General features: G+C 39.2%; 1 protein-coding gene and 1 pseudogene across 4 annotated transcripts; both read left to right on the top strand.

The window, feature by feature from the left end:
* Positions 1-26,789: 26,789 nt before the first annotated feature.
* ZNF624 (zinc finger protein 624) lies at positions 26,790-61,223 on the top strand. Of its 4 annotated transcripts, XM_054457869.2 has the most exons (6): positions 26,790-28,127; positions 32,184-32,272; positions 34,529-34,594; positions 47,190-47,316; positions 47,989-48,084; positions 57,465-61,223. In XM_054457869.2, the coding sequence occupies exons 2-6, from the start codon at positions 32,186-32,188 to the stop codon at positions 59,681-59,683; spliced, it is 2,595 nt and encodes an 864-aa protein (XP_054313844.1). In that variant the 5' UTR covers positions 26,790-28,127; positions 32,184-32,185; the 3' UTR covers positions 59,684-61,223. The 4 variants fall into 4 exon arrangements, with proteins under 4 accessions (XP_054313844.1, XP_054313845.1, XP_063512671.1 ...); XM_054457870.2 differs by lacking the exon at positions 34,529-34,594; XM_063656600.1 differs by lacking the exon at positions 26,790-28,127 and having other exon boundaries at positions 32,200-32,272; positions 47,989-48,053.
* Positions 61,224-63,975: 2,752 nt separating this feature from the next.
* Positions 63,976-65,815, top strand: LOC129017366 (serine/arginine-rich splicing factor 6-like; annotated as a pseudogene).
* Positions 65,816-72,089: the final 6,274 nt, after the last annotated feature.

Raw genomic sequence — 72,089 nt, 5'->3', positions numbered from 1 at the left:
CCACTCACTGTGTGTGTGTGTTGGGGTGTACCAAAGAGAAAACGATACTTATTCAACAGCTCACTCTATCCCACAGCACTCATGCCCCTCACATTCCTGCACTAGCAGAACCCCCAAATCCCAGCTTCCACATTGGACATGCTGTTTCCCCCACACGCACCCTCCCCAGACCCTATCACACCACCATGCTCTTTACTTGTTTTGCACAAGCTTATGACTTCTCATAAAACCTTCACAAAGAAAATCAGTAATTTTAGAATTGTCCTCCACACCTAACAAAGTTCTCTGCAAATAGCAAGAGTAGAACACATTCTTTCACGATAAATGAGGGAATAAAGAATGAATGCAGGAATACTATAGTAGTAACAAAAAGCAAATTGGAAAAAAAGGTGGATCTGTTTTTAAATCCTAGATCCAATATGCAACAGCTCAGGCAAGCATCTTAATTTCTCCAAGGTTTATTTTGCTCCCACTCTGAGGCAGTGAGTTTACCATCATACCTAATTAATTTGATTGGTTGAGAGTTGGTGATAAAATGTCTGTAGGTAACAGTATATGTGAAGTGCTCCATATATGGCCGAACTTATTACACTTTTCTGCAAAGCTAAAGCTCTGATCAGGTGCAGAATGGGGCATGACGTATGCAAGGCCAATCCTCCTATGATGTTTCCTCTCCACTTATTCTTTGTGTCATTTCAGTTTTCTAGACAAGTATTTTGTAATTTTTTTTCTTTTGTATACTGGTATATTCTGATCTTCATAATGGTAGCTGTATAACTGATTTCTCCATATATCTCATGGAATGCTTTTATATTTGAACCTTGTGCTCACATTGGATGTAAGTTTTGCCACTTTTTTTTTTTTTTTTTTTTTTTTGAGATGGAGTCTCACTCTGTCGCCAGGCTGGAGTGCAGTGGCGCGACCTCTGACTCCCTGGTTCAAGGGATTCTCCTGCCTCAGCCTCCCGAATAACTGGGACTACAGGCACGTGCCACCACGCCCAGCTAATTTATGTATTTTTAGTAGACATGAAGTTTCACCATGTTGGCCAGGATGGTCTCGATCTCCTGACCTCGTGATCTGCCCGCCTCGGCCTCCCAAAGTGCTGGGATTACAGGCATGAGCCACTGCACACAGCCAAGTTTTGCTACTTTTATCTGAGCTGAAAGGATCTCCTTGACTATAGTTTTAGTGAAAGACATAGATTATGATTTTTTTTTTTTTGAGTCGGAGTCTTGCTCTGTTGCCCACGCTGGAGTGCAGTGGCGCAATCTCGGCTCACTGCAAGCTCCACCTCCCAAGTTCACGCCATTCTCCTGCCTCAACCTCCCGAGTAGCTGGGACTACAGGCGCCTGCTACTACACCTGGCTAATTTTTTGTATTTTTGGTAGAGACGGGGTTCTCTGTGTTAGCCAGGATGGTCTCAATCTCCTGACCTCGTGATCCACTCGTCTCGGCCTCCCAAAGAGATTATGATTTTAATTGTGCCTTTGCACAATAAAATGCAGCTGTGTTATTAGCCCACAGAGCTGCGTCTTAGAAAGACTGGAAAAATGCTGTGTGGAAATGCCAGTCTTGGGTCAGAAATCTCCACAAGATCTTTTTATTTTTTTACTTTTTATTTTATTTTGTTTTATTTTAGAGACGGAATTTTGTTCTTGTTGCCCAGGCTGGAAATCAACGGTATGATTTTGGCTCACTGCAACCTCCACCTCCCAGGTTCAAGCAATTCTCCTGCCTCAGCCTTTTGGAGCAGCTGGGGTTACAGGTGCCCACCACTACCTAGCTTTTTTTTTTTTTTTTGTATTGTTAGTAAACACAGGGTTTCACCATGTTAGCCAGGCTGGTCTTGAACTCCTGACCTCAGGTGATCCACCCACCTCACCCTCCCAAAGTGCTAAGATTACAGGCATGAGCCATTACACTTGGATCATGAGATCTTTTTAAATGTGGAACTAGGACAAAACAAAATAAGACAAAACAAAACTATGAGGCTACGGCATCACCATAAAGAGCTAAAGTATCTGCAACTATCATAGCTTGGTTTCAGTGATGTTACTGAGCCAAACTGGGGTCTGCTTGTCTGGCACAGTAAGGCCAAACATCCACACCAAGGTGTTTATTTGTTTTGTTTTTGTTTTGTTTTTTGTTTTTCTTGAGACTGAGTTTTGCTCTTGTTCCTAGGCTGGAGTGCAATGGTGCGATGTCAGCTCACTGCAACCTCCACCTCCCAGGTCCAAGTGATTCTCATGCCTCAGCATCCCGAGTAGCTGGGATTACAGGCATGTGCCACCACGCGTGGCTAATTTTGTAGTTTTAGTAGAGATGGGGTTTCTCCATGTTGGTCAGGTTGGTCTCAAACTCCCGACCTCAGGTGATCTGCCCGCCTCAGCCTTCCAAAATGCTGGGATTACAGGCATAAGACACTGCACCCAGCCACACCTAGGTTTTATAGTGGGAAAAGGAAGGGTGTTGATTTGCAAGACACCACGCAAGGAGAATTGGGCAGCTCATCCCTAAGACCTGACCTTTCCGCTATGGGCTTACGAGTAAGGGGTTTTAAAGGCAGGGGTAAACTTCAGGAAAACAGAAGTTACAAGCAAAACTTTAATCATACATGGAGGTCAAACACTGGTTTGGCTAAAAAGTCGAGATAGCTTGAAGTGGGGGCATACGGGTCATAGACAGATTCAAAGATTTTTTTGTTTTTGATTTGCAATAGGTTAAAGAAGAGACGCTTTGTTGAAAGACTTGTGGTCAGCAGAAAAGAATGTGGGGTCTGGCCCATGGGTGTGATTTCCTCCAGGCCCTTAGGGAAGAAGTTTAGAACAGAGAACCAAGGCCGGGCATGGTGGATCACAACTGTAATCCTAGCACTTTGGGAGGCCAAGGTGAGAAAATCACTTGAGGCCAGGAGTTCAAGACCAGCTTGGGCAACAAAGTGAGACCCCCCCATCTCTAAAAAAAAAAAAAAAAACAAAACAAAAACGCAAGGCGCAGTGGTTCACGCCTGTAATCCCAGCATTTTGGAAGGCCAAGGTGGGCGGATCACCTGATGTTGGGAGTTTGAGACCAGCCTGACCAACATGGAGAAACCCCCCCTCTACTAAAAATACAAAATTAGCCGGGCGTGGTGGCACATGCCTGTAATCCTAGCTACGTGGGAGGCTGAGGCAGGAGAACTGCTTGAACCCAGAACGCAGAGGTTGACATGAGCCAAGATCGCGCCATTGCACTCCAGCCTGGGCGACAAGAGCAAAACTCTGACCAAAAACAACAACAACAACAACAACAATTTAGCCAGGCTTGGTGGCACATGCCTATAGTCCCAGCTACTTGGGAGGCTGAGATGGCACGATTGCCACAGCCCAGGAGGTCAAGGCTGCAGTGAGCTGTGATCACACCACTGCACTCCAACCTGGGCCACAGAGCAAAACTCTGTCAAAAAAACAGAAAGAAAAAAAGAAGAAAGTGATTCAAAATTCAGTTCTCTGTTTCCCCCTTATCTGAGGTCTCCATGCCAGGGGATCCATTTGGTGGGGCTTCAGGTTTCTGAAAAACAACTCAGGGACTTGTGTTAAAATGTTACTATTAGTTTCTATAGGGAACCAAACATCTCACAACTCTAACTGCCTTGGCTATTGTTTTAAGCTACTATTATGTTCTTGTTTATCAAGTTGCTCATTACTTCTCAGGGCCAGCTGGGTGCCTGGAATTTCCCTTGAAGGAACTCAAGATTTTCCTTTATTTCCAGGCTTGTTGGAGAGTGGGAGGAAGGAGGCCCCTAAGTGGGGTGGCTGCTTTATATCAGTGGTAGCTTTTTTGGTCAGTTTTCAGATCAGGGCATGTAGAACATTCACAAAACAATCCACACTCTGCTTTGGGGATAAATTATGAATGGTTTGTACGTTGAAACTCCAATGATCCCAAAGCACCTACCCTATTTTAAAGCATAGTAGCCATTATGGTACAAGCCAGTTTTACAATGTCAAATTCATTCTGAGTACAGTGTGGGAAAGGAAGAATTAGAAAAACAGAATAGGTTAAAACCAAAACAATCCTCCCTTGTTTTAAATGGAATCAAGTTATCCAATGACTCTGTGGCCCAAAATCAGTCAAATTAATTAATTTCTCAAATCCTGATAAATAGGTGTCATGACACTGATGTTTGCATGTATATACAATTTACCCCGCTTTCATTTTTTTTTTCTTTTTTTGAGATAGAGTTTCACTCTGATACCCAGGCTGGAGTGCAGTGGCACGATCTCCGCTTATTGCAACATCTGCCTCCCAGGTTCAAGCGATTAGCCTCCTGAGTAGCTGGGATTACAGGCACCTGGCATTTTGTATTTTTAGTAGAGACGCGGTTTCACCATGTGGCCAGGCTGGTCTCAAACTCCTGATCTCTGGTGATCCACTCGCCTCAGCCTCCCAAAGTTGCTGAGATTACAGGCCTGAGCCTAATCTCATTCAGGGGGTCTCTGCTTCATGACATAATCACCTCCCAAGGCCCCACCTCCAAAGGCCATCACATAGGGAATTAGATTTTAAAACACGTGAATTTGAGGGGGACAACAATAAGATTTGGTCTACAGCATCCGGTCACCCTGAGCCATCTGCACTCACAGGAAATCTATAACCTTCTATAAGTATTTGCTGGTCCCCTCTGGGTTTAGGGAAATCTTTAATTGCAGCTCTTGATTCAGCTGGGCCCAAGCTTAAATTCTACATTTGCCCGCATAACTTGTTCACGGAACAGAGGGAACTTTAGAGGCAACTGACCATTTGGAGTTCTAGGAGAATTGGTGAGGGAGGGCTTCGGATCTGGATGAGAAGAAGGGGAGGGAAGAGAGGATGGACGAAGGTGCAGAAGGAGAGAAAGCAGAATGCAAAAGAGGAAGAGGACATGTGGATATAGGGGTCAACTGGAGGGCAAGGAAGGTAATTTTCCTTGCATTGTAACCTCGGACCACATATGACGTCAGAATCACCTGAGGGAGACATTTTTCAGTGTATATTCCTGGGTTCTGGAAATTTTGATTTCATAAATCTGGAGTTGTGCCGATTTATCTATTTATTATTATAATTTTGGATAATTCTGATGCAATTAGACAACACAGCAGAGTTTGACAACCAAATGTACAAACCAGATGTATGTTTGGTTTGGGATGTACATTGTACATCTATCTGGAAGACATTCGATTATATAAAATAATCACAGAACAAAGTGAGGGGGAATTGTTTATTTTAAAAATGCTTGAATATAATTCAACTTTTCCTGTATATGTGGTTTGACCACAGAGTTTGTTTCTGCAGTACTAAGATTGGAAATGTACAGAGTGTTTTTAAAAAAACAAGTAGAAGAAAGAAGTTGAAAAGAAAAATGACAATTGTCTAGTAAGAAGAGAAAGGAAAGGAAGCAGCATATTTTTGTACATTATTTGATGGTGTCTAAATTATAAGTCAAAATGTTATTTCTAAAAAAGCCAATTTGTTTTTTTTTTTTTAAGTTTTTTTTAAGTTTTTTTTAAGTTTTTTTTTTTTTTTTGGAGATGGAGTCTCGCTCTGTCACCCAGGCTGGAGTGCTGTGGCCCCATCTCTGCTCACTGCAAGCTCCGCCTCCCGGGTTCACACCATTCTGCTGCCTCAGCCTCCCGAGTAGCTGGGACTACAGGGGCCTGCCACCACGCCCAGCTAATTTTTGTATTTTAGTAGAGACAGGGTTTCACCATGTTGGCAAGGCTGGTCTTGAACTCCTGACCTCAAGCAATCCACCTGCCTTGGCCTCCCAAAGTGGTGGGAATACAGACATGAGCCACCGCACCCAGCCTGAGAACTATTATACATTCTTATTCCAGGGACTCTCAAAATTATAGGCTAGCCATATTCTACATGAATTTAAGCTTTTATCATTGCCCTTTTTTTCAACCCAGTCTCCACACAGCAACCAAAGTATGCAATTTTTAGAATTCCAAGCCGTATGATAATACTCCTGTTTTAAAGTCCCTGCGTGGGCCGGGCGCGGTGGCTCATGCCTGTAATCCCAGCACTTTGGAAATCCGAGGCGCGGGGATCACAAGGTGAGGAGATCAAGACCATCCTGGCTAACACAGTGAAACCCTGTCTCTACTGAAAATTTAAATAAATAAAAAATAGCTGGGCTTGGTGGCGGGCGCTTGTAGTCCCAGCTACTCGGGAGGCTGAGGCAGGAGAATGGCGTGAACCCGGGAGGAGGAGCTTGCAGTGAGCCGAGATGGGGCCACTGCACTCCAGCCTGGGCGACAGAGAGAGACTCCGTCTCAAAATAATAATAATAATAATAATTTAAGCTTAACGAAGCTGGGCAACTTTATATATTTTTCCACTGATCTATCTTCATGAGCTGGAAATCACTTAGTGGAAGGTAAATGATCAGTAAATATTTTCGAATAAGAGAATCAATTATTAATAGTTTTCTTTCTTTGAGTATACATTTAGACTTTTAAAAATAAAGAAAATAGATTGGTCAAGAGAATTTCGGGTTTTTTTTATTTTGTTTTCCGTATATTATATTAGTTGTGTTAGTATAAATTTCAGTGTGGGAAGCTGTAAGCATTTCCTAAATTTTAAAATGAAAGGCATGGGATTTAAATATCTGCTCCTTTTATTTCAGGAATAAAAAAAAAGACAAGCTTATCTTTTAAAATATATTTATATATGTAAACAACAATCTAAATTTATTTTTTCTCTCTTTATCCCTGAATACTTTTTCAAGTTATTAATGTCCTCAGTTTTAAAAATCCACTTTTTTTTTTTTTCCAAGATGGAGTCTTGCTCTGTCGCCCAGGCTGGAGTGGAGTGGCACCATCTCGGCTTACTGCAACCTCCACCTGCCGGGTTCAAGCGCTTTTCTTGCCTCCGCCTCTCCAGTAGCTGGTATTACAGGCACGTGCCACCACACACGGCTGATTTTTGCATTTTTAGCCGAGATGGCGTTTCATCATGTTGGCGAGGCTGGTCTCAAGCTTCTGGCCTCAGGTGATCCACTCACCTCGGCCTCCCAAAGTGCTGGGATTACAGGCATGAGCCACCACGCCCGGCCTAAAAAATCCATTTCAATGGTAACATTTTAAAATATATATGCAACTTCATTAAGAATATCTTTGTGTTCCACTGAATAACTTGCCAAGTAATACATTGGTAGTACAATTTCCTCATACATCTTCAATTTGTTTGATTAGATTTATAGTTTCATTCAAGTATAATTTCATAATTTCATTCAAGTATAATACATCCTACTTGACCTTTGTGGGGTTTTCATATCATATATTTATTATTGAAATTGGTTTTTGATATTCAAATCAGAAGTTTATCATATTGTTGGTTAGATTGTTTTGGTTCTATGGTTTACTCATTACAGAGTGGCTTTGCTACTGTAAAGCTCGAAACATTTTCTTTCTTTGGTTTCTTTCCCTCTTTCCCTCCCTCCCTACCTCCTTCCCTCCCTCCCTACCTCCTTCCCTCCCTCCCTTCCTTCCCTTGCTTTTTCTTTCTCTTTCCCTCCCTCCCTCCCTTCATTCCTCTTTCTTTCGACAGGTTTTGCTCTATCACCTAAGCTGGAGTGCAGTGGTGCTAACAAGGCTCATTTAAAATTTTTTTTAACAGAAATTTATCTATCTTACATTAAGCAACTTTCTTTTCAATGTAACCAATGTTTCTTTTTAGTGAAAAATTAAATATTTACCATCCGTTAGCCTCGACACTTTACCTTCTGCAGCCTCAACTTTTCCAGCTCCAGCAAACCTCCCCTCTCAGCCTCTCAAGTAGCTGGGAATACAGGTGGTGCCACCATGCCTGGACAACTTTTGTAATTTTTTGTAGAGATGAGGTTTCACCATGTTGCCTAGGCTGGTCTGGAACACCCGGGCTCAGGTGATCCTCCCACCTCGGCCTCCCAAAGTGCTGGGAATATAGGCATGAGCCACCATGCCCAGCCAAAAGGTTGAAACACTTTCTAAATTTGGAAACAAAGTGCATAGCATTTAAATAACTATTCCTTAAAATTTGGAAGACATGTTAACAGCATGGGCCTGTATTTTTAGATTAGTACATGTAGATATTTTCAATTTCTTCTAAAGTTAAAAAAATAAATATTTTGTATTCAGAGAATTCTTGATAACAGAAGGTAAATATGTAATTTTTCACTTAAAAGAAATGTGGTTACTTTGAAAAGGAATTTGGTTACTGTAAGTTAGATACATTTCTGTTTAAAAAATAATTTAAAAAAAATAATGCTCAAAAAGCAGTGGTCATGGCATTTATTCCAGAGAGAGGAACTTTATCCTGTTCTGCCTATAACAACAAAAGTATATGGATCAAGATTATTCTATATGGACATAGATTAAACAATAGTATAAAATTTTATTTTTCAAATGAAGATAGGCCGGGCACGGTGGCTCACACCTGTAATCCTAGTACTTTGGGAGGCCGAGGCAGATGGATCACCTGAGGTCGGGAGTTCAAGACCAGCCTGACCAACATGGAGAAACCCCGTCTCTACTAAAAATATAAAATTAGCCGGGCGTGGTGGCACATGCCTGTAATCCCAGCTACTCGGGAGGCTGAGGCAGGAGAATCGCTTGAACCCAGGAGGCAGAGGTTGCGGTGAGCCACTGTGGCGCCATTGTACTCCAGCCTGGGCAACAAAAGTGAAACTCCGTCTCAAAAAAAAAATAAAATGAAGATAACTTTTTGATACATGTATTAAATGTAAGCGAATAGCAAACAGCATAAAAAATGAACTTTTGGGGGGATATTATGGGATACAAACAAGTACCGAGAACAGTATGAGGAATAAAATTCTCATCCTGGCTTGGTGTGGATGTGAGGTTCTCAGAACCTCACAGTCTGAGAACAGCCCCAGTATGTGGTGGTGTTAGGGCCCCTCTATATAAAAACTGTTCTCATTTACTGAGAATTGAAGTCTCAGTAAAAAAAGAAAATGCTACCAACCTCAACACAAAATGATTGGTTCATCATTAGATATAACCTGTGACTTTAAAACATGTACAATTGTGTTATCATTCTATAAGGTTTATCATTTGTTAAATTTAAAACTAGAATAATTTCAAACTTGCAGTGAAATAAGTCCCTTAGAGAACTAAATTTCAAAATGTGACCCCCTATCTATCTATATCTCTATCATCTGTATCTGTGTTAGGCCATTTTTTGTATTGCAAAAGCAAAAGCATCCTTCTAGGCCTTCTAAATTTTAAAGGATCACGCAAATATTGACACAATGGTGATAGACAAAGATAGACGTTAATATTATTTGGAAAACAGTTTCATTTATAGTATTATGAGCAAATTCTTAGAATTAGACTAGAGAAATATGAAGTCACCTAGGGACTGATTGTACACACAGTGCTTTTCACTGAGGAAGCCATCTCATAATTTCTGTTGTATATTTTTACTTCAATGATAAACTATTGGTTTTGAGTTTCGATGTGTTCATTAAATATAGGTTAATGTTACTGTGTTTTGCCAGGTTATATAAATTGTTTCCATTTTACATTTGTTTTGTTTCTCACTTTTATTGTTCTAATAGGAATTTATTTTAGGCAAACACAAACATCTCATTATAGAAATTTTGACATGTCCCAGGTTTTCTTGTTTTTGTTTTTGTTTTTTTGAGATGGAGTTTCGCTTTTGTCCCCCAGGCTAGAGTGCAATGGCGTAATCTTGGCTCACTGCAACCTCCACCTCCCAGGTTCAAGCCATTCTCCTGCCTCCGCCTCCTGAATAGCTGGGATTACAGAAGTGAGCCACCGTGCCCGGCCGACATGTCCCAGGTTTATCTGATCTACCAAAAATACACATAAAATCAGAGGAAAGAAAATGTGCAATTGATGTCACACATCAGGGATACCAGTAAGGGTCACAGTGACATATTTTACCTCCAATTTGTGAGCAAAGGTGCCAGTAAATTCTGATAGGAGGCAGCAATACTTTCTCTAAATTCCTATTAAAAATCCTTAAGTTCTTTTAAAAGCTGGGAAGTGGCACGGTTGGGGGGATGTGTAATACAAAACTGTAACTCATGAAAATTAGCTATAAATCTAGGCTATGACAGGAGCAGCAAGAGTAGATGTAGCTTTTCTTAAAGCTGTACTTGAAAATTATTTCATCATCATTTATAGATCCTTTAACATAATATTTCATTAGCATATATCCTAATAAAGGGCAGAAGTACAGTCAAAATAATTTTTATATAAGGTAACATATGTTAATACATATGGTTTTTTCTTGTTTGTTTCAGGCTGTCTCAGAATCGTGAAATAGGTAAGTGAATGATAGAAATAGTCTCATCGTTAAAAATGAGAATGATTATCCCCTTAAAAGGTAGAATATTACCTTAATTTTAGTTTCAAAGGAAAAGATAATATATCCATATCCACTTGAATTTTACTCCAAAGAGTAGGGACCAATATGTCTCCACACATATTTTATTAATCATGGGCGTTTTGCCAGACTGATGGGATGCATCTGGTAAATTCACTGTGAGTGTGTGTGTGTGTGTGTCACTGATTTACCACATGTAATGATTAAATGGTACATTTAATTACATTATTTATTTATGGTATTTAAAGAGAAAGTACTACTAAGGTAATTATTGACTTTCCTAATATCAGACCACTTATGCTCAGAGCAGGACACAGAACTTACAGAATAACGCCTATTTTGTAACCCAGTATTTCCTTCTCAAATTTTGAATAACAATTTGAATAATTTAAATGGTATTTTAAATCCTATCATTTTAATGTAACCCTTTAATAATCAAAAAGGTAATGATAGGCCAGGCATGGTTGCTCTCACCTATAAACCCAGCACTTTGGGAGGCCAAGGTGGGCAGATTACCTGAGGTCATGAGTGTGAGACCAACCTGGCCAACATGGCAAAACCCTGTCTCTATTGAAAATACAAAAATTAGGCGTGATGGTGGGCGTCCGTAATCCCAGCTACTCGGGAGGCTGAGGCAGGAGAATCGCTTGAACCCAGCAAGTGGAGGTTGCAATGAGCTGAGATCGTGCCAATGCACTCCAACCAGGTGACAGGGTGAGATGGTGTCTCAAAAAAAAAAAGTGATAATATAAATATTTTGTATGATTTAAAATACTTCTTTTAAAATTTCAGTAACTTTTTCTAGCATGGTTTCACCTCTAAGTTCATGTTCTTAACCACCTTATTATCCTGACTTTATGCTTTATAAAACATGATATGGTATGATGTATGCATTACTTCAGTTGCCTAATTTAAAATTATAGAGGGTGGGGGATGGTGGCTCACATTTTTAATCCCGGCCTTTTTGGAGTCCAAGGTGGGCAGATCTCTTGAGCTCAGGAATTGGAGATCAGCCTGGACACCATGGCGAAATCCTGTCTCCATAAAACAATATAAAAATTAGCCAGGCTTGGTGGCACCCACTTGTAGTCCCAGCTACTTGGAGGCTGAGGTGGGAGTATCACTGGAACCTGAAAGGTTGAGGCTGCAGTGAGCCCTGGTAGCACCAATGCACTCCAGCCTGGGTGCCAGAGTGGGACCCTGTCTCAAAAAAATAAAATAATATGAAGTAGGTCTTCGTAGTGTTATCATTTTAAAGATAATAAAATCAACATATAGCGATTATATTAAAAACACAAGATTATGTAATCCCAGCTACTCGGGAGGCTGAGGCAGGAGAATGACTTGAACCCGGGAGGCAGAGGTTGCAGTGAGCCAAGATCATGCCATTGCACTCCAGCCTGGGTGACAGAGCCAGACTCTGTCAAAAAAAAAGAAAAACACCAGATTATTTATTGAACCACATGAAAGAGTTCAAGGAAAACTGCTAAGTTACTGATTTTGTCACTAGTTTTCTTTTCTCTTTACTTTTTTATTTTTGAGACATAATCTCACTCTGTCATCCAGGCTGGAGTACAGTGGCGTGATCTCGGCTCACTGCAACCTCTGCCTCCCCGGTTCAAGGGATTCTCCTGCCTCAGCCTCCAGAGTAGCTGTAATTACAGGTGGACACCATCATGCCCGGCTAGTTTTTGTATTTTTAGTAGAAACGGAGTTTCACCATGTTGGTCAGGTGGGTCTCGAACTCCTGACCTCATTATCCAACCCCCTCAGCCTCCCAAAGGGCTGGGATTACAGCCACCGGGCCTGGCCTGTCACTAGTTTTCTATAATTTTTGGCATACGATCTACCTTGACTTATGTTAGGGTAAAAAATCAGTGATAACTCAAAAGTGTAGAGAGATGAAGTAGCAGGCTCCATGCTTTGACATTAAGAAGAATGGGGTTAAGTGTGAAGCTTCTGTGAATTGTCTGATCTATCTAGATACCAGTGATAATGACCTAGAGGCACGTTGTCCAATAGCCACACATGGCTACTACATTTAAATTTAAATTAATTACAATAATGTAAAAATTTGGTTAGTCACACTATCTACCTTTCAAGTTCTCAAAAGCCACATGTGGGTAGTGGTTAGCATATTTCGTAGCATAGACAGAAAACATTTCCAGCATCAGAAAAAGTGTTGGAGAATGCTTGTCTGGACACTTAAGCACACACAGAAATGTCAAATTGGGTTAAAATGCTATCAAAAGCTAATGCTCAGACTTGCCGTTAGACAAATACACATTATCAATGCCCTGCTGATATGAGAACTGAGAATAAAATGTGTGTTCCGGGTGGACTGTAATTAAACAATTGAATGCCTGACTACAAACATTTAAATCTAAGTTCATATATTTGGTGATTTGGACCTGGAATGTGTTCTTAGTTTGGTTGAAGATGGAAAACATTCTTCTCTTTCTGACCTACTTATTAAACATGTTTGAATGATAGCATTACATATATTATGCAAAATCTTTCTCAAATATCACAAGATATATATAGTCTAGGAAGCAACTACTGTATGACTTTATTAGCATTTTCACTGCTTAATAAATGCATTTTGTATTGAAAACTTAATAAGTACCCAAAAGATAATTAGGATATTCCTCCAAAATATTATAAATAATAAAATTAAACAACTATGGTAACGGAAAGAAAGGGTCAGCAGTGTGTGTTATGGCATAAACATTTGTTTCCCCCAGAATTTATGTGCTGAAGATCTAACTCTCAGTGTGATAGGATTTGGAAATAGGGCCTTTGAAGGTAATTAGGTTTACATGAGGTCATGAGAGTGGGGTCCTTATGCTGGAATTAATGCCCTTATAAGAAGAGGCCAGAAAGCCTGTTCAAGAACCAAATCAGTCATTGTCTTGGTCATAGACTTCCCAGCCTCCAGGGCTGTGAAAAATAAATGTCTCTTGTTGAAAGCACCCAGTTTATAGTATTTTGTTATAACAGCCTGAGGAGACTAATACAGCATGTAAATATTATATAATGACAACAGAATAAACAATGTGGCTAAAAAACAACAAAAGAATCTGGGACCATTATGTCCTAAAGTCTGTTACAACTAAATAAAAATAAAAAATTAAAAATGCACTTTCATTATGTCAAAAGCAGGCAGAAAAAAATAACAATTATTTAAGAGTGCTTGTGTCCAAGCACACAGTATAAAAAATCTGCACAATATATCATTAAATCTTCATAACAAAGTAGTTTTATGCTCATCTGTCATAAATGAATAAATTATAAACAATTGAAGCTTAGGGAAAACTATCAGCATACTAGTTAATAATTAGAGGGTATAGAATCAGGAAAATAAACTTAAGTACGGTATAAGTGACTAAAGTATATTTAATTTAAAAATGCATTAAAATACTGAAGACAGAATGTTGCTCCGTGAGCTTGTAACGCACCAATAATCAATTTATATAAATTATTCCCAATATTAATGAACATGGAGAAATCACAGAATAACACATTGAAAAATGAATGCCTAGGAGATGAAGTAAAACTTTGGTCTTTTTGGAATATTTAATAAATTCCTACTTTAAACTAAGGATGAAAAAATGAACACAATTCCAAATATGACAAACGAAAAGAGACATACAAAGAGATATACGAGACATTTTTTAATTTACAAAATGGTACCTGTTAACTCTAAGTTGGAAAACACGGATCACTAAGTGATTTTGCGAAACAAACAACAAAATCATTAACACAGAAGTTATACCAAAAATGCAAAGGAGTCTTCCCACCTCCGCACAAAACAACAAAAGCACAAAAGTTGTTAGGCTGAGACATTTCAAACTAAATTATTTTATTACCTCAAGAAAAAGATCATATAAAAGCTATTTATTATTTATCAGTTCCAGGAAAGTTTCCAAAATGTTTAATCAAGTCAGCATAGAAATGATACCAAAATCTAGGAGAAAACGCGTAATAAAATAAAATGCTGCAAAACACAGTTCATCCTCCGTTATATCAGTAAAATACCCTAAATAACATTCTTGCCAATACAATGCAAAAACAGAGACAGAGTAAGAAAGGACACCGAGCAGGAGCCCACGAGGTTCACAGTAAGAAAACAAGTTGGTTGAGCAGCCGGACAGAAAGCAGCCCCAGGATTCTGCCACCTGACGTGCGGTGGACCCAGCCGCAGGGACCCGGCACGCTGCCCGCCCTTAAGCCTTTCAGCCCCTCAGCCCCTCACCCGCGTCAGCCCCTCAGCCACCTCAGCCCCTCAGTCCCTCAGCCGCGTCAGCCGCCTTATCCCCTCGGCCCCTCAAGCCCCTCAGCCGCCTCAGCCCCTCAGCCGCCTCAGCCCCTCAAGCCGCCTCAGCCTCTTAGCCCCTCAGCCCCCTCAGCCCCTCACACGCCTCAGCCGCCTCAGCCGCCTCAGCCGCCTCACCCTCCTCAGCCCCTCAGCCGCCTCAGCCGCCTCGGCCCCTCAGCCTCCTCAGCCCCTCAGCCTCCTCAGCCCCTCAGCCGCCTCAGCCCCTCAGTCCCTCAGCCGCCTCAGCCGCCTCAGCCGCCTCAGCCCCTCAGCCCCTCAGCCCCTCAGCCGCCTCAGCCTCTCAGCCGCCCGCGCCGCCGCTAGCTCACCCGCCCGGCTGCCTTAGGGGTTGGCGCTGCCCAGCGGGCTCCAGCGCAGCCTCCTGCCGGTCTTCCCACCGGCGGCTCCCGCCACTGGCTCCTGGCCGCCGGCTACTACCCTCGCTCCGTGGGCAGGGCCAGTCCGGGGGAGCGGACCCCGAGAGGCGCGGCGGGTTGGCAGGCGGTGTCCAAAAGCCTCTGAAAGCGGCAGCCGGGCGCGAGTCGCTGACCGACCGGGAGGCCCCGATCTGTCCCAGCCAAGGCCTCCTGGCGCCATCACCCACGAGGAGTCCCGGGCGGGGGCATCGCTCCCTCCACGCTGTCGCGGGCTTCTGCCAGGCGGTGATCCGTGTCCAACGCCACCAAAGGGCAGCTTGTCCCCGAGAGTGGGGGAAAATGCATCCTTCACGGGGATCTGAAAACTCCAGGTCCTCCTGCTAGGAGCCCACGGCCTCAGATGGGGCCCAGGATGCGCCCGCGCTGGGGAAGCGCCCCCTGCACCTGAGCCCGAAATTGTCCCCAACAAACCCCACACCCGCAGGGCTGACGTTTGGACTCCGGGGTGCGGTGTCCATGAAATGGGCACCGCGTGCTTTCCATGCAAAAGACACGAAGTCTGGAGTTTATGAAATTATTGAAGGAAAGCCGCGCCAGTGCCGTGAGATCATGGCCCAGAGCTGGCAGAACTGATCAGACCAATGCTGAGCAAAAGGCCTGAAGAAGACCATCTGGAGGAGCATCCCGAGGGCCTTCCCCAAAGCACCAGATCGCCTTCCTTTCCGAGGCCACAAGGGCGAGAACCTCCAGAAATAGCATGAAACACGGTGACTTGGTGACTCCCAAGCCTGCTGCCACCGTGGTTTCCGGCAAGGCAGAATCAAGGCATGAAGTAATCCACCCCAACCACGCTCCTCTGAGGGCTGAACAAGACATGGATAGTGGGTGAAGGCAAGTGTTTGTCCCTGGAGAGACCCAGGATGGTTGCTCCCTTGAAGTCACCCGCCAGTCTGAAGGCCCAGGTGACTTGAGCAATACCAAGAACTGGCCACGGTCACAAGGGTAAATATTGGCATCTTACCTGCAGAAGGGAGGGATGCAGCGAGCCAGGGCGGAGGCTGCAGTGAGCTGAGATCGCACCACTGCACTCCAGCCTGGGCACAAGAGCCAGACTCCGTCTCAAAAAAAAAAAAAAAAAGAAAAAAGAAAAAAAAAGAGGAAGAAAGCAAATTTATTGTCTTCAGTGGTTCAAAATAACAAAAGCTGATTGCCAAATACAGTATGTGAAATAACTCCTGCTTAAATTGTTTAAGAAAGAAATGATATAGGGCAAACACAATAAATTAGTCTTGTGTGACATTTTTTGAGTACTTGAAAATTCTTCTATTTAAAAAAGGAAATTTTAAAAAGGAAAAGGAGTTTTGACTCATCTTGGCCAGTATTTAAAACATGAGCATGGCAGACAAGGTCCTGCAGCCTCTTCCCAGTGAGGGTCTTCAGTGGCATTTACCGCAGTTGTCAGCTGATGCTGTGTTTCTCCTGGGCCTGGGTAACTTCAGGGACCTCCACTGAAGGCTTCTCCTCTCCTCAGGCTTCCAGAAAAGTAACAGCCAACCAGGGAAATAGATTTATCATTTTAAACAATCTTGACAAATCGTAGAAATTTTATTGGTACTACTCACAGCTCTAGGTTTTTGAGCATTTTTTTTCCATGGAGATTAGATGATAAACATTGGGTCTGTGCTTCTACATGTGTTCATGACCCAATTGGCCTCTTTGATACTCAAGTAGTAACACTATTCTGAAGAAGTGAAACTGTTAAAATATATTATAAATACATATATTCTTATCTATAATTTATTAACATACACATTCAACAATCTGAAATCTTTAAATTTTGGCAAACTTCAATGCTGACCAGTATAACATTCAATGAAACAGCTTCTTTAATTTTTAATTATTTTCTATTTATGGCTCGTTTGTTAATTTTTATGTTTTCATGCTGTTTTAGTATGTGAACATATTGTGTATATATATATTTTTTGAGACATAGTTCTACTCTTGTTGCCCAGGCTGGAGTGCAATGGCGCGATCTTGGCTCACTGCCACCTCTGCCTCCCGAGTTCAAGCAATTCTCCTGCCTCAGCCTCCCAAGTAGCTGGGATTACAGGCATCCGCCACCATGCCCAGCTAATTTTGTATTTTTAGTAGAGATGGGATTTCTCCATGTGGGTCAGGCTGGTCTCGAACTCCCGACCTCAGGTGATCCACCCGCCTCGGCCTCCCAAAGTGCTGGGATTACAGGCATGAGCCAACGTGCCCAGCCTCCGGCACCTATCTTTATCCAGATGCACGTAACTGTTATCCTCTGCCTGTCCACTAATGTATATTAGGACTGTTGGAGAAAATAACTTGTTTCTTTATATCACAGGTCCACAGATTGAAAGTGTGCCCCCAGGAGCTGCACTAAATGATTTGTACCCATCTGCACCTGATTTAGAACATTTAGAAGGTAAGATTCTAAACTTCAAGTTTGTGATGTTTAGGGGCCATTTTGGATTTTGAGCTGATGAGATGATACGATTTAGATAATACTTCGGATTTGAGCTGATGATGAGATGAAATCTTTGGGAGGGAGTAAATGTATTTTGCCTTTAGGGAGAATATGAACATTTGAAATTTAGAGGGAACTGTATGGTAGGTGATATGAAGATTTCTTCTAAGATTTTCTTCCACGGTAAACAATTACCATGCTGTAGGGAAAGCTGCCTGCCATAAAATGGTGGGCCACCTCTAGGATTTGAGAACAACTCTCCATTGACAGGCAAAAAGAAACCAGAATCTTCAGTCCTGTGACTATGGGAACTGAATTCTGACAAAAACCAATGAGCCTGGAAAATGGCCCGAAATAAAATAATAGCCCTGCATCCAACTTGGAAAGGAAAAAGTCCAATTTTCTCTGTTTGCAGATGATACAATCTTCTGCTTGGAGAAACCTAAAGACTCCACCTCACCATCTCACAGGGAAACAGACCATCACAGTGCGACAATAGTCTGTAGGAGGGGTGCACAGAACCCTGGCAGCTCATCCTGGGGACAGTGCTCTAGTCTGGGAAAAGGCTTCTCAGAGAAAGGGGCCTGTTTTGTTTTTATTTTTTCATTGTAGGAAGAATGCACAGTTTAAGTGTTCAACTTGATGAACTTTTACCCACGGGTGCACTCAGGCTCAGCCCCCAGACCAAGCTGGACAAGACCAAGCCCAGCCCTTAGAGGGCTCTTTTGTCCCCTCCCATCCAATACTTCCCTGGAGAAGTAACCACTCTTCTCAACCCTTTTGCTGTAGATTAATTCTACTTCTTTTTGCCTTCTATAGAGGCATGTGGAAGGTGCTCTTTTGAGTCCGGCTTCTTCACTCAACAATGACATCTGTGAGATCCTCTCATATTGTTGTATGTGGTCATAGGTCATTCTTTTTCATTGCTGTATAATATTTTGTTGCATGAATACACTGTCATTTGTTGATGTGTTCTGTTTATGGATATTTAGGTTGTTCTAAACAGTGATAGTTTTGGCTCAGTAGAAGTTACCTTGCTATCCAGAGGCAGAGGGGATAGGGAGGAACAATTGAGAAGGCAGGAACAACACGCACAAAGGCTTTTGGCAGGAGGGAGCCTGCCTGGGGCCCTGAAGGCTGGTGTGGCTTCCTGGCACCCCACTTCTAGGCCGCTGTGTTCTGAGCGCCTGTTGCCCTGGCCTGGTGTGTGGCCCTCCACACCCATTCCCACCTCCTCCTCCTGTGCCTTCGTGACCTGCAGGGGCTGGGAAGCTGAAGGGGAGTGATGTAGCCACAGAAGAAACACGTGGAACCACAGCAGCTGGAGGCGGTGAGAAATGGCATCCCCCTAGACCCTTTGTAGGAAGCAGGGCCCTGCCAACACCTTGATTGCAGACTTCTCACCTCTAGAACTGTGAGAAAATTAATTTCTATTGTTTTAAGCCACCAAGTTTTTGGTCATTTGTCACAGATTCACAGGAAACTCATGTGTCTCATGCACTAGTAAGCAGCATGGTATTCTGGGTCCACTGGAACCGTCTCGCAATGAGTTCAGACAAGAATTACCAAAGGCAATTGGTGAAATTAAACATCTTTCCAGCCCGCTGGCCAAGGTGAGGAGAGACAGCTTTTTACTGGTATTTGCCTGTCGTTGTTCACATTTCTGCCCTTAACCTTTAAATTCACAGAGCACAGAGAAGCATTCGCTCATCTATTTCACTCATGAAGCCAGCATTCCAGCTTGAAGGCCTGTTAGATTGCAGACAGACTGGCACTGGGATACAAAAAGGAAACATCAAATTTCTGGTGGTAGACAGTTCAAAGTGTAGTTGAGATGTAGAGAATCAAAGCAGAGAGTACAATGCAGTGATAAAGAATATCAGCCAGGCACAGTGGCTCACACCTGTAATCCCAGGACTTTGGGAGGCCGAGGTAGGCAGATCACCTGAGGTTAGGAGTTCGAGACCAGCCTGGCCAACATGGCAAAACCCCATCTCTACTAAAAATACAAAAATTAGCCAGGTGTGGTGGCCCATGCCTGTAATCCCAGCTACTTGGGAGGCTGAGGCAGGAGAATTGGTTGAACCTGGGAGGCAGAGGTTGCAGTGAGCTGAGAAGATCATGCCACTGCACTTCGGCCTGGGTGACACAATGAGATTCCATCAAGAAAGAGAGAGAGAGAGAAAGAGGGAAAGAAGGAAGGAAGGAAGGAAAGAAAGAAAAAAAAGAAAGACAAGACAGAGAAGGAAGGAAGGAGGGAAAGAAGGAAGGAAGGAAGGAAAGAAAGAAAGGAAGGAAAGAAAGAAGGAAAGAATATCATACAGATATGCCTAGACTCTAGTCTAGTGCAAAGCAGAACACCTAGTGTAATATGGTAGTGAGTAGTACAGGAGGACTTCCTGGAAGAAGTGACAACTGAGCTGAATTCTGAAGATTCAGTGGGAGTTTGCCAGGTCTATTGGCATGCTTTTAGCTGCTAGTAACAGACAATTAAAATCACTCCCAATTTTCCCTCCAAAACATTGCCACTATTTTGGAGTTTTCTTCCAGATATATGTGTGTGTATGTGTATCTCATAAGTTTAAAAAGTTTTAGAATAGACCGGGTGCGGTGGCTCATGCTTGTAATCCCAGCAATTTGGGAGGCCATGGAGGTTGGATCACCTGAGGTCAGGAGTTCGAGACCAGCCTGACCAACATAGTGAAACCCTGTGTCTACTAAAAATGCAAAAATTAGCCAGGCGTGGTGGCGGGTGCCTGTAATCTCAGCTACTTGGGAGGCTGAGGCAGGAGAATTGCTGGAACCTGGAGGTGGAGGTTGCAGTGAGCCGAGATCACTCCATTGCACTCCAGCCCAGGCAACAATAGCGAGACTCCATCTCAAACAACAACAAAAAAATTTAGAATAATCTTGTACGTGTTATTAACTTTCGTTTTGCATTTAACTTTTTTAAAATGATTGAACTTTTCTCAGCATATTCTCATCATTAAATATTATTTAAAACATTATTTTAAGGTTAGATAGTATTTTATCATATAAATAATTCATATTTACTAGTCTCCTGTTGTTGAACATATATGTATTATTGAACCTTTATGTTCTTTCCAGTCTTTCAATATTCTACATACTTTCTTTCATCTCTCTTATTACTGATTTAGGAAAAATTCCTAGATATTGAATTACTGAGTCAGAGCATAAACATTTTAAAGACTTCTAACATATCCAGCCAGATTGCCCTTCAGAAATATTATACCAATTTGTTCCAGCAGTCATGAGAACACGCACTTCCCTGAGCTCTTGCCAGCGCTTGATATTACATTGTTATTGCATTTCAATCTGTTAATCATTTCTTTTTCTTTCTTTTTACCCTTTTTGCTTGGAAATATCTTCCCTAGCCCAAGATTCAATAAACAATAACTTTTCTCATTTAAAAAAATAATTATCTAATCAGTCTAGAATTTTGGTTTCTGATATAAGAATCATGATGATTGTATGATATTCTGCTCACCAACCAGAGCAGTGCTGGAGAGGTGCAGAGATGGCCTCCTGTTTCCTGTTTCCTCCAAGTTCTGGGTCTGTGATTTCGGGATCTGCTGTTGAGAGAGGTTTAAAACATCTTCCCACCTTATTTCATGGACTGTCATTGTTTCAAGAAGCAAATTATACCATCAGCTCCAGGAAGATTTTTCTCCACTGCTTCATCTGTCTTAAGATCAGTCCATTGCAACCTGATTCTGCATTCTGCCATCTGATGGGCTTCATGGTGGGTCATGTGAGGAGTTTCTATCTTTGTCTGTGTTCTAAATTTGCAGGTATTTTATTTAAAGTATGGAAGCAATTTTATTAGAAGTTACTAGCCAAGCTTTGCATTTGGTTTTAATATCTTGTAGAATAAGATTACTGTCCCTTTTTTGCTTTAAGATTCCTCATTACTCTTTTGCATAATGTTTAATCTCTCATGTGGCCCTTTTTGAAGTTCTTCCCCAGTCCCTCATCTGTCTCTCTGGTATTTTGATTGGCATTTGCATTATACATATTAATGAGAAGTAATTTGGTATTTTTTAAATGTCTTGGTTTTTCTTGATCATAAAATTATATGTTCTTTACAGAAGATTTAGAAAATACAGAAAAGTATAAAAAAGAAAAGTATTACCTTTAATCTCACCACTTAAAGGAATAAAACTGCAAACATTTTGCTGTATGCCCTTTCAGACTTTTTCTTAGTTTATACATGTTTAAGCATGCATAAAACTTGCATTGATATGATTATGATATTTCATCTTCGTATCCAGAAGAATAGAGTATGTCTTTCCACATTCCATTACAAAGAACCAGTTGGATTCATTTATTTATTCCACTGCTAATCTGTTTTTATTAATTCTTGTATTCTACTTTTTGGACATTTCTTTGATTTCTTACTAGTTTCTTGAGTAAAATTCTTTGTTCATTTCACTTTCTTGATTGATAATGAAAGCATTTAAAGATATGAATTTGACCTTTCTTGTAGCTTTGGCTAAATAGAGACAATAAAATCTAGAAACTTCTGAAATAAATTAAACCTAATTTAGAGAAAAAAGAAAGTGCATTTTCTGTAGAGTACAAGGCACAACATATATATTTAAAATTAGGCTGTTATTAATATTATAAAATCAAGTTATACATATATTCCATATCTTATTGCATGCAACCTAGAATTATCAAATACTAACAGCAGGACAAAAAAGTCCTCACTAGTAATTTTAGGTGAGAGTTTGAGGTAAAGATGTGGACATGATATCACATAGGGTTGCTTTCATATCTGTCAAGACCCTAGGTCTGTGATTTTGTGCTTTCTTATATGTACAGAGACTGATTTGTAATTGCAGTGAACTTGTAACATACTACTCTTCCTGCCCTTTTACATTACCATAGAAAAAGCAAAACCCAGACCTAATCAAACTGATAGCTTATTGTATCTCTACCTCAGAATATCAATTAATCCACCAGCAACCATGATGATATGGTTTGACTGTGTTTCCACCCAAATCTTATCTCAAATTGTAATTCCCATGTGTCAAAGGAGGAACCTGGTGGGAGGTGACTGCATCATGGGGACAGTTTCACCTACGCTGTTCTTGTGATAGTGAGTGAGTTCTCACAAGATCTGTTGGTTTTATAAGTGGCAGTTTCCCCTGCTCTCCCCTCATGCCTTGTGAAGAAGTTGCTGCTTTCCGTTTGCCTTCCGCCATGATTGTAAGTTTCCTGAGGCTTCCACAGCCATGCAGCATTGTAAGTCGATTAAGCCTCTTTTGTTTATAAATTACTCAGTCTCAGGTATTCTTTATAGCAATGTGAAATGTACTAATACAGGAAATTGGTACCAAGAGTTTGGAGCACTGCAATAAAGATACTTGAAAATGTGGAAGCAACTTTGGAACTGGGTAATGGGCAGAAGTAGGAACAGTTTGGAGGGCTCAGAAAAAGACAGGAAGATGTGGGAACATCTGGAGCTTGCTAGAGACTTGTTGAATGGTTTTGAACAAAATGCTGATAGTGATGTGGACAGTGAAGTCGAGGCTTAGGTGATCTCAGATGGAGATGAGGAACTTATTGGGAACTAGAGCAAAGATCACTCTTGCTATGCTTTAGCAAAGAGACTAGTGGCATTTTACTCCTGACCTAGAGATCTGGGTGAACTTGACAGAGATGATTTAGGGTATCCGGCAGAATAAATTTCTAAGCAGTAAAGTGTTCAAGAAGTGACAGCATGAAAGTTTGGAAAATTTGCGGCCTGACCATGTGGTAGAAAAGGAAAACCCTTTTCTGGAAAGAAATTCAAGCTGGTTGCAGAAACTTGCATAAGTAACAAGGAGTCAAATGTTAATTGCCAAGACAATGGGGAAATATCTCCAGGGCATGTCAGAGATCTTCACAGCGATGCCTCCCATCACCCAGGGAGGAAACGGTTTTGTGGGCCAGGCCCAGGGCTGCTCCTCTGTGCAGCCTTGGGACATGGTACCCTGCATCCCAGCTGCTGCAACTCCAGTCGTGGTTAACGAGGCCAAGGACAACTTGGGCTGTTGCTTCAGAGGGTGCAAGCCCCAAGCCTTGGCAGCTTCCATGTGGTGTTGGGCCTGCAGGTGCACAGAAGAGTTGAGCTTTGGGAGCCTCTGCCTAGATTTCAGAGGATGTATGGAAGCACCTAGATGTCCAGGCAGAAGTCGGCTGCAGGGGCAGCGTCCTCATGGAGAACCTCTGCTAGGGCAGCATAGAAGTGAAATGTGGGGTTGGAGCCCCCATACAGGATCCCCGCTGGGGGATGGCCTAGTGGAGCTGTGAGAAGAGGGCCACCATCCTCCAGACTCCCAAATGGTAGATCCATCAACAGCTGTACCATGTGCCTGGAAAAGCTGCAGGCACTCAATGCCAGCCCGTAAAAACAGCAAAAGGGGCTATACCCAGTAGTGCCACAGGGGCGGAGCTGCCCAAGGCCTTGGGAGCCCACATCAGAATGCCCTGGATGTGAGATATGGAGTCAAAGAAGATCATGTTGGAGCTTTAAGATTTAATGACTCCCCTACCAGATTTTGGACTTGCATGAGGCCCGTTGGTCCCTTTGTTTTGGCCAATTTTTCCCGTTTGGAATGGGAACATTTACCCAATGCCTGTACCCACATTGTATCTTGGAAGTCACTAACTTGCTTTTGATTTTACAGGCTCATAGGTGGAAGAGACTTGCCTTGTCTCAAATGAGACTTTGAACTTGGATTTTGGGTTAATGCTGGAATGAGTTAAGACTTTGCGGGACTGTTGGGAAGGCGTAATTGGTTTTGAAATGTGAAAAGGGCTTGAGATTTAGGAGGGGCCAGCAGCAGAATGATATGGTTTGGCTCTGTGTCCCCACCCAAATCTCATTTTGAATTTTAATCCCCATGTGTCGAGGGAGGGACCTGGTGGGATGTGATTGGATCATGGGGGTGGTTTGCCCCATGCTGTTCTCATGATAGTGAGTTTTCATGAGGTCTGATGATTTTATAAGTGGCAGTTTCCCCTGCTCTCCCCTCTCTCTGGCTGCCTTGTGAATAAATTGCCTGCTTCCCCTTTGCCTTCCATCATGATTGTAAGTTTCCTGAGGCCTTCCCAGCCATGCAAAACTGTCAGCCAATTAAACCTCTTTTGTTTATAAATCACCCAGTCTCAGGCATTCTTTAGAGCAGTGTGAAAATGAACTAATATACATGAATTCAAATGATAATACTTAAGAGACTCATGTCTGAAGGGTAACAGGAGCAGTTTTAGAACAAAACTGTAATGAAGGATCTAAAGTGCTGTACTGGGTTCTCTTGACTTACCCAGTGAGCAATGTTATGACCTTGGGCAGGCCCCTTTACATTGTGCAATGTGGAATTGAAATGCGATGGTGGATGCAATCTTGTCTTGAACCTAATTCCATGGGAAGCATTTAACATTTCATCATGACATATGTTTGTTGTAGGCATTTGGTACATACCTTTTATTACTTCATGTAAGTATTCTGCTAAGAGGGGTTTGGTTTGTTTGTGGTGTTTGGTTTGTTTGCTTGCTTGCTTTTTAGAGAGACAGGGTCTCATTCTGTCACCTAGGCTGGAATTCTGTGTTGTGATCCTCACCCACTGCAGCCTTGAACTCCTGGGTTCAAGCGATCCTCCCACCTCAGCCTCCTGAGTAGCTGGGACTACAGGCACATGCCACCATGCCTGGTAAATTTTTTAATTTTTTTTAAGAGATGGGGTCTCACTATATCAAGCTGGTCTCAAACTGTTGGCTCCTAGCAATCCTCCCACCTTGGGCTCCCAAAACACTCAGATTACAGGTATGAGCCACTGTACCCAGGCAAAAGATAACTTTTGAACACCAACTGAGGATGTTACTTACAATGAATCTTATCCTCATTCTCATTTACTTATTTGGATGGAGTTTCCTGAAATTTGTCTCACTATCATCTAGGATCCTTTTTCTTTCTCTAACTGGGAGATTGTGTCTGGTTTGGAAACTGCAAGCCCTGTTAAGGAAAAGGGAAATAGAACTTCACTATGTTGGTGACAAAAAGCCATTCCAGAGTTCTATGTGGACATAATCTTTTGGAAGGCATGATCAATATAGGGAGTTCCATATGATTACAAAAGTAGTTGGGAGGGGTCAAATATGTGCTCCCAAGAATGGTAAAATATGCTGCATCACAGAACCAATATAAGTTAGCCAAAACTATATTTTTTTTAATTTTTTTAAAAAGGCAGAATTGAAGTACCTGAAAAGAGACTTTAAGAGAGACAGTCCTAGGTCTGGGGGATTGTCCTCAGGTGGAGTTTTCAAGATGCCGATGAAAATATAAATTTTTCCCTTTACAAAGAGCAGAGTTTTTATTTGGAAATGCAGATAGAACTACTCCATAAGAGTTCATAAGATATCATAATTCCCTGAATCCTAAGGTCCATTTGGTCCAACAGAAAAATAGCGAGTCACAACAAAACTCTTCTTACCCAGACAGACCAGGTTCCTGTAGTTTCCCAATATCACACCCTTGTGCAAATTCCTTTTGAGGAATCCATTAAGTTCCACTCTTCCCAGATGAAGTCATCCCTGAATGTCACTGATTCCTAAGTATTCCATAACACATTGTGATGATACAAATCTATTCATTACCCTGGCCCAATGGGAGGAAAAATAAATGTAATGAAAGGAATATTCATGTAAACACAAAATGCTTATGTGGAAGAGAGCTTGCAGGTCATGCAATCAAATTCCCAAGAGGACATTTAAAAATTCTAAGCAAGGATTCATCTAATCTCTGCCTGAACTTCTCCAAAGAATTCAAATTCATTATTTCACAAGGTAGCCTACTCTATTTTCTAAAGCAGTTCGTTGTTAGCATAAAGTTTTACAATCTGAATAAAAATCTATCTTCAAGTAACTTTTAACAATTAGTTTATTATTTGAAGCCAAAAAGCATTAGTTTCTTCCTTCACAGAAGAGTTCTTTAAGAGTTTAAAAATTACTAAATATAAAATGCACACAAAATTGCCTATAACAAATATCACTACAAATTGAACAACAGTGTACTCCTACCAAAATTAAGAAATAAAACATTACCAATACCTTTGAAGTCACCTGTGTGTCTGTCTTTCCTGTTCTTTATCCCTGTAGAAGTAATAATCTACCCTAAATATTGTGTTAAACATTTTCTTTTTTTTTTTTAATAGTTTAACGAAATGTGTATGTTCCTCTAAACTTTCCTGGTGGCTTATTTTACATTCTGTTGTTTGTTGATAATGTTTTTAATTCCATCTATCCTGTCTTTAAACATTTTAAATATAATAATTTTAAATTTTTAATCAAATGAGCTCTGCCTCTGAAGTTTTGGGGGATATATTTCTGCTGTTTATTGTTTGTGCTGATTTTCATTCACAGTGTCTTACTTTATTATTTGTTTTGTAATGTTTAAGTTTTGGACTTCTGTTTGGCTCATCTTCATCTGTGGGGAATGTGAGGGAACTGGGATCTCCAAAAGACATTTGCTCAGTTTCTAATTTCAGAGTGTATTGAATAAATATTTTGAGTAATCTTTTTCACTGGAAATTTCTTTTTACTCCAGTCCTCCTGTGAATATCCTGTTGTTTTGATTACTCTTCAATGCCACTCTCCTTAGAAGATGTACCTCATTCCGTGTGCATTTCGATATGTGGAAGTGTGTTGGGAGGTGGGGTCCCAAAGTATTCATTCATTCTTCCTTCGTTTCATTCATTATGCAAGCAGTCTCCTAAGTAGGCACTCTGAGTGATAAACTCCATGAGACGTAGTTTCTATCCTCAAAAAATACCGCCTTTGGTAGGGATAAAGTAAATAGACCTTAATATAGCTCTTGGACGAGCAGCCCTTGAATAAGTGGTCAAATAAATTTGTTGCAAATAAATACTTTCAGTCATTGTGTTTTAAGAATTATCATTTGTATGCATTGAGGAGAACTTCTACAGCTATTTGTCTTCAGAAAGGTTTCTTCTTTGTATTTCGAAGAATTTTGGCCTTAAAATTTCCAGCTTATTTTCAGGCATTCATATCCATTCTACTTAATTGGCATTATAGTCATCAATTGTTGTCTCTTCCAACTCTGAGGGAATTGTCATAAAGGGAATTGTTCAGAAATATGTGTTTCCAAGCACTTGTTCACATAATTGTCTGGATCACATCTATCTGTTCTCTCAACGGCTTTCTTTAGTCGCACCTAAATGTTCCAAGACAAGGGTTGGGTCATTGTTTGTATCTCTAGTGCTATTGCTTTTGACACATAGTCAAGGCTTCTCAACAGAAGCGTATCCAATCGGAATTTTTTCTCACCCTCGAAGAGCCAATTCCTTCACTAACGCAGACAAAAGGGGCGGGGGCCTCAGGCGCTGAGGATTCTGGGCACTGTAGTTCCGACGCTCCGGCTGCGCAGGCGCAATGCCCTGCCTGGAGGCCGGCCCCGCCGAGCCGCCGCCATTGCTGGAAGCGTTCCCGCCCTGCTCTGCGAGTGCCCTCAGTTGTCCTCAGTTCGGCCGCCAGGTACTTGTTGTCCCGGGCGCCTAGCCTCGGTTGCCCGCCGCCCCTCCCTTGGCGCTTGGCTCCCGGCGGCGTCCGGGGCGTGGCCGTTCCCTCTAGAGCCCCTGTCCCTGAGCGGACCCGCCCACCCCTGAGAGGCGACTGGGGCTGGGCCTCCTTCCCGAGTGTGGGTTCAGTCTCCAGCTGGCCTCCCTCACAGGTCGGGCCGCGTGCCCTCTGCGGCCTCCTAGCCCGTGTCCAAACCCGGGAACCCCCTCCCTGCGGGCCTGGCGGCGCTGGGGTTAAAAAGAGCCGGGCGCAGGGCGGGTGGGCCCCTGACCCGACTTTCCCTGTCTTCCCAGCCCCGCGCCTTGCAGGCCCTGAGGAGGGCATACCCCAAGTGGGTAGAGGAGAGCAGTTAGGGAAAGAGGGCGAGGTTGGCAGGAGCATGTCCGCTCTGGCTTCTGAACTGGCAGGGATGGAACTGGGTTCCACATCGGGGGACCTGCGCTACTCAGTAACCGAGACAGCTTTTCCTGAAATGTAGCATTTCAAATACTGTAATCACCTTTTAATCACTTGTCACTTCCTGACATGACAATGGTGTTATTGCATTGGTTGGGAAATGCTGGACTGGTACATGGCGCTGAGATTCTCAGCAAAAACATGGACCCTTCATTATTTCTAAATAACTACACTGGCCAAGGAAGCAAAACAAGTAAAGTTTCTCCTGAAGTCTCTGGATACGTTTGCAATAGTTGGAAAGACAGAGCTTGTAAATACCTAGGGAAATTATAACTGGGGAATATTGGCCTAGATATCTCCTGCATAATGACAAACGGGACAGTAGAAACATATAAGGTGGCTACTGTCATGTACTAATAGCTGATTCGTTGTGCTCAAGTGACTTGCCTGTAGTCACAGTTCTACGGTAGCCAAACCAGGGTTAGAACCTGGGGATGTGGCCAGCCATTCTGGGATTTTATTCCTATTCCAGATTCCTATGTATATGTAGATACTTCTTGTCTGCTTGGAAAGTACAGAAAAGCAGAAAGAAGGGTAAACATCACAGCCCCAAGTCTCAGAGGTCTCAGTAGAATTTTGGGTTACTCGCAGTCTTTTTTTCTATGCATTATATTTGCACAATTGAGATCAAGCTGAATATATTAAATGTTAAATATTGTTTATTCTAATTATAAAACAAAACAAGGTGTTTATTGCAGTTTGGTTGTTAAACGTATGTTACCAGCATAATCTACATAATCTACATAAAGTATTGCCAAGGAGTTTATTAATATCTACAAATATTTTTTAAATGATGACTCAGCTCACTCTTGATAAATGTTAAAGATGCAGAAAACCATTACTCTAGACCTTCGGAATTGAAAATGCCTTATGTTGCTCTTTGTAGGTCTGCTTTAGCGTTTGGGGGTTGCGGGGGGGCAATATTCTTGGCTAATTTTTTTTCTTTGCAGCCTTGTAAAACTTGGGGGTCGGTGTATGGGCTTGGGAGGGAGAGTCAGTTTTCAAGCTCTCTGAAGTAATATGCAACATCATATATGCATGTGCATTATTTTGTGGACAAGGTCAGATTCTCAGATGGGTCCATACCCCCCCAAAAAGTTAAGATTTACTGGTATGCATAGATTGTGTAGTGGTGAGATCAGGGCTTTCAGGGTATCCGTCCCTAGAATAACGTACATTATACCCATTAAGTAATTCCTCATTCTCCACCCGCCTCCCACTCCTTCACCCCCCTCCCACTCCTTCACCCTTCAGAATCCCTATTGTGTAACAGGCAATATTTCTTAAAATATTACACTAAAACTAAAACATTAATTTAACATATTATATAATTAACATGTTAACATTATATTAAACTAAATATTTCTTAAGGTGTACTTGTTCAAGCTGTGTATTTCTGTGCATTTCTGTGCCTCACATCTAGAGATCCTAATTTTGATCTTGGATGGGGCCAAATAATTTCCTTTTTAATAAGCATATCCAGTGAGTTTTTTGCATTCTCAGATTTGAGACCCCTCTAATTATACATGCGGCGTTTTCATTAGAAAACAGGAGAGGAGTCATAATTTTCATTAGATTTGCAAAAGGCTCTATGACAGAAAAATCTAGAGAAACACTGGTATAAGGCAAAACCATTTACTGGTTACCTTGAGGCTTCAATACAGGAATCCCCTCAGACTATTCTTTCTTTACCTCTTTTATCTCCACACTGCACTGCTTTCCTCCCTCAACTTCTCATTGTTTCTCTTCCACCAAAACCTTTTCATTGTGCCTAGGAAAGCCCCAGTGTGATGAAACAGATCACTCTACATTTTTAAGATACTCACTTTTTTTTTTTTTTTTTGAGATGGAGTCTCGCTGTGTCGCCTAGGCAGGAGTGCAGTGATGCAATCTCTGCTCACTGCAACCTCCACCTCCCAAGTTCAAGCAATTCTAGTGCCTCAGCCTCCCGAGTAGCTGGGACCACAGGCGTGCATCACCACACCTGGCTGATCGTTTTGTATTTTTTAGTAGAGACAGGGTTTCACTGTGTCAGCCAGGCTGGTCTCGAACTCCTGACCTCAGGTGCTCCGCCTGCCTCGGCCTCCCAAAGTGCTGGGATTACAGGTATGAGCCACCATGCCCAGACAAGATATTTACATATTTTCTTGATTTAACTAACCCTGGTCTCCTCCTTGAGTTAATACATTAATCTGACAGTATATGTTTCAGTATACCCATATCTAGTTAATTTTTGTATCTCTAATATTCTTTTCATTCTTGATAACCTTGCTTTATATATTAATATTCTTGTTTTTCAGAGAATTATGGTTAAGTACTTCAAGTATCTTTTCAGATGAGCTTCTGATTGTTAGACACTGTAAGGTTAGATTAAGTTCTGCTATGTTTATTGAGCAAAGCTACTGAACGTTATGAGAAGCAAGGTGCACATTCAGGGAAGGAGCAGATTCCACATGTTTAAGCATAACAAAGGCCCTACTTGCAGGACCATATAATTGCTTATAACACTTTTTGCACAAGGTAGAGTTTCTCAAAAACTTAATATTTATTATGTCACTGCCCTCATGAATAAAGATTCATGAGGCTAGTATTACCATCCTAGAAGAATTTATATTAACAATCTGTACTGTTTGATATCCTACATCAGGCACTCCTGGTTCTTGAACCAAACTCAGCCTCAGTAAGGCCATACATATCATTAGCCAAAGGTAGAAAAGCAGGGCCCAAGTATCCCTGGAAAAGATCTCTGCCACCCTATTCCTCCATAGGATAAAACTTTTATTAGGTATATATATTTTTTCAATATAAAAAGACTATAGCTTAATGCTTTGTGCACTGAATTTCATGTCTCTTCTATTATTATTATTATTATTATTATTATTATTATTATACCTGCTTCCTTTTTGTTTAAGTTTGCCTGATATAGAAAGGATAAAGATCTATTTGAATATCAGATTGGGAGGGGTAAATCAAGATTTCCAATATCATTTAAATTTTGAAGTCATAGTGTTCTCTTTACATGAAACAGATCTCTGAAAATGTTAGGAAATAGACTCTTCGTGGGAAAGGCAAGAAAAGGAGATTCTTAGAATATTTAATTGTTAGATGAGTAAGTGATTGTGGCAAAGAAAGATTGAAGTATTTTTTCTCATACTTCACACAGCATGTTGATTCAGTGGAAAAGGTATGGGCTTTGGAATTAGATTGATTTGGGGTCATGTATCTGCATGGCCTTGGGTACTTTAATTTTTTTAGGCTCAGTTTCCTCATCTATGGAATGGGAATGTTATTCCTACTAGGTTGATGTGAAAATAAAATGAGAAAGTATTTTAAAACCTCCTTGTACAATGGCTAGCGTGTTAGTTGTGACTATAGTTAACAGTGCTAAAATCTTGAGCTCTGCCGGAGCAAGGGTCTTTGTCCCTTACTGATCTTAAGGGTTACTCTTGTGCTTTCTTAGGGAGGTCATGCTCACTTGTATGTCAGGATTCCAACTTGGTGAGTCTGAAATTCCCCAGGCAGGATTGGTTTCCATGGCTTATTTCTCTTCCTTAGGTATGTCTTTGCAAGACTCCACTCTTTCCAGAGAGGGGAAACCAGAGGGAGAGATTATGGCTGCTGTGTTTTTCTCAGTTGGACGCCTGGTAAGTTGGGATTCCCTGTTTTTGACCTACTATCTTGGTTTGAGAGCGTGTTTACTTTTCCTGAAGGCTCGTGGCTTCTCTACTTCCCCCGACACCCCTTCTGGGAGCTCAACTAAATAGACCCATGAAAATTGGGTTCACAGTAAGGGTAGTAAACTATGGGATGATTCACTATACTTACTTAACCAAATATCAGGACACATGATCTTTCAAAAAATATCTGAGCTGTCGTTAGTTATGACAGGCATCTTTAATTTTGATATTAAATTTGTATTGTTCCCAGGAAATTTCAGTTATTTATAGGACAGCAGAATGGAATATTTTTCAATTGGAAAATTTTATTTAGGAAATTTTGGGGAAAATATATGTACACAAACACATACCCCAGCCCTGATTCATAGGAACCATTCCCCTTGTGCCATTCTCAGTGATCTCTTTTCTACTCATTAAGAAGTGATCAGATTTAATAGATTACATTGAAAGAATATGTTTAAGACAGTGCTTGGCTGTAGGGAATTTACAGTTTCATTGAGGTAAAATGTACAAAAGTAATAATTACATTATTTAGGTGAATAGTAGTTGCTTATCGGTATGATAAAGATGAGTGCTATGTAAAGAAAGAAATGGGATGATAGTGTGGGCTAAACTGGTCATAGAAAGTTCATGAGGATAGTTAGATTTAAGCTGGTACTGAATTACAAGTGGGATTTTAATTGTCATAAAGTATTTATGAAGATAGTTCAGGTGAGAAAGGGGTTTAAGGGCAAGGCTTCAGAGGCAGAGAACAGTGGGTGAGCTTGTGATTCAGGTTGGAAAGTTGTGACAGATAGGGCTGGAAATTAGATATTTAAGATGAATCTTTTAATGTTTCCCTGAAGACATTTAAACGTGTGTGTGTGTGTTTGAGTGTCTTTGGGATTAGTATTAATGTGATAAAAGCTGTGTTTTAGCAGTGACTTTAAAATAGATGCAGAAGAAAGAGAATACCAACAAATATAATTTGTTGTAGTAATGATCTGTAATAACCCGTGATTGTGGTCTTTTATTCTTTGTAGCCAGAATATGTAACATGTAAATAGTCCTTAAAACATACCCTTGAAAAGATAAATAAAACCAAAATGTTGCCCTTGATCACCAGGTATAACCATATTTGTCTAATCGTGTATCACGGGATCAACCCGTCTCTATCAGAGATTGAAGATTCGCATCATCATTAATTTTCTGGAATCTGAATATTTGTGCATTTTTAGATAAGATGTTGTTGAGGGAGAGTTAGCATAACATTTTTTTATAATGATCTTTAAGTATGTAGTTTTATTATCCATAACTTTTTTAAATGGCACAAAATCTGAAATGGATAACTACAACTAGAAGTTAAAGTAAAATTTCATTGCATTCATAAAATCAGGCCCTCATGAGCTGGGTGCAGTGGCTCATGCCTGCAGTCCTAGCACTTTGAAAGGCTGAGGTGGGTGGATTATCTGAACCCAGGAGTTCAAGACCAGCCTGGGAAACATGGTGAAACTCTGTCTCCACAAAAAAAAAGAGTACAAAAAATTAGCCGGACATGGTGATGCATGCCTATAGTCCCAGCTACTCAAGAGGCTGAGACAGGAGAATCACTTGAACCTGGAAGGCAGAGGTTGCAGTGAGCCAAGATCGCCCCACTGCACTCCAGCCTGGGCAGTGACAGAGTGAGACTCTGTCTCAAAAAAAAAAAAAAAAAAATTAAATAAATAAATAAATAAATAAGGCCCTCATGGAGATACAGTTTCTAAGTTTTGGAAGAAAACAATGTTATGAGAGGTTGCTGAAATATTTCCTGAGTGACTGTTGAGCCACATCCCCCCACCAAACACTGTAATGATTTTTCAATTGTAGAAAACAGATAGTAGGTTTTGAATATTATTCTTGAGCAAGATACTTTCTGAGAAATAGATTTCATCCCAGTATGAAAAAGTAGAATTGTGTAGTGTCTGAAGGCACTTTATTATAAGTTTATTTTTGTTTTGATAGGTTCTTTTTTAAAAGCAGTTATATCTTTTTCAATCTTACGTGTGTTCGTCATTGTCCCAAATAAAGTGAAAGATTATGATTGCATGTTACAATGGGACTTTGATTTCAGCCCTAAGTAGAACAGTAGATGAGGTCATCCCATATACACTGCATCCACAGTGGATCGGTGGTGCTTGTTGAGGCTCTGCTGTAAGTCATAGGCAGCCTATCACTGAGTGATCTTATCCTGTATCCCATCAGAGCCCTGAAGTTACCCAGCCAGATGAAGATCTTCACCTTCAGGCAGAAGAAACACAATTGGTAAAGGTAATACCTACCGTTGTACAGATAATGAATACAGAGAAAATGCCTATTTTACTGCCTCTGATTCTCAATGTTCCCAGTTAATTGCAAGTTCACAATGATTATTTGATTGGTGTGGTAGCCCAGGGCTGGTGGCATCAATTTAACAGATTTCATTTCTCTCAGAGGTGGCAGCCGTAATCTAGCCAGATAGTCACATCATGATTACTAATGGTAAAATATCCTATCATTACGTAGTCTGAAGCTTGTGCTGCATTCTAAGACCCAATACTGTGCCATTAAAAAATACCAAGAGTACATCAACATTGTGGAAATAGTGTTAAGATGAGTTTAAATTGGTTTAGATATTTTATTTCTTAAGGCTTTCTTATTTGTGAGTACTGAATCCACTTCATTTTTCCAGAAAAAATAAAAATCAGAAATTTGTTGTGATAAGAAAAATTATCCAAAACTTAGAAATAAATAAAAGATATATGTAGGCCATTTCAGAGTCATATTAGACCATTGTCTTAACAAGCCTGTCTAAGGGTTATCTGACATAGCAGAGGAGGGTTATGTTGTTTGACTTACCATTTACTATTAATTAATATTTAGATCTTAAAAGTTAGATATTAACTTCTAGAAGATTGAAACATTGCAATTATTTTTGCTAGGATAAAAGATAATCCCCAAAGTTATGGTATTACTGTCCTGTAGGACATTAACCAGGTTTGTATCCGATTTTGCAGTCTTATTCCAGCATTCTTTTTTCCACTATCTGTACATCGGTTTCTTGCATCTCCTTTAAACCTGTCTTGTCAAGCTTCTGATCCCTCATTAATGACTTATGTAAATCTTTGGCAAGTATTCACTATGCTTTTAGAAGAATTATGTTTTTAAGTTTTTTAAAATTATCCTTTGAAAGTTGGTTTTATTCCAGAGATATTTTTTGTAAAATGTGGTTTTTACTTTTGCTTCTATGAGAAAATACATTCTGAGATTCAGTTTTATACATAGTATTTTTGAAATGATTTTTTAAATTCTTTTTAACATACAATAGCTTAGATTCTTAAAATCTTAGAGTAGAAATATTCATACTTTTAGACTTTGAACCACGAACCTTAGAAAATGCCATACTTTTTGACATGGTGTACAATTCATATGGTTTATTTTTGTTCTGACAAAGGGAGTCCCTGGTAGAAGATGAATTCTGTCTGGCTCTTCCCTAAATTCTGCATCCTTTTTATTATACATACTAAACATAGCTTAGTTTAATTTTACTTTGAATAGAACCAGTGATTTGATAATAACTATCAATAAGTTATTAATTTAATTTAATTGGTTTTGTATTTGTTTGATTTTCTTATAACTATTGCTGACATTTTCTTTTTTTTTTTTTTGAGATGGAGTCTCGCTCTGTCACCCAGGCACAGTGGCACAATCTCGGCTCACTGCAACCTCTGCCTCCCGGGTACAAGCAATTCTCCTGCCTCAGCCTCCCAAGTAGCCGGGATTACAGGCACCTACTACCACGCCTGGCTAATTTTTGTATTTTCAGTAGAGATGGGGTTTTACCATGTCAGTCAGACTGGTCTTGAACGCCTGACCTCAGGTGACCTGCCTGCCTCAGCCTCCCCAAAGTGCTGGGATTACAGGCATGAGCCACTGCGCCCGGCTGACATTTTCAATTAGTGTTTTTTTTCTTTTTTTTTTTTTGTAGCATAGTCCTTTAAAAGAAGAAATTGCAGTGCTAAATGTCTTTTATTTTACAGGCACATGTTTTTTAGTACAAACGTCTAACAAAGAAACTATAGAAGATTGATGAAGAACTCTTATTGCATGATTATTATAATCAGACCAAAAAGAACACATCAAGACAAAGAGTCTTGATATTTTCTGAGTATCATAGTGCCAGTATATATGTTGTAACTTTTGGTAAACAACTTAATTTCCCAACAACAAACAACTAGATAAGCATAGCCTCAAGATGAAGAGGAGATAATAAGAAGCCTTTAAAAGCCTCCCAGTAACTGGGACTAGGCACCCACCACCATGTCCAGCTAATTTTTGTATTTTTAGTGGAGACAGGGTTTCACCGTGTTGGCCAGGCTGGTCTTCAACTCTTGACCTCAAGTGATCTGCCCACCTCAGCCTCCCAAAGTGCTGGGATTACAGGCATGAGCCATGGCACCCAGCTGGGTTATTATATAATCTTGATGAAGGAAGGAATTCTGATGAAATTTTAATGAGATCAGGGATGTGATAGGCTTAAAGCAAAATAGGCTCTGTATAAAAGAGTCAATACCATGTCCAGACTGCGTAATGGACCCGGGGTCCTATTTCTTTGGAAAATACAAAGTTAAATGTAAAATGACATATTCAGAAACCCCTCATGTGAAAGTCTGCATCTGGGTTGCAAATAACTGCTTCTCAGCATCAAAGTCACTTTCATTCTTTCTGATGTGATTTCAGACTACACAATTTCTGACAGTCTATGACTTTAAAAGATGAGGTGTCATAATGAGTAAGAAAGCAGTAGTTGCTCAAAACGGGTAATTATGACATTTTACAGCTGCAGAATGACCTTAGAAGAAATATTGTTTGCTGTTAACTTGTCAGTTGGTTTTATCTGTGTCTTCTATTCTAGCTTGAGGTGTGGAAGGGCAGAATTTTACTTTCTCAGTATGAGCTAATTTTTACTTTCTTGAACTCTATCAAAAAGAAACTTTTACATCAGTCTGGCTTAATGTTATTTGCCCAGTGTCTTTGAGGTAAAGAATATGAGGCTTATGATTTCTGGTTTCCATTGTATGCATCAGTGTATTATCTTAGAATCAACAATTTTTGGGTATTGTATATTAGGTTTCCAATTTTATTTGTCTAAATTATGAATAGAGTTGGTCTGGGATGGTGAAATTGAAATAAATGGGTACTCTTTTAGCTCCCTAGGAACTTTTTGCAATAAAAATAAAACTTTAGTTATAGTAATAGTTTCTGCAGTTTGACAAAGTTCAGTTTCTGAATAAAGGATACTTAAGTGAATTTACTTTCACAAGATCAAAATGCCCTCAACATTCTTAGAAGTTATTTTAGTGTGTTTGTTGCCATGTAAAGGCATACCCAAGAGTGGGTAATTTATAAAGAAAAGGGGTTTATTTGGCTCACAGTTCTGCAGTTTGTACAAGAAGCATACTGCCAGTATCTGCATCTTGTGAGGGCCTCAGGCTGCTTCCATTCACAGTGAAAAGGAAAGAGAGCCAGTGTGTATAGAGACTACATAGCAAGAGAGGGAGACGGGAGGGGCCGTGCTCTTTTTAACAGCCAACTCTCATGGGAACTACTAATAATAGAGGGAGAACTCACTCATTACCATGAGGATGGCACCAAGCCATTCATGAGGGATCCAGCCCCATGACACAAACACCTCCCATTAGGCCCCATCTCCAACATGGGGATCAGTTTTGAACATGAGGTTTGGGGGGAAGGCATCCAAACTATAGCAGCAGTTTTATGTTTCAAAGTTAATTCACACTTCTACATTCTACAATCAATATTTCATTCGTTCTTCACACAACACAAACCTTTGATTTTTTATGATTATTTATTTACCTGATTTTCCCCTGGGAGGGAAGAAAAAGATTGTCTTTCTGGCAGTATTTTTAATGACAGCTTTACTAAGATGTAATTAATATATCATGAAATTCATAAAGTATACATTTCAGTGGTTTTTAAATATATTCACAGAGTTTGTAACCATCGCCGTATGGAATTACAGAACATTCCATCACCCTGAAAAAGAAACCCCATACCCACTAGCAGTACTCTCCATTCCCCCTCCTTACAGCCTCTGACAACCACTAATCTTTTCATCTGTATAGATTTGCCTATTCTGTACCTTTCATATAAATGAAATGATACAATATGTCATCCTTGGTGACTGACTGCTTTCATTTTAGCAGGTTTTCAAGGTTTATGTGTGTTGTAGCATATGTCAGTACTATTCCTTTTTATGGCCAAATAATATTCCAGTTGTATGGATATAGCACATATCGCTTATCTGTTTGTCAGTTGATGAGTATTTGAATTGTTTCCACTGTGGGGCAATTAATAATGATGCTAATACATTTGTGTATACGTTTTTGTGTGAGCATATGTTTTCATTTCTCTTGGTATATACCTAGGGTTGGAATTTTGCTGGATCATATGATAATTCTATGTTAAACCATTTGGGGAACTGTCAGATTGTTTTACAAAGCAGCTGCCCCATATTACATTCCCACCAGCAATGTATGAGTGTTGCAGTTGCTCTACTTCTTCAACAACGCTTGATATTTTCTGCCTTTTTTGATTATACACATCTTATTGGGTGTGAAGTGGTAGCTTACTGTATCTTAGGGACTTTACTTCCCTAATTACTAAGAACTTTCAGCATCTTCTCTTGAGCATACTTATTGGCTATTTGTATATCTGCTTTGGAGAAATGTCTATTCAAGTCCTTTGCCCATTTTTTTTTATTGGGTTATTTGTCTTTTTATGTTTGACTTGTAAGGGTTCTTTATATGTTCTAAATACAAATCCCTTTTCAGATAAATGGTTTGTAAATATTTTCTCACATTCTTTGGTTGGCTTTTTGAGTTTTTGATGATGTCCTTTGAAGCACGGAAGTTTTTAATTTTAATGAAGTCCTAATGATCTCTTCTTGTGTTTTGTCTAGTGTGCTTTTGGTGTCATATCTAATAATTCATTACCAAATCGGAGGTCATGAAGATGTTCCTCTGTCTTTCTAACAGTTTTATAGTTTAGTTCTTATATTTAGGTCTATAGTCCATTTTGAGTTAAGTTTTGTTTATGGTCTGAGGTAGAGATTCAACTTCATTCTTTGGCATGTGAATATTCAGTTGTCTCAGCACTGTTTGTTGAAAAGACTATTCTCTACTCATTATCTTAGTACCCTTATTGAAAATCAACTGACCATTAATGTAGGGATTTATTCCTAGACTGTCAGTTCTATTCCATTGATGTAAATGTCTATCCTAATGTCAGTACCATACTGTCTTGAGCACTGTAGCTTTGAACTAAGTTTTGAAAATACCTTTGAAGTACATTTTGAAATTAGGAGGTATGAGTGCCTCACCTTTCTTCTTTTTCAGTATTGTTTTAAAAAACAAATTCATTTCCAAATGAATTTTAGGATCAGCTTTTCCATTTCAGGAAAAAAAAAAAAAGCCAGATGGAATTTTTATAAGTCTTGTGTTGAATCTGTTGATCAGTTTGGAGAGTAATGCTATATTCGCAAGATTAAGTCTTCCATACTTGAACATCGATTGTCCTCCCATTTATTTATGTATTCTTTAGTTTCTTTCAGTTTTGTAGTTTTATAGTTTTCCGTGTGCATGTTTTACACATCTGTTGTTAAAACTTCATTCCTGTGTTTTCTTATTTTTGCTATTGTAAATGAATTTTTTCTTAATTTCTTTTTGAAATAGTTATTGATAGTATATACAGATAATTGACTTACACACACACATATAGATCTTGTATCCTGAACCTTGCTGAACTAGGTTATTCTAATAGAACTAAATTGTTTGTGTATGTGTGGATTTCTTAGGGTTTTATATGCAAGATAACATTAACTGTATAGAGAGATTATATCATTTGCAAATCAAAATTTGCTTTCTCCTTTCCTGTCTGGGTACCTTGTATTTCTTTTCCTTTTCTAATTTCCCTTGAAAAATGTACAATATAATGTTGAATGGAAGTGAGAAGGAATGTCTGGGCATGGTGGCCCATGCCTGTAATCCCAGCACTTTAGGAGGCTGAGGTGGGTGGATCACTTGAGGCCAGGAGTTCGAGACCAGCCTGGCCAACATGGTGAAACCCTGTCTCTACTAAAAAAATACAAAAATTAGCCAGGCATGGTGGCACACACCTGTAATCCCAGCTACTTGGGATGCTGAGACGGGAGGATCCCTTGAACTGGGGAGGTGGAGGTTGCAGTGAACCAAAATTGCACCACTGCACTCCAGCCTGGGCGATGAGCAAGATCCTGTATCCAAAAAAAAAAAAAAGAGAGAGAGAGAAGAGAAAGAAAGAAAAAGAAAAGTGAAAAGTGAGAAGGGACATTGTTGTCTTTGTGATCTCAGGGAGAATGCATTCAGCTGTTTACCATTAAGTATGAGGCTAGATGTAGGTTTTCATAGAGAATGTTTATCAGGTTGATGATGTTTGCTTCTATTTTTAGTTTGTTGAATTTTGTCAAATACATATTTGAATCTATTAAGATGATGTGCAGTTGTTGTTCTTTATTCTATTGATTGATTTTTTTGATATTACATAAACTTTGTATTCCTAAGATAATTCCCATTTGGCTGTAGTATATGCGGCATTTTAGTTGTTGCTGAATCCACTTTGTTAGTATTTTTTTGAGAATTTTGTGTCCATATTCATAAGGATACTGGTCTGTAGTGTTCTTCTGATGTCTTTGTCTAGTTTTGGTAATATTGTTCTCATAAAGTGGGTTTGGAATTTTTCCCTTCCATTTTTTGGAAGAGTTAGTGAAGGATTGGTATTAATTCTTCTTGAAATGTTTGGTATAATTCACATGAAGCCATTTGAACCTAGGCTTTTCTTTGTGGGAAGTGTACTTGTTATAGATCTATCCAGATTTTCTATACACTGAGTCAGTTTTGGTAGTTAATGCCTTTCTATGAATTTGTCCATCTCATCTAAGTTTGCATACCATTGTTCATAGTGTTCCTTTATAGTCCTCTTATTTCTTTAAGGTCAGTAGGAATGTCTTCTTTTTCATTCTGATTTTAGTAATTAGTGTCTTCTGTCTTTTTTTTCCTTAGTCACTCTAGCTAAGGGTTTGCCATTTTTTAATCTTTCCAAATAACCAATTTTTGCCTTTTTTATTTCCTCTGCTGTTTTTCTGTTCAATTTATTATTTCCTTCCTTCTGCTTTCTAAAAAATTTAGTTCACTCTTCCTTCTCTAGTTCCTTAAGGTATAAATTTAGGTTATTGATTTCTTCTTTTTAAATTGTAGGCATTTTATAGCTATAAATTTCCCTCTGAGCACTGTTTTCACTTTGTCCAGCTACTACCGTTGAATTATCTCTTTGCCCCTTCAATTTTATAAATTTTTACTTCCTGTCTTATGGGACTCTTTTGTTAGGTGAGTATATGTTTAAATTTGCTATGTCTCACTGCTACATTTATTTCAGTTATTATACTTTTCAACTCCAAAATTTCTATTTAGTGAAATATCATTCTCACAATTTCTTTTAAATCTTTATACGTGGTTTTCTTTAGGTCTTTGAACATATTTATAATAGCTGCCTTAATGACTTTGTTTAATAAGTACAATGTCTTGACTTCCTCGGAGGTAGTTTCCATTGATGCTTTATTTTTTACTGTGTATGGGTCCATGCTTTCGTGTTTCTTTTTGTATCTTATAATTTTTTGTTGAAAACCAGCTAGTTATTTTAAATAATATAATATGGCAACTCTGGAAATCAGATTCTCCCCTCTCTAGGGTTTGTTGTTGCAGTTGTTGCTGGTGCTGCTGCTTTGTTTAGAAACTTTCCTGGACCAATCTGTAAAGTCTGTATTCTTTATCATGTATAGCCACTAAAATATCTGCTTGGTTAACATGGTGATAGTTAATGATTAGACAGATTTCTTTTTGCCTTAAACCAGTAAGTCTTCAGCGACTGCCAAAGGGGCCTTTGTATGTGTTGGGCATACATTTCCCTCTTAGGCAGGCAGGTTGCAACTCTGCCTTAGTCATTTCTTGCTTGTACACAGCCTCAAGGTAAGCTATGAGAGATGAGGGCCTTCTCAGGTTTTTTCCTGGGGCTGAGTTCTTGGTGAAAAAAGAAAACAAAACCAAGTACATTGGTTACAGACACATGTCAAGTGATTAACAATAAAGTTTATGAACTCATCATCTCCTACATTCTCCATGTCTTAATATTAGCAGAATTATCTAAAACGTGCTTCAAAAACCTAAAGGTTCAAAACTACAAAGGGATATATATATATACATAAGACATGTATGACAAGCATACATATCTAAATGGTAGAAAAACACCCCAGAGGAAATCTTTCTTCTGATCTAGAACAGACCTTAGCCAAATATGATCTAAGTTGACTTCTTTACCTGAGTAGTCAGCTAATCAGGGCTCTTAGTTTACTAGATCATGGATCAGAATGATTACAAGGTTACAAGCTGGAATTCTCAATATAGACTGCTTGGATTTGAATCTAGACTCTTCTGCTTCTTTGACCTTGGGCAAGACACCTAACATCTCTGTGCCTCACTTTCTTTATTTGTAAATAGCACCTTCCTTATTGTGATGATTCATTCAATACATTATAAGCCCTTAGAGCAGTCTCTGATACATAATAAGCATTATACTCACAGAAGTGGGGAGAGTAGTTTGAATCCCTTAAACCTGTTGCCCCTCTTTTTTTTTACTTTATTTTAATTTTATTATTATTATACTTTAAGTTTTAGGGTACATGTACATGATGTGCAGGTTTGTTACATATGTATACATGTGCCGTGTTGGTGTGCTGCACCCATTAAGTCGTCATTTAGCATTAGGTATATCTCCTAATGCTATCCCTCCCCCCTCCCCTCACCCCACAACAGTCCCTGGAGTGTGATGTTCCCCTTCCTGCGTCCATGTGTTCTCATTGTTCAGTTCCCACCTATGAGTGAGAACATGCGGTGTTTGGTTTTTTGTCCTTGTGATAGTTTGCTGAGAATGATGGTTTCCAGTTTCATCCGTGTCCCTACAAAGGACATGAACTCTTCATTTTTTATGGCTGCATAGTATTCCATGGTATATATGTGCCACATTTTCTTAATCCAGTCTATCGTTGTTGGATATTTGGGTTGTTTCCAAGTCTTTGCTATTGTGAATAGTGCTGTAATAAACATACGTGTGCATGTGTCTTTATAGCAGCATGATTTATAATCCTTTGGGTATATACCCAGTAATGGGATGGCTGGGTCAAATGGTATTTCTAGTTCTAGATCCCTGAGGAATTGCCACACCGACTTCCACAATGGTGGAACTAGTTTACAGTCCCACCAACAGTGTAAAAGTTTTCCTATTTCTCCACATCTTCTCCAGCACCTGTTGTTTCCTGACTTGTTAATGATTGCCATCCTAACTGGTGTGAGATGGTATCTCATTGTGGTTTTGATTTGCATTTCTCTGATGGCCAGTGATGATGAGCATTTTTTCATGTGTTTTTGGCTGCATAAATGTTTTCTTTTGAGAAGTGTCTGTTCATATCCTTCGCCCATTTTTTGATGAGGTTGTTTTTTTCTTGTAAATTTGTTTGAGTTCATTGTAGATTCTGGATATTAGCCCTTTGTCAGATGAGTAGGTTGCAAAAATTTTCTCCGATTTTGTAGGTTGCCCGTTCACTCTGATGGTAGTTTCTTTTGCTGTGCAGAAGCTCTTTAGTTTAATTAGATCCCATTTGCCAATTTTGGCTTTTGTTGCCATTGCTTTTGGTGTTTTAGACATGAAGTCCTTGCCCATGCCTATGTCCTGAACGGTGTTGCCTAGGTTTTCTTCTAGGGTTTTTATGGTTTTAGGCCTAACATGTAAGTCTTTAATCCATCTTGAATTAATTTTTGTATAAGGTGTAAGGAAGGGATCCAGTTTCAGCTTTCTACATATGGCCAGCCAGTTTTCCCAGCACCATTTATTAAATATGGAATCCTTTCCCCATTTCTTGTTTTTGTCAGGTTTGTCAAAGATCAGATGGTTGTAGAAATGTGGCATTATTTCTGAGGGCTCTGTTCTGTTCCATTGATCTATATCTCTGTTTTGGTACCAGTACCATGCTGTTTTGGTTACTATAGCCTTGTAGTATAGTTTGAAGTCAGGTAGCTTGATGCCTCCAGCTTTGTTCTTTTGGCTTGGGATTGACTTGGCGATGCGGGCTCTTTTTTGGTTCCATACGAACTTTAAAGTAGTTTTTTCCAATTCTGTGAAGAAAGTCATTGGTAGCTTGATGGGGATGGCGTTGAATCTATAAATTACCTTGGACAGTATGGCCATTTTCACGATATTGATTCTTTCTACCCATGAGCATGGAATGTTCTTCCATTTGTTTGTATCTCTTTTATTTCATTGAGCAGTGGTTTGTAGTTCTCCTTGAAGAGGTCCTTCACATCCCTTGTAAGTTGGATTCCTAGGTATTTTATTCTCTTGGAAGCAATTGTGAATGGGAGTTCACTCATGATTTGGCTCTGTTTGTCTGTTATTGGTGTATAAGAATGCTTGTGATTTTTATTTCCTTCTCCTGCCTAATTGCCCTGGCCAGAACTTCCAACACTACGTTGGTTCTGTTTATATGCTGGATTACATTTATTGATTTGCGAATGTTGAACCAGCAAAAACTGGAAACATTCCCTTTGAAAACTGGCACAAGACAGGGATGCCCTGTTTACCACTCCTATTCAACACTGCACCCGGCTGAGATTTTGATTTTTTTTTTTTTTTTTTTTTTTGAGACGGAGTCTTGCTTTGTGTTCCAGGCTGGAGTGCAGTGGTGCAATCTCGGCTCACTGCAAGCTCCGCCTCCCGGGTTCATGCCATTCTCCTGCCTCAGCCTCCCGAGTAGCTGGGACTACAGGCACCCATCACCATACCTGGCTAATTTTTTGTATTTTTAGTTGTGACGGGGTTTCACCGTGTTAGCCAGGCTGGTCTCGATCTCCTGACCTCGTGATCCGCCCGCCTTGGCCTCCTAAAGTGCTGGGATTACAAGCATGAGCCACCGCGCCCGGCCCTGAGATTTTGATTTTTAAAAATATTTTCAGCAATGTCATTTCATATTGCTGGTATATACCACCAGAAGACATATACTAGCTAATTGAGGCCTTTCTTTTATGTTAGCAGCTGCTGATGATTCTTTAATTCATTAGAAGTTGCAAATTGTGATGTTCTAATTCTTTTGTTCCTTCTTCATTCATTAGCTAAAATACTTCCATAAAGAGAAACCTTCCCTTAGCAACTATTTAATTACGTTTGATTACAATACAAACTATGTGTACTTTGCATAGGTAAGAAAGGACAAAAGTTTGATTCTTTCTCTTTACTTACCAGTTTCCAGGTATTCTCCAAAGATGATAGATGAGATTTTTAAAATAATGTATCATGAATGTAACTGTATTAGATAATGGATTAGAAATCCATTGCAGTTATTATCCTTATTGATGCTCAAATTGTCACATCATTGGCCAGTGGAAGCCTCTTCAAGTTGTCTCCTGTGTCTTAGATATGACCCTAGTAGTCTTTGATAGCTTCCTTGCTTTTTAATGTGTCAGGGTGTTCTAGGCCCTGGTTCCTTTTAGGGGGAAGTAATATTTAGAGCCCACAGTCTGGCTTGCATAGTGCCACCTTATTAGTTATGGTTTCTGGGCCTTTTCAGTGGCTGAAGCTAGGAAATGTGTTTTTTTTTCCCCCTTAAAATGCTTCATGAATCTCTAGTGATACTTCCTATTCAAACTCAGAACTATGGAGTTTTTAACCTAATCTCATCAATATTACATTTCTATCTTCTTTCTCCCATGCCAAATGTATTAGTTATCAACGACGTCAGTATGCTAATTTGCTTTATCAAGCACTACACACACAGCAGTTAAACAATAGCATGTCTGTCACTGTAATTAATATGATTATTTACTGAAAACATTTTGGTTTTGTTTTTATTTTGCAGTTATTTTTCTCAGGGTATATCTTGTGCAGTATATACAGAAAAATTACTGTTTCAAAGTCACTCAAAATAGTTCCTCTCTAATGAGTGAGTGTGCTACCAGCTGGTTTCATGTTACTCTTAATTTTTAGGGATTGCTTTTTTTAATCTTTTATTTCATTTATAATATATTTACATGGTTCAAAAGTCAAGTCTACAAAACAGATATTCAAAGGAGTCTAGCTGTCATTCCAGTCCGCTCTACTCCCTCTTTTCTCCAATAGGTAACATTGAAAATGTTTATGGCCTGTTCTTCCATTTTTTTAATACATATACGTATTCAGACCAAAGAACTTACCCAAAGTTCCTCGATTTTTTTTTATTTTTCTTTTTCAAAGAGAAAGCTTATAATATTCTGTATCCACAATACAAATGATAAAATGTATCTTTTAGTAAGTCATAGTCTATAGATTAGAACTGAAAGAAAATTGACATTTTAGATAAGCCAGGGTTTTAAGGAAGAAAGATGATTTGGATGGAAACTGCTGGCTGTTATCAAGTATTTTAAATACTTTCTAGGGAAGTAGGAAACCATGCTGTTTGACTCCAGATAATATAGTGGAACCAATATTTATAATTTATAGGAAGCCAGACTTGGTCTGAAATGAAATTCTGCTATCAGATGAAACTCTGAAGATGATATAGGCAGCGTATTATGGTTTCAAATTCTTGTCACTGGAGAGATTTATACATCCTATAAGGGATGAACTGGTTGACCTACATAATCATTTGGTGATTCTGGTTTCTGGGGCTCTTCCCCAGTTTTTTATGTATAATTCTGCCTAACAAGTCTAATTGTATAGTTTCTAAGTGATCACAATGTAATTGTTTTAGGAATCGGTGACATTTAAGGATGTGGCTATAGACTTCACATTGGAGGAATGGAGGTTGATGGACCCTACACAGAGGAACCTGCACAAGGATGTGATGCTAGAGAATTACAGGAATCTGGTCTCCCTGGGTAAGGATAACTTCTCTTCTGTGTTGATTGATCTGCCCATTTGACCAGGTTTGCCAAAGATAAAGGGCCTCTAAAGTACTTAACTGAAGTACTTGATTTTAGGGGCACATGGTTGGGTTATGCTATTCCTCACTCTTAACTACATGATCTGCCCATTGTAGAGTAAGAAACACACATTTCACTGGAATCTTGGAGATTGTTGACAACCCCACAGATTTTGGACCAAAGTTTTTTCTAGTCACTTCCTTAAATGGAAGTTATCAGTACCTCTAGAAGAAAGAAACAAATGTATTCAATTTCTTTCTAAACTCAGTTTATTCCCACAATCTATTATCCCACCAAACCAGAATCATAGCATTGAGTTCCTTTGAGATGTCTTTGTAATTGTCTAAAACATCACTGTACAATATGGCAGGTACTAGTCACTTGTGGCTTTTGAGCACTTGAAATTTGGCTAGTCCATCTGAAGAACTGAATTTTAGATTTTACTTAATTTTATTTAAATTCAAATTTAAATAGCCATATGTGACAATTGGCAACTGTATCGGACAGTGCGGCTCTAGAACTTCCTGTAATGGTCATTCTGCCCAGAAGATTAAGAACTGAGACTGAATTTGGCAGGAGTTCTTGCTCATGGCTCCAATCAAATCCTATTTATTTTTCTGTGGACAGGGCTTGCAGTTTCCAAACCAGACATGATATCTCATTTGGAGAATGGGAAAGGACCATGGGTGACGGTGAGAGAAATTTCAAGAATTCCCTATCCTGGTGAGTTAAATAGAACCAAGAAGATGGGATTTATTTGAAGTAACAGACTATAGGGGGATGTTCACCAGAACATCTGAAATAATTTTGAAGATATATTTGTTCAAAGCTGTCTCAGAGGAAGAGATCCCCCATCTTACTGCCTGTCCCTCTCACCCCCATCTTCTCTCCCTCTGTCTCTGTCCTCCACTTTTGGGAACCATCTCATCCTATTCTGCTTTCCTGGGGACATGCTTTTCATAATTATTATTTTATTTCTTCTTCATTCAAACTTGCATAAAATATCCCTTTCAGGTCTGTCTTCTCCAGTTAACTTCATGTTTCTCATTTGTTTCACCAGTATCTGTCATTTCTTCCTTCATTTACCTGAAAATGCTTCCATAAGGGTCCCCACTGATTTCTCTTAAGGCAAACTTATTTACTCATTATTTAGTTTTCTTCACCTACAAGGCTACAGAAACTTTGGAGGAACCCACCACCTCTCCTCCAGGTTCTTAACTAATTGAGAATACAAACAAGGAAGCAGTTGAGAATCAAAATATAGTATTGATGTATTTAATCAATATTATACATCTATATACTGTGAACTGGCTTAGGTACAAGGGCTATAGCAGCTAATAAGATGGACCAGGTCCCTGCCTTCATGAAGATTAAATTTTGAGAAATAGATAATTTGGCAAACAAATAAAAACAAACTAAAATGGTGGTTGCCATACCTCCCAGCTATGAGATAAATTGGAGGATAAGAAAGAGTAACTGGGGTGGGAAGAGGACACCTGCTTCAAACAGGGTGGTCAGGGGAGCTTCTGAAGAGGTGACGTTTAAGCCAAGACCTGAAAGGTCAGAAGAAGAAAACAGTAAGGGGAAGAGGAAAAGAGAAGTATTCCAGGCTAAGGGAGCAACAATGCAAAGGATCTGATACAGCAAAGAATGCCATGTGTTCTGGAAATCAAAAGGAAGCTGCTGTGACTAAAGTGAGGGGAAACTGGTACAGAATAAGATTAGAGATGTAGCAGCCTGCCTGTGCAGGGCTTTGTAGATGATCTAAGTGAGTTCCAAAGCATGGAGAGATTCTACTGTAGGGTTTTTAGAAAATAACTGTTTATAGAGATTGAACTTGAGGCATAAAGCAGGCAGTAAGTTAAAAGGTTGTTACAATAGTCTATCCAGGTGATGATAGTAACTTTGATTAGGGTGATGGTAGTGGAGATGGAAAGAAAGAAATAGATTGTGGTTCATTTAAGCATTCATTTTATTATGATGCCATGAACAATCCACACGTGAATTACGTATTTTTATATATCAGATAATATTTATACTTAAAAGAGTGAGTGAAAAGTAGACATTATAGATAGTTTTAGATAACTTTTTAGAGAGGGATTTTTTTTCCCCTACGAAGAGGGAAAGAGAAATGGAGCAGTGGCTAAAGGAAAGAATGGAGTCAAGAAAAAATACTTGTTTTATTTTTGAGATGGGAGCTGCTATGACATGTTTGAGTGCTGATAGGATTGCCTTAATGGAGAGAGAGACATTGATGTTGCAAGACAAAGACGAAGGACTAAAGTGTTTGACAGGGTTAAAGGAGATAAAATCTAGAACAGAAAGGGGGATTTACCTTGAATAGGTACAGAGGTCACCTCCTGTGTTGTAATACTGAGAAAGGTGGAGAAGATGGGTGCACCTGCATGTCAGTTGAGGGCAGGAAAATTGAGGCCACTATTATGATAGCTGCCATAGTTTCTAAAATGTGAGGCAAGATCGTTAGCTTATGGTGAGGGAAGAAAAAGTTGTGAGAGAGGGAAAGTTGTTTTTTATGGTAGTGGAATTCACCAGGGAAGCCATCTTGGCCTGAAGCTTTTATTGGGAAAAGTGTTTAATTATAGCTTCTATGCCTTTAGTACTTAGGACTGTTCATATTTCTTATTTCTTTTTGTTTCAGTTTAGCAAATTATGTTTAGGGATTGTTCCGTTTAATCTAATTTTAAAATTTGTTGGCATACTATCCTGTTTATCATTTAAATGTTTATATGGATCTGAAGTGATGTGCCATTTCTTATTCCTGATACTGGTTTTTTGTGTTTTCTTAATTTTGTCTTACTCAATCTTGCTAGAGTTTATCAATCTTACTTGACTTTTTTTTTTCTTTGAGACAGGGTCTCATTCTATCACCCAGGCTGGAATGCAATGGTGTGATCATAGCTCACTGCAGCCTCAAACTCCTGGGCTCAAGTGATCCTCCTGCCTCATCCTCCTACATAGCTGGGATTAGAGGCACACACCACCACACCTAAGATTTTTATTTTTTGTAGAGGAGGGGGTCTCACTATGTTGACCAAGCTGTTCTCGAACTCCTGGGCTCAAGCTATCCTCCCACCTCATCCTCCCAAATTGCTGGGATTTCAGGTGTGAGCCACCATGCCTGACATTACTTGGCTTTTAAAAACATTACTGTTTTTAGTCCTTTTTCTTGTATGTTTGAGTTTTATTACTTTCTGTTCTTTATTATTTTATTCCATTCTTAGAGCTTAATTTGTGGATCTTTTCTAACCGCTTGAATTAGATACTTATATCATTGATTTTCAGCTGTTCTTCTTTTCTAATCGTTTAGGGCTATCAGGACTATATCACACTTTTTTATGTAGCATCTTCATAATTTTTGAGTGGAAAATATTTTATAATTTCTATTGTGATATATTTTATCCTTGGGTTATTTTTAAATGTTTTTCTTAATTTTGTGCCATTTGGGAATTTTCTAGCAATCTTGTTGACTTTAATTCTACTATGGTCAGACAAGATGCTCTGAATTATGTCAGTCTTTGCAGAATTTTGTAAACATTTTGTGCTCTTGAAAAAATGTATAGCCTATAGGTATTGAGTATTGAGTACAATTTCTAGATGTGTCAGGAGATTAAGTTTGTTAATTATGTTAAAATCTGTGTACTTACAGCTTATTCTATCAATTGAGAAAGATTTTTTAAAGTCTGCTAGTGAGACTATACATTTGCTTCCTATTTAGTTCATTTAATTTTTTTCTTTCTGTATTTGAAGCTGTGTTATTACGTAAATACAAAGTTATAATTGTTATCTGTATGGTAAATTGGCTTTTGTCATTATGAAGTATCTCATTTCTTAAAAGTTTTTGCCTTAAAGTCTGTTTTGTCTGATACTAATATTACTACAGCATCTTTCTTTTGGTTGTTGTTTGTATAGTATATCTTTTTTCTTCTGCTCACTTTCACTTTCTGTGTATTCTTGTACTTTGTCTTTATTTTAAAAGTAGTATATTGTTAATTTTTTTTTTTTTTTTTGAGACTGAGTTTCATTCTTATCGCCCAAGCTGGAGTGCAATGGCGTGATCTCGGCTCACTGCAAACTCTGCCTCCCAGGTTCAAGCGATTCTACTCCCTCAGCCTCTTCAGCAGCTGGGATTACAGGCATGCACCACCATGCCCAGCTAATTTTTGTATTTTTAGTAGAGATGGGGTTTCACCATGTTGGCTAGGTTGGTCTGGATCTCTTGATCTCAGGTGATCCATCCCCCTCGGCCTCCCAAAGTGCTGGGATTACAAGCAATAGCCACCATGCCCAGCCTCTTCCCTTTTTTTTCTAAAAATATCTTCATTTGGCCTTCATGTTGGGAGGATATTTTTGGTAAGTTTGAAATTTTAGATTGGCAGTTATATTCTTTCAACATTTCAAAGGTATCATTTGTTGTTTTCTGTCTTATGTACAATCTGTTGAGAAGTGAGCCATCTGTCTAAACTTTTATATAAAAGGCGAGGCAGCAATATTTTCGGCTTTGTTGGATCATAAGGACTCTCTGCTGCAACTACCCCACTCTGCTATTGTAGCACCAAGGAATCCATAGGCAACATATTAACCAAGTAATGTGGTTGTGCTCCACTAAAACTTCACTTATGGACTCTGAAATTTGAATTTCATACATTTTTAATGTCTCACATTCTTTTGATATATTTTTCAACCACTTTAAATGTAAAAATTGGCCAGGCGTGGTGACTCATGCTTGTAATCCCAGGAGTTTGGGAGGCCAAGGCAGGCAGATCACTTGAGGCCAGGAGTTTGAGACCAGCCTGGGCAACATGGTGAAACCCTGTCTCTACTAAAAATACAAATTTTAGCTAGGCATGGTGGCACTGGCCTGTAATCCCAGCTACTCGGAAGGCAGAAGCACAAGAATCACTTGAACCCAGGAGGCGGAGGTTGCAATGAGCTGAGATTGCCCACTGCACTCCAGCCTGGGTAACAGAGTGAGACTCGGTTTCAAAATAAGTAAGTAAGTAAATCAATAAATCAACAAATAAATATATAAAAATCATTCTTATCTTGCTGGGTATACAGAAACAGATGATGGGCCAAATTGGTTATAATTTGTAACCTCTGATCTAATTGTTGCTCATTAAAGGACATCTATCTGTCTTTGGCCAGGTGTTGGGAGGCTGAGGTGGGTGGATCATTTGGGGTCAGGCGTTCAAGACCAGCATGGGAAACATGGCAAAACCCCATCTCTACTAAAAATACAGAAATTAGCCAGGCGTTGTGGCACAGACTTGTAATCCTATCCACTGCACTCCAACCTGGGTGACAGAGCAAGACGCTGTTTAAAAAAAGAGAGAGAGACAGATTTTTTTTTTTTTTTTTTTAATGAGATGGAGTCTCACTCTGTTGCCCAGGCTGGAGTGCCGTGGCATGATCTCGGCTCACTGCAGCCTCTGCCTCCCAGTTTCGGGTAGTTCTCCTGCCTCAGCCTCCTGAGTAGCTGCGACTACAGGCACCTACCACCATGCTCAGCTAATTTTTGTATTTTTAGTAGAGATGGGGTCTCACCACATTGGCCAGGCTGGTCTCGAACTCTGACCTCAGGGGATCTGCCCATCTTGGCTTCCCCAAAGTGCTGGGATTACAGGCGTGAGCCACTGTGCCCTTCCCTGTCTCTCTTTTTTTGGCTGCTTTTAAGAGTTTAGTTTTCAACGGTTTTACTACTGTGTACTTTAGTATAGTTTTCTTCATATTTCTCACGCTGAAGATTCATTTGGCTTCTAAGACTTGTGACTTGATTTTTTTTTATCTCTTGTGGAAAATTCTAAGACATTATTTCTTTGACTTAACTTCTGTCCATTCTCTCTCACTTCTCTTTTTAACCTTCTAGGACTCTGGTTACATCTGTGATAGACCTTTTCACCCTATCCTGGATGTCTCTTCTGCTTTTCTAACGTTCGCAAGTTTTTCATCATTTTGTGTTTCAGTATGGATACTTTGTACTGACCTATCTTCCATTTTGCTAACTCTCTCATGTGCTGTCTCTATTGTGCTCTTAGCCCATACTTTAAGTTACTATATTTATTTTTCAGTTCTAGAATTTTCATTTGGTTCTTATTTTATACTTTACAAATCTTTGTGAGATTGTTAATCTTATGTTCTTGAATACAGTTATCCTAGTTATTTTAAAGTTTATGTCTGAGACCTCAATTATTTGGATTCATTTTAGATCTGTTTCTGTATATTTGTTTTCTCTCTTGATTTTTTTCCCATGTGACTTTTGATTTTTGTCTCCTTTTTTTGGGGGTGGGGGGAGGCAGACAGAGTCTCGCTCTTTTACCCAGGCTGGAGTGCAGTGGCGCAATCTCAGTTCACTGCAACCTCCACCTCCCAAGTTCAAGTGATTCTCCTCCTTCAGCCTCCTGAGTAGCTGGGACTACAGGCATGCACCACCATGGCCGGCCAATTTTTTTGTATTTTTTAATAGAGATGGGATTTTGCCATGTTGCCCAGTCTGGTCTCGAACTCCTGGCCTCGGGTAATCTGCCCTTGTTGGCCTTTCAAAATACTGGGATTACAGATGTGAGCCACCATGCCCAGCCTTGTCTCCTTTTATGCCTGTTATTTTTGATTGAGTATCAGGCATTGACTATGAAAATCTATAGTAATATTAGGAGGTTCTAGATTATGTAATCTTTCCCACAGAGGATTAATGTTTGCTTTTGTCAGACTGCTAGGCTAGGGACTATAACAATCTTCATTCACTTTAATTCAATGAGAAATTTAAATGAGGTGGGTTTTAGTCCTTGAGCCAGCTGATCTATTTCTTAGTCGTTCTATTTGTAGGGCTTATCACCTTAAGGTTCCAGCCAAACCCTAGTTGTTCCAGAATTGTCCTCCTTCATGGACCTAAATCCGTCTCTGTCTTTCTTGCCCTATGAGTTTATTAAGAGTTCTGCTTACTTATTCAGCCTCTCAGTCATTTCTTAGAGAATTAACAGGCATTTGAAGGGGAAAATGGCACCAAATACCAGGATTGTTTTTCTGGGTTTCATTCTTCTCCTTGTAATTTGTTAGGTCTTTCTAGCTTTAGATGCTTTCAAACAGACTGTTCTTTTGTCCAAAATTTCAAATTGTTCTCAGCAATAAAGTTGGTCCAAATGACTTCCTCTGACATCCCCAAAGTGCAGACCTCTCAAATGTAAAAGTTTTTATTCTGTTTTCTATTCTTGTTGTCTGGGAGTAACATTTTACTTTCACTCAAGAAAGATGAGAATTTAGTGCATATAAATTAAGTTTCTACAAATAAATTTATTGAAGAAAATTTCTAATTACTAATATAACAACAACCTTTTTGTACTCTAAGCTTTTATAATTTTATTAGTGCATTTTGCAGCAAATTTTTCTGCTTTCCAACTTCATATTCTTTTGACCTTTTAAATTTAATATTAGTTTCTGAATTCCAAATTGGTGCTACAGATATGTTTTCTATAGCTTTTCTTCTTCTTATTTATTTATTTATTTATTTGAGATGGAGTCTCGCTTTGTCTCCCAGGCTGGAGTGCAGTGGCGTGATCTTGGCTCACTGCAACCTCCACCTCCTGGGTTCAAGCAATTCTCCTGTCTCGGCCTCCCGAGTAGCTGGGATTGCAAGCGTGTGCCACCACACCCAGCTAATTTTTGTGTTTAGTTGAGACGGGGTTTCACCATGTTGGCCAGGCTGGTCTAGAACTCCTGACCTCAGGTAATCCGCCCACCTTGGCCTCCCAGAGTGCTGGGATTACAGGTGTGAGCCACTGTGCTCGGCCTTTATTTATTTATTTATTTATTTATTTATTTATTTATTTATTTATTTGAGACAGGGTTTCACTTTGTCACCCAGGCTGTAGTGCAGTGATGCAATCATAGCTCACTGTAGCCTCAACTTCCTGGGCTCAGGGGATCCTCCAGCTTCAGCCTTCCAAGTATTTAGTACTACAAGTGTGTGCCACTATGCCCAGCTCATTTTTAATTTTTTATAGAGATGGGGTCTCACTGTGTTGCCCAAGCTGGTCTTAAACTCCTGGGCTCAAGCAGTCTTCCTGTCTCATCCTCCCAAAGTGCTGGGATTGTAGGCATCGGCCACCACACCCAGCCTTATAGCTTTTTTTCTGACAGCAAACTTTTTTTTTTTATCAGATATTGGCAATATAATATCCTATGACAGCAAAAAATATGCTCAAACTAATTAAAACTATTTAAAAGTAAAAGAATGATAAATAGCAACAGCATGACAAAATATTAATTTAAATTTTATAAAAGTAAAATAACGTAGACAAATCATACTGCTTAAAAGTGGGTTTTAAAATCATAAAATTGGCTGGGCACAGTGGCTCACGCCTGTAACCCCAGCACTTTGGAAGGCCGAGGAGGGTGGATCACTTGAGGCCAGGAGATGGAGACCAGCCTGACCAACATAGCAAAATGCTTTCTCTACTAAAAAGAAAAATTAGCTGGATGTGGTGGCGCATGCCTGTAATCCCAACTACTTTGGAAGCTGAAGCACAAGAATCACTTGAACCTAGGAAGTGGAGGTTGCAGTGAGCTGAGATCGTGCCACTGTACTCCAGCCTGAGCAACAGAGTGAGACACTGCCTCAAAAATAAAAATAAAAAAAAAATCATAAAACCATTCTACCATGGACAAGAGTTTTTATTGAACTTATATTTAAACATTGAGGCATAATTACCTGAAAATGAATTACAAGTTTTAAAAAGCATTAAAGTGTCTTAAAAATAAAATATTAAATTGCATACACAAACACGTTGTAAAACCAGTATTCCACAGTGTAATTTTTTTAATGAATTTTTGACAAACTCAGAAATGTTCTTAGGGCCATAAAAAAAGTTGCAAAATCTACCCTTAAACAATAATTACCACTATTTGAAATATCAGTAAGTATAAATATTAACTTTTGACTAGTTTGTTGTTCAGTTCTTTTTGAAAATCAAAGTGTTTTTTCCATAAAAGTTTTATTAAAAGGTATGTACAAAGACTTGAATAAACTATTCTGCCAGTGAATTTGAGAAAGCCCTCACAACAAAGCTAGTCAATCAAGAATGAGAACAAATAGAGGCCAGGCATGGCATGGTGGCTCAGGCCTGTAATCCCAGCACTTTGGGAGGCTGAGGTGGGTGGATCACCTGAGGCCAGGAGTTCAAGACCAGCCTGGCCAACATGGTGAAACCCCATCTCTACTAAAAATACAAAAATTAGCCGGGCATGGTGGCACACGCCTGTAGTCCTGGCTACTCGGAAGGCTGAGACAGGAGAATTGCTTGAACCCAGGAGGTGGAGGTTGCAGTGAGCCGAGATCACGCCACTGCACTCTAGCCTGGGTGGCACAGCAAGACTCTGTCTCAGAAAAAAAAAAAGAGAACAAATAGAAAGTATGGTTGGGGACTAATGTCTGGTTTGTGGAGTAAATAGAAAGCAAGGAAGTATGACAGTTTTTGAGATTGTTAAAAGTTGAAGAATACTATCTAAAATAGTTGGCTCTAAACTATGAATGGACTTTTTTTTTTTTTTTTTGAGACAGTCGTGCTCTGTCACCCAGGGTAGAATGCAGTGGCACAATCTTGGCTCACTGCAACCTCCACCTCCTAGAATCAAGCAGTCCTCCCACCTCAGCCTAACAAGTAACTGGGACTACAGGTGCACACCATCATGCCTGGCTAATTTTTGTATTTTTTTTTTTTTTTTTTGTAGTGACAGGGTTTTGCTATATTGCCCAGACTGGTCTCGAACTCCTAAGCTCAAGCAATTCTCTCACCTTGGCCTCCCAAAGTGCTGAGATTATAGGCATGAGCCACTGTGCCCAGCTGAATGGACTTTTTTATGGGAAAGTTTCATTGAATTTGCTACTTTAGTTTTTGCTAAACCAGCCTCCCTTAACCCTACCTTCTTCTCACTAGAAAACAAGTCAGTGTGAAAGCAATTAAAACCATATATTCATTATCCATGTATTTATTACTTTTATTATTCTGTTTAGTGAGATTGCCCCACCTTAGGAAAGGAATTACTTGATTTTTTCTCTTTTTTTTTTTTTTTTTGCCTTTTTGCCCCAGACATGGAGCCCAAACCTGCAACCAAGAATGCTACACGAACAAAGGCTGTTTCTGAAGATTTATCACAGGAGGCCATACTAGAGAAACTTACAGAGAATGGTCTGTGGGATTCCAGAATGGAAGGGTTATGGAAATGGAATGATAGGATATTGAGATTAGAAAATAATCAGAATCATTTGAGTCAAAGAATAATTCCACTCAAGAAGACTCCCACTAGTCAAAGAGGCTTTAGGTTTGAATCTATTCTTATTCCAGAACCAGGCATTGCCACAGAAGAGCTTCACAGCAGATGCCAAACACAAGAGGAAAATTTCACAGAGAATTTAAATTTGATTACAGATACCCATTTGGGGAAGATTATTTGCAAGGAGATGAAAGGCAGCAAAGCCATAAGGCAGACTTCAGAACTTACTTTGGGGAAAAAATCCAGTAATAAGGAAAAACCCTACAAATGTAGTATATGCGAAAAGGCCTTTCGTTATAGATCATTGCTCATTCAACATCAAAGAACTCATACTAAAGAAAAACCTTACGAATGTAATGAATGTGGGAAAACATTCAGCCAGCCTTCATATCTCAGTCAGCACAAAAAAATCCACACTGGAGAAAAACCCTATAAATGTAATGAATGTGGAAAGGCCTTCATTGCTTCTTCATCACTTATGGTACATCAGAGAATTCACACTAAAGAGAAACCTTATCAGTGTAATGTGTGTGGGAAATCTTTTAGCCAGTGTGCCCGTCTTAATCAACACCAGAGAATTCAAACTGGAGAGAAACCCTATAAATGTAGTGAATGTGGGAAAGCTTTTAGTGATAAATCAAAACTTGCAAGACATCAGGAAACTCACAATGGTGAGAAACCCTACAAATGTGATGATTGTGGGAAAGCCTTTAGGAACAAGTCATATCTTAGTGTACATCAGAAGACCCACACTGAAGAGAAACCATATCAGTGCAACGAGTGTGGGAAGTCTTTTAAGAATACCACAATTTTTAATGTGCATCAGAGGATTCATACTGGAGAGAAACCTTTTAGATGTAATGAATGTGGAAAAGCCTATAGAAGTAATTCAAGCCTTATCGTACATATAAGAACTCACACTGGGGAAAAACCCTATGAATGTAATGAATGTGGGAAAGCATTCAACCGCATCGCAAATTTCACAGAACATCAGCGAATTCACACAGGAGAAAAACCCTATAAATGTAATGAATGTGGGAAAGCATTCATTAATTATTCATGCCTTACTGTACACCACAGAATGCATACAGGAGAGAAACCTTATAAATGTACTGAATGTGGAAAGGCCTTCATGCGTTCTTCTTCTCTAATTATACATCAGCGTATTCATACTGAAGAGAAACCTTATCTGTGCAATGAATGTGGGGAGTCTTTCAGAATAAAATCACACTTAACTGTACATCAGAGAATTCACACTGGAGAGAAACCATATAAATGTACTGACTGCGAGAGGGCATTCACCAAAATGGTAAATCTCAAGGAGCATCAGAAAATTCATACTGGAGTGAAACCCTATAAATGTTATGACTGTGGAAAGTCCTTTAGGACTAAATCATACCTTATTGTACATCAAAGGACCCATACTGGAGAAAAACCATATAAATGTAATGAATGTGAGAAAGCCTTCACTAATACATCACAGCTTACCGTGCACCAACGAAGGCATACTGGAGAGAAGCCCTATAAATGCAATGAATGTGGAAAGGTTTTCACAAGTAACTCAGGCTTTAATACACATCAAAGAACACATACTGGAGAGAAACCATTTAAATGTAATGACTGTGGGAAAGCATTTAGCCAGATGGTACATGTCACAGAACATCAGAAAATCCATAGTGGAGAGAAGCCCTATAAGTGTGATGTCTGTGGAAAAGCCTTCAGGAGGGGTTCTTACCTTACAGTGCATTGGAGAACACACACTGGAGAAAAACCCTACACCTGTAAGGAATGTGGAAAGGGTTGTATTACTTTATCACAGCTAACCCTACATCAGAGAATTCATACTGGGGAGAGGCCCTATAAATGTGAAGAATGTGGAAAAGCCTTCAGAACTAACTCAGACTTTACTGTACACTTGAGGATGCATACTGGAGAAAAGCCCTATAAATGTAATGAATGTGGAAAAGCCTTCAGGAGTAGTTCAAGCCTTACTGTACATCAAAGAATACATCAGAGAGAAACTCAGTTAACATAAAGAACAATAAGTCATTCACCTAGATGTCAACTCCACAAGATGAATCTTATAAACTATATTTTATGAATATAGGAAAATCTTCATTAGGAATTCGTCAGAAAGTATACAGAGAAACTATAAACAATTATGTGGGAAATCATTTAATAATATTAAATATTAGAAGTTATAAGGAAACTCTCACTAGAGGAAAATAATGAACAAATGAAAGCATTCATCCAGATTTCATACTTTACTCATTTAAAAAATTATCTTTAGTTAATTGCCTATATATGTATTTGTCTATTTTTCTATTTATTTATCTGTCTTTTCTTATAAACCTGGAGGTGCTTTTTATATATTTTAGATATTAATCCTTTGTCATTATGTAGCAGATGTTTTTCTTAATCTAGCATTTGTCTTTATACTTTATAGTAATGCACAACATTTTTATAGGAAAATATTTATATCATTTCCTTTTTAGATTTTTTATTTACTCATTTTACTTAAAAGAGATCTCCTTAATCCCTAGGTTATACATAGTATCCTAAATTTGTTTTTAAGATTTTTATGATTTTATTTTTTACACTTAAGTCTTTAATCCCTCTGGACTGGATGGTTCTTCATAGGAGAGCAACTGTAGGTGATCATTATCCTGTGAAAATATTTTGAACCTAAAAAGCACTCAGGGAAATGCAAATTGAAATGCTCAGTGAGATGAAACTTCCCCTTCATGAATTTGGCAAAAATTAAGAGATCTTTTGCTAGCTATTGGGGTTTGGGAAACCATGTACTGTTACTTAAAGGTTGTATAACATACCTCCACCAGCAGTCCAACAATATATGTTTAAAATTTTAAACATATATACTCTTAGACCCAGCAGTCTCACTTTTGGAATCTGTCCCATAGAAATAAAAGCAGCATCAATGCATAAGAATATAAATAAACGTGTTTGTTGAAGTATTGTTTGTAGAGGGGGGCAAAGCCCCAACTGCAAACAAAGTGAATGCCCATTAATAGGGAAGTGGTTAGATAAATTGTGATATACCCATATTATGGAACAGTGTGAGAGTAATTTTAAAAATGACTTATATCTATACTAGCTGATTTCAATGTATTTCCACAATGTATTGATAAATAATTGCTTTATAACAAATGTATATATACAATATATCATTTTTGTTAAAATAATCACACCCATTTATTTTGTATTTATGTGTGTGTGTGTGTGGTTAGATGCACATGGAGACAGGTATGGAAGAATATACACAAGGCTGTTAATATTGATTACCTTGAGGGGAGTGAGAAAAGGAGAAGTAGAGGTAAGGGAAGGGGAGACTGTAAAAACAGAAAAATGTAAATGCTGCCTTTATGGTATAAAACTGTAAATGTAATATTATGTATTTATGTGAACTTCTGAGAGAGATGAAAGGATGGTCTCCAAAAAATTAATGATGGTTATTTCTGTTTTAGTGGAGTATCGATTTTTTGTTTTTTACTTTCTTTTCTGTTTTTAATTTTTTCTTTGCAATGAACCTGTAATATTTACATAAAAAGGAAAAATATTTTTGTTGTGCATTTTATTTATTGGACACCTTCAATGTGCCAGGACCTACTCTCAGTGCTGGATATACAATGAGGGGGAGAGGTGCTCATGCATCTTAGAGCATGGAAATTGGTTCTGATGTTACTTAAATTCCAAAAAAAGTTACTTAGCATCTTATTCCTACCACCCACTGAGTTTCATTTGTAGGAGGTGATAGAAATTCCGGATAGATGAAAAATGTGCCCAAGAATATCTGGAACTTGTGCCCAGGCTGTAGACCAGAAGACCTCAAGCCTCAGAAAGAAGTTCCACTTTCAACATGCCACCAAAGAAAAGGTCACAATGGCAACAACAGGTGTCTTTATGGAAGAGGCTGTGTAAAGCCTCTGAACTTTGCATGATGAAGTGTAGAGAGAGAAAATAGCCAATTATAGACCCAAGTCTGTAAATGAGGGCTTGGAAGTTCTGGGAACACTATGAAATACTTCTGCTAGGAGGGGCCTAGAGTAACAATGGGAACCCAGAAGCTGTGTCCTTGATACCAGAAGGCCCTAACAGACCAAAGACCTGACATCCAAAAAGAACAAGGCATGATGAGTTACACTTCAGGGAGGCTAAGAGGATCAAATACCCGTTTCACGATGCCAGGGTAAATATGTATTTAACACTGGGAAGGAGATTGATGTGAATTATATTCCATCATAAATGAACAATTTGACATTCTGGTTAAAATGACCATTTCTGATTGAAGTTTAATAGTGAAACTTACTAAGAGACCAATCCTTATTGAGGATAGTTAATGTGCCACTTTCTGACTGAAAGGTTTGAGAGTCAGACCTTTAAGAAGCCCTGCTATCACAGAGTTGACATGGCATGATGCCAACTTTGTTGGTCCCTCCATTCTGCCTCCGAATCGTCACTACATCTAAACCCTCCCTCCCATTCCTGCCTTAGAGGCAAGTGCTTCAAGAAGAGGAACGTGGTCAGTAGGTTCAAATGACAAAAGAACTGAAAAGTATCCATTGGGTAAGGGGTTGGGGATGACCCACACCAACCTGACTAGAGCAGTTTCAGTGGCACGGTGAGCTCCCAGGGCCTGGTTCTTGTGCATGCCGCTATTCCATTATGGGTTTAATTTGCACTTCCTCAGTGGATAATGCTGTTGAGCCCCTCCTTTCGATATGTGTTGGCTTTTTAAATATCTTCTTTGGGAAGTACCTGTTCAAGACTTTTGCCATTTTTTTAGTTGGGAACTGATTTTTGCTCATTTGTAGGATTCTTTATATATTCTGGAGACGGGGTTTTTAAAGATGTTTGTATTACACATATCTCATCTGCAGCTTACCTTTTCACTCTCTAAATGATGTCCTTTGATGAACAGAAGTTCTTAATTTTGATAAAGGATAACTTTTCTTTATGATTAGTGCTTTTTTGCCCAGTTTAAGAAATATTATCGTAACTCAAGGTCATAAAGATATTTTTCTACATTCTCTTCCACATATCTACTATTTTATGTGTATGATCCATCTGAAATTAATATTTATGGTATGGAGTAGGGTCAAAATATTTTTCATACAAATAAGCAATTTGTTCAACATCATTTATTGAAAAGGCCATCTTCCTCTCTTTCCCTTGTTTTGCAGTTGAACATTCATGATAAATCCAATGATCATGCATGTAAGGGTCTTTTGGACTATGTTTCATTGTTGTATGCTTTTATTATTGTAACAATACCAAATATTTTAAATGAAAACTGATAGTACAGTTGACCTTTGAACAATTCAGGGGTTAGGGGAACTGACCCCCTTACACAATAAAGAATCATTGTATAACTTTTGACCTCAAAAATATAACTACTAATAATCTACGTTTGACTAGGAGACTTACCAATAACATAGTCAATTAACACATATTTTGTATATGTATTAGATACTGTACTCTTACATAAGCTAGAGAAAAAATATGATTAAGAAAATAATAAGGGAGAGAAAATATATTTACTATTCATTAGGTAGAAGTGGATCATCATCAAGATCTTTATCCTCATCGTCTTCACGTTGAGCAGGCTAAGGTGGAGGAAGAGGAGGGGTTGGTCTTGCTGTCTCAAGTGGCAGAGGTAGAAGTAAATCCATGTATAAGTGGTCCCACACAGTTAAAACCTGTGCTCAAGGGTAAACTGTATGTTTTCTAATTTTGTTCTTGTTCAAAATTGTCACTATTTCAGGTCCTTGGCATTTTCATATACATTGTTGAATGTTTTTTTCAATCACCCCATACCAAAAAGCTAGGATTTTGTTGGCATTACATCAGATACATAGATTAATTCTGGAAAAGTTATGAACATGAATATTGAGACATTTAATCTATGAGTATTCCAAAACATTTCATTTATATAGATACTTTAAACATTTTGGGATTTGGTTTTTGTTGTTGTTGTTATTTTTTATTGAGTTGGAGCCTTGCTTTGTCACCCAGGTTGGAGTGCAGTGGCACAATCTCGGCTCACTGCAACCTCAGCCTCCCGAGTAGTTGGGATTACAGGTGCCTGCCACTACACCCAGCTAATTTTTTGTATTTTTTTTTTTAGTAGAGATGGGATTTCCCCATGTTGGCTAGGCTGGTCTTGAACTTCTGACTTCAAGTGATCCATCTGAGGCAGGTGGATCCTGAGGAATTCACCTCAAAATTTCAGAAATTTTTATATTTTTGCAACAATTTTTTCAATTATAGAAGTTACTAACCATTGTGTGGCTGGACTCGGCAGTCACTGTGGTGTGAGGCGCGTGTTGGGGCTCTTGCCGTCCCCGCACCCGCAGCGCGGCTACTGGCTTGCGGTCTACCCTTCCACAACCAGCCCTTGGGCCCCCGCCCGCCACAGACATGCTACGCGTCTACATAGGACGCCTGAGCTACAACGTCCAGGAGAAGGCCATCCAGTGCTTTTTCAGTGGCTATGGCTGCCTCCTCGAAGTAGACCTCAAAAATGGCTACGGCTTGGTGGAGTTCGAGGACTCCCGTGACGCCAACGAAGCCGTTTACGAGCTGAACTGCAAGGAGCTCTGCGGCGAGCCTCTGATGGTAGAGCACGCCCGGGCCCGCGTCGCAATCGCGACGGCTACAGCTACGGAAGCAGCCGTGGTGGAGGTGGACACAGCAGTGGGAGAACATCTAGCAGAGACAAATACGGACCACCTGTTCATACAGAATACAGGCTTATTGTAGAAAATCTTTCTAGTCTGTGCAGTTGGCAAGATTTAAAGGATTTTATGTGACAAGCAGGTGAAGTAACCTGTGCGGATGCCCACAAGGAAGGAACAAATGAGGGTGTAATTGAGTTTCACTCCTACTCTGACATGAAGCGTGCTTTGGACAAACTGGATGGCACAGAAATAAATGGCAGAAATATTAGGCTTATTGAAGATAAGCCACGCACAAGCCATAGGCGATCTTACTCTGGAAGCAGATCCAGGTCTCGATCTAGAAGATGGTCACGAAGTAGGAGTCGCAGCAACAGCCGCAGTAGATCTCGAAGTATCTCAAAAAGTCGCTCCAGTTCCAGGTCGCGGAGCAGAGGTCGATCACGTTCTCGATCAAAAGGCAGGAAATCTAGATCAAAGAGCAAATCTAAGCCCAAGTCTGATCGGGGTTCCCATTCACATTCTCGAAGCAGATCTAAGGATGAGTATGAGAAATCTCGAAGCAGGTCTCGGTCCCCATCCCCCAAAGAAAATGGGAAGGGTGCTATAAAGTCAAAATCCAGATCAAGGAGTGAGTCCTGTTCCAATTCGCCGCTACTTGGTCCACCCTCAAAGGCCCGTTCTGTGTCCCCTCCACCAAAAAGAGCTACTTCAAGATCCCACTCTAGTTCTCACTCAAAGTCCAGATCAAGGTCCAGGTCGAGTTCCAGAGATTAACTCAGAACTCTCTTGTTGTCTGCACACTATTATGGAACACTTTCCTACTTAGGCAGTTACTCTTCCATGTTTATACTTGGCCTCTTCTGCAAGAAGAATCTCTTGAAAACAGGGGCACACAGAAATTTGATTTGTGGCCAAATTGGATGAAAAAGATGAGGTTCTAAGGAAATGGTGGCATGAAGACCCTCTCCCTTCTTTGTAGAATTAAGATAACTTTGATTTTATAGCTTTTGAGCTAACATAACTTTTGTAAAGATTAAGCTCATTTAGTGTTTGGTTTTTTTTGTTTGTTTGTTTTTTTGTAAGTATTTCAGCCAGATCTGCTGGCAGGGTTTTTTTGTTGCTTTATTTGTTTGCTTATTTTTAAATTAACTGTTTTGAGCTTTGAATACTTAAGGCTTTAGAGGGAGAACCCAATTTGCAATTATGTTGGCTTTTTATAAAGCTTGAGTTATGTAAGATTTAAATAGAAGTTTGCTACCAAGATGATTGCCTTGTTGAAGAGGTCACTATTAAATTCCTTTAAATGTTGATATCTGCCATTTGTGGAAACAACATAAATTCTACTTTAGTGTAAACAAGGCAAGCCTCAGACCAGCAATAAATTATTCAGTTTGGATAACATTATTTTGTGCTGTTAATCAAATTTGCCAAAGTCTTTATCTGCCCCTTTAACAAGTTGAGTAAAAATAAAAGGTATTTTTTTAAAAAAAGGAAGTTACTGTATTTTTTCAATTGTAGAAGTGTTGTTAGATTAGTACTATGCATTTGATGTTTTTGATGCTATAAATGGTATTATTTTAATTTCATTTTGTGATTGTTGCCACAATATAGGTATATGGTATCTCTCATTCATGTATGTGTGTGTGTATATATATATATATATATATATATATATATATATATGGAATAGATTTTTTAAAGTTGATCTTATATCCAGTGACCTTGCTAAATTCACTTATTTATAATTGTTCATTCTTTTTGACTTTCTGTGTGCACAGTATGTCATCTGTGGTAAAGTCAGTTTTACATCGTTCTTTATAATCTTCATACCACTTTTTTCTTGCTTTATTGCACTGGCTAGGACCTCCAGAAATAGGATTTGTAGACATCCTTGCCTTTTTCCCAGAATCTAAAGGAAAACAAAACATTTTACCATTTGGTATGACTTGAGGTGTAAATTTTAGATAGTCTCTATCACTCAAATTACTTTTCTGAGGTTTGTTATCAGGATGGGTGTTGAATTTCATCAAAGACATTTTTTGCCACTATTGAGATGATTATAGTTTTTCGTTCTGTTAATGTGTTTAAATTATGTGGTTTGATTTTAAACATTTAAAAAATTGTCATAAAATACACGTAAAATTTATAATTCTAGCCATTATGTGTACAGTTCAGTGCTATTAATTCATATTGTGCAACTATCCATCTCCAGAATGTGTTTCATCTTAGAAAGCTGAAACTGAGGCCAGGTACGGTGGCTCATGCCTGTAATCCTAGCCCTTTGGGAGGCTGAGGCGGGCGGTTCACGAGGTCAGGAGATGGAGACCATCCTGGCTAACACGGTGAAACCCCATCTCTGCTAAAAATAGAAAAAATTAGCCGGGCGTGCTGGTGGGCGCCTGTAGTCCCAGCTACTCAGGAGGCTGAGGCAGGAGAATGGTGTGAACCTGGGAGGCAGAGCTTGCAGTGAGCCCAGATTGCACCACTGCACTCCAGCCTGGGCGACAGAGCGAAACTCCATCTCCAAAATAAAAAAGAAAGCTGAAACTGAATACCCATTAAACAATGACTCTCCATTCCCCACTTCACCCCCTAAACCCTGGAAACCACCATCCTATTTTCTGTCTCTGTGAATTTGACTGCTCTAGATAACCTCATATAAGTAGAATCATACAGTATTTGTCCTTTGGTAACTGGCATTTCCCTTAGCATAATGTCTTCAAGATTCATCTATACAAATTGATTTTTAGATATTAAAGCAATTTGCATTCCTGGAATAGATTTCATTTGGTCATTGTGGGTAATATTTTTAATACATTATTGAATTAAATTTGTCAAAATTTTGTATAGGATTTTATGTCTATGTCCATATTGTCTTCTGTGTTTTCTTTCTTGTACTAGCCTTGTTTGACTTTGTATCAGAATTATGGACTGATAACATGAGTTGAGGATTCCCTTTATTTTGTTTTTGGTTTTTTTTTGTTTATTTTTGGTCCTCTGGAAGAGTGTGGGTAAGATGTGTAAGATTGGTATTATTGGTTTTGGTATTATTTTGCCATAATTTTGTGTGTAAAAATTACCAGAGTAGCACCTGGGAAAATTTTTGTTGGAAGATTTTTAGCTATGTATTCAATGATTTGATAGACATAGGATTAATCAAATTTTATATCTCTTGTGTACATTTTGGTAAATTCTTTTAAAAATTATGTCCATATAATTTCATCAAAATATCTAATTACTGGTTTTAAATAGTTTATAATATCTGTTCTATTTTTAATATCTTTAGGATCTAAATTGATGTTCTCTTCTTCAGTCCTGGTGTTGGTAATGTATGTACTCTGTTTGTTTTCTTGATTAGGTTTTCTAGGACTTAACATTTAATTTTTTTAAAAAAACCCAGCTACTTTTATAGAGCTAATTTCTTTTTCACTAATTTATGCTCCTTTATTTTCTTCTATGTATTTTATTTGGATATGATTTTCTGGGGTTTTTTTTCTAGCTTCTTGGAATGAAATCTTAGATAAGCAATGTTCAACAATTCTTTTTTGCTAATAATTGTATTTAACACTATACATTTTTTTAAAGTACCTATTTAGATGTATCAAATAGATTTTTATCACCTTTATTGAGACATAAATGATATATAACAATTTGTACCCAGTTTAACTTTACATTTTGATAAGTTTTGGCAAACTTAATACACCTGTATAGCCACCACCACAATCAAACAACATTTTCCTCACCCCCAAAATTTCCTGTATTCTTTCCCAGACAATGCTTCCCACCTCTGTCTCCAAGAAATCATAAATCTACTTTTTGTCAGTATAGATTAGAATCATCTTTTCTAGACTTTCATATAAATGGAATGATACAGCATACTCTTCTGTGTCTGCCTTCTTTCTCTTAGCATAAAGTTTTGAGATCCGTTAATATGGTGTGTATCAGTGTTTCATTCTCTTATTGCTGAGTAGCATACCATTATGTTAATATATGACCACAATTGATTAACTCACTCGATGATGGACAGTTGTTTCCAGTTTGGGGTTATGATGAATAAATCTGCTATGAACAGTCATATACAACTTTTTGTGTAGACATATATTTTTTTCATTTATATTGCATCAATTTCTAGGTTTGGAGTTGCTAGTTCATATGATAAATATATGTAAAACTTTATAAGAAACTGCCAATTGTTTTCCAAAGTATTTGTACCATTTTACAACCTACCAACAATGTATGATTGTTTGAAGTACTTTCAGCCTTGCCAACTGAATTGTCAGGTTTTTGTTTGTTTGGTTGGTTGGGTTTGTTTTTTTGTTTGTTTGTTTGCTTTTTTTCTTGAGAGAGAGAGTCTTGCTCTGTTGCCCAGGCTGGAGTGGAGCACAATGGCGAGATCTTGGCTCACTGCAACCTCCGCCTCCCGGGTTCAAGCGATTCTCCTGCCTCAGCCTCCCAAGTAGCTGGGACTATAGGTGTGTGCCACCACATCCTGCTAATTTTTTGTATTTTTAGTAGAGATGGGGTTTCACCATGTTAGCCAGGATGGTCTTGATCTCCTGACCTCGTGATCCACCCGCCTTGACTTCCCAAAGTGCTGAGATTACAGGCGTGAGCCACCAAGCCCGGCCAGGTTTTTTTAAAATTATTTTGTAACTTTTCTAATATATGCAGCAGTGCTTCAAGGTGATTTTGCTTTGTGTTTCTCTGACGATTATTTTGAACATTTTTCATGTGCTTGATGGCCTTTATATCTCTCCATTGTGAAGTATCTGTTTATTTTGCTTATTTTAAGAATTAGGTTATTGGTCTTATTATTAAGTTGTAATGCTCTTTATTTAGATACAAGTCCTTTATCATATATACATGTTGGGAATATCTTCTGTCAGTCTTTAACTTCCTTTTAAATTTTCCTAGTGGTGTCTTTTGAAGAGCAGATGTTTTGGATTTGGATGGATATCAATTTGTCATTTCTTTTTTTTGTCATACCTTTTTGGTTCTATTGAAGAAATTTTTACCTACCCTAGGATCCTGAAGTTTTCTTCTCCTGTTTTCTTTGGAAATTTTATGGATTTATATTTTATGTTTAGTCCTACATGCAATTTTGAGTTAATTTTTCTGTCCATGGATTATGTTGTATTTTATCATTCAGTTAAAAATATTTTCTAATCTTTATTATAATTTCTACCTTGACCCGTGACTATTTAGAAGTATGTTAATTGGTTGTAAAGCATTTGTGGATTTTCTATTTATCTAATTCCAATGTGATCAAAGAACACACTTTATTATTATTATTATTATTATTATTATTATTATTATTATTATTTTGAGACAGAGCCTCACTCTGTCGCCCAGGTTGGAGTGCAGTGGCAAATCTTGGCTCACTGCAACCTCTGCTTCCCAGGTTCAAGTGATTCTTGTGTCTCAGCCTCCTGGATAGCTGGGATTATGGGTGTGTGCCACCACGACCAGCTAATTTTTTTGTATTTTTAGTAGAGGTGGGGTTTCAGCATGTTGGTCAGGCTGGTCTCGAACTCCTGACCTCAAGTGATCCACCTGCCTCGGCCTCCCAGTGTGCTGGGATTACAGGTGATGAGCTGCCGTGCCCGGCCTCATGCTGTACTATTTTAATCCTTAGAAGTTTGTTGAGACTTACTTTATGGCCCAGCCTCTATTTTTTGGTTAATGCTCCATATTCACTTGAAAATAACACGAAAGTAAGAATTTTCACTTGAAAATTCTGCAATTAGATGTTAATATTCTATAAATATTAATTAGATCAAGTTGGTTAATAGTTTTCTTCAAATCTTCCACATTCCTAGTGATTTTTTTTTCTTTGAGATGGAGTTTTGCTCTTGTCATCCAGGCTGGAGTGCAATGGTGCGATCTCGGCTCACTGCAACCTCTGCCTCCCAGGTTCAAGGAATTCTCCTGCCTTAGCCTCCCGAGTAGCTGGGAGGTGCATCCCACCACATCTGGCTAATTTTTTGTATTTTTATAGAGACGGGGTTTCACTGTGTTAGCCAGGATGGTCTCTATCTCCTGACCTCGTGATCCACCTGCCTCAGCCTCCCAAAGTGCTGGGATTACAGGCATGAGCTACTGCACCTGCCCAGTTTTTAAAATAAATATTTTTAATTTTTCTCATTTTAATTTCAAGTACAGTAAATATCAAGAGATATAACCTATATAAAAAAAAAACTCTTTGGGTTCCTCAATAATTTTTAAAAGTATAAAGCAGGCCGAGTGTGGTGGCTCACGCCTGTAATCTCAGCACTTTGGGAGGCTGAGGTAGGCAGATCACCTGAGGTCAGAAGTTCGAGACCAGCCTGACCAACATGGAGAAACCCCACCTCTACTAAAAATACAAAATTAGCCGAGTGTGGTGGCACATGCCTGTAATCCCAGCTACTCGGGAGGCTGAGGCAGGAGAATCGCTTGAACCCAGGGGCAGAGAGGTTGCAGTGAGCTGAGATCATGCCATTGCACTCCAGCCTGGGCAACAAGAGCAAAACTCCACCTCAAAAAAAAAAAAAAAAAAAAAAGTGTAAAGCAGTCCTGAGACTGAAATGTTTGAAAATAATAGCCCTTTAAATTCCCTATGAATCTTTGACTCATTGGAACACTCTTGAAATTAATATTTTGCCATTTCAAAGCAACGAAAAAAAACTGACAATTTAATTTCATTTACTCCTTGCCTTTTGTTCCATTGTTGTCATAGATCTTTATTTCTATATTTATTTTAAACTCCCAAAGATATTATTACTATTATTGTTTTTAAGCAATGTCTGCTTATATTTACTCACATATTTAGCTATTCTCATGCTCTTAATTCTCTCCTGAACCTCCTTGTTCCAGTTGCTGTCATTTTCCTTCTGCCTGATTAACTCTTCCGGCATTTTATCATAGTCTTCCAGTGGATTCTTTCAGCTTTTCAGATATATACTACATTCATTTAGGAGGATAATTTCTCTGGAAATAGAGTTCTAGGCTGCCATTTGGAGTTTTGTTTGTTTGTTTGTTTTTGTTTGTTGGTTTTTGTGAGTTTTTTTGAGACGGAGTCTTGCTCTGTCGCCCAAGCTGGAGTGCAGTGGCGCGATCTCGGCCCACTGCAAGCTCTGCCTCCCGGGTTCACGCCATTCTCCTGCCTCAGTCTCCCAAGTAGCTGGGACTACAGGCGCCCGCCACCACTCTCGGCTAATTTTTTGTATTTTTAGTAGAGACGGAGTTTCCCCATGTCAGCCAGGATGGTCTCGATCTCCTGACCTCGCGATCCGCCCGCCTCGGCCTCCCAAAGTGCTGGGATTACAGGTGTGAGCCACCGCGCCTGGCCGGGGTTTTTTTTAAGCATCTAGAATAAAGTGACATCCCATTGTCTTCAGCTTCCAGAGTTTCTACTAAAAGGTCTATTGTGAATTGTGAGTCCCATTGTTTTCTCTCTAGCTGCTTGTCAGATTTTCTCTTTGCTGTTAGCTGTCATAGGTTTTACTGCAATGTGCCTGGGTGTGCAGGGGTTTTCTTTGCTTTTGAATCATACTTGGGGTTTGTAGAGCTTTTTGAGACTGTGTTATGATGTCTTCATCAGTGTGGGGAAATTCTCACCCAGGTTTCTTCAAATATTGCTTTACCTCATTTTCTCTCTCTAATTCTAGGTTTCCAGTTATAGATAGCTTAGGACTTTTCACCGTGTTCCAGATGGCTCTTACGGTTTTCTGTATCTCCCATTCTTCTCTATCTGTCTGCATC

This window comes from Pongo pygmaeus, chromosome 19 (assembly GCF_028885625.2).
Source record: "Pongo pygmaeus isolate AG05252 chromosome 19, NHGRI_mPonPyg2-v2.0_pri, whole genome shotgun sequence".
Classification (NCBI taxonomy): Eukaryota; Metazoa; Chordata; class Mammalia; order Primates; family Hominidae; genus Pongo; species Pongo pygmaeus.
The sequence above is the reverse complement of the archived record's forward strand: the minus strand, read 5'-3'. Positions and strand labels throughout refer to the sequence as shown.

Excerpts from the sequence above, each read along its gene's own strand:
- ZNF624 (XM_054457869.2), top strand. The coding sequence starts at position 32,186 with ATGTCTTTGCAAGACTCCACTCTTTCCAGAGAGGGGAAACCAGAGGGA. Across the intron at positions 47,317-47,988 it reads CAGGAATCTGGTCTCCCTGG|GGCTTGCAGTTTCCAAACCA; the intron begins GTAAGGATAACT and ends TTCTGTGGACAG. Across the intron at positions 48,085-57,464 it reads TTCAAGAATTCCCTATCCTG|ACATGGAGCCCAAACCTGCA; the intron begins GTGAGTTAAATA and ends TTTTTGCCCCAG.